A 71531-nucleotide genomic window follows, 5' to 3' on the forward strand; every position below is an offset into this window, starting at 1 on the left:
GTTATCATGGTGATTCTAGGTAACGTATCAAGCCTGCAGTGCTTAAAATAGCATGCTATTTACATAAAATTTATCAGGGATATGTTTCAGCAACAAATCCTCCCCCCCCCCCACGTGTCAAAAACTTATCATGGTGTTTAGTTATCTCAGTGCATATGTTTTCATGTTATTTGCACATAAAAATGCTAGGGGAGGGAGGTATACTACCGTGCTATTTACACAGAAGATATCGGAGTATCTTTTCAAAAAAATCCCTACGGTCAAAGTTACCATGGTGTTTCTACCTCAGTTATCAGATGTGCGCTGCGTATATTACCATCTATTTACACATAAATTATCGGGTATCTTTTCACATTTGTCTTCCCCAATGGTTAAAGTTACCACGATTTTTGTATCTAAATTATCAAGTCTATGGCGTGAATGTTATTGTGCTATTTACAGAAATTACCGGGGGCGGGTTCAACAAATTTATTCCCAATGATCAAAGTTACCACGATGCTTGAAACAAAAAGTTTTTCAATGCTAACATATTAAAGCCAAAAGCATGTCAAAAACAATATTTCCCTTAGCTTGTTCAACAATGAGTGTCATAGATGAGGTGGTTAGCTCCCTTTGTTGATTACCTGCAGACCAGAGATCAAATCCTAGTCCAAGCATTATTTTTGCCGAAAAATCGGGAAGGCGTGTGGGGCCATAATTGACGATTACGAGAATTAGAAAGACGCGCGCGGGTGTACCCGATAAAATCGGGGAGGGCGTGCGGGAAAGGAAAGAAATCAAGAGGTTGGTCGGGGAAAGGAAGGAGATCGGGAAGGAAGTGACGGCGCTGGATGCGTGTGGCAGTTTCGCAATCTGCCACACGGTTGCTGTCAGAGTAATGGGCCACGGGTAGGCTAACCCGAGGCCCATAACCTTTCAAGACATCGGGGCTGACTGCGCCCCTCAGGACATGGACGGAGAGCCGATTTCAGGAGGGCGGCCGGAGGAACAGCCGGCTGCTCATAAGCGTCCGAGTCCTACGGATGAGATCGAGACCGGCCGACTCCGACTGGCGGCTTCCGAAGTTGCCGACCACAGGAAGTCGGCCCCCGACACCAGCAAAGCCCATGCCCTCACCAGGGGGGATGGGACAGGGAATGGCGGCAGTAAAGCCCACTCCATCCCCTTTTCCGGGGCATGGCCAGGGCACAGTGTGCTGTACCAGCGGAGATCTCCGACTGGCACAGCACTGTTGCCATGCCATCCCTGACGCCAGCAACAGTGGGCGGAGTCCTGTACCCACGACGGTCTGACGGTACGATCCACGGAGGACCGGCCCTACCGGTCAGTGAGAGTCCAGAAGACAGCAAGGGCGCCACCAGTCGGACCCGTAGGGAGCCGGCCCGCGGAAGTCGGCCTGCCCCTCCCATGGGTCCTACGCACCATTAACCAGACGAGACGGGGAGAGGCTACAGTAATCGTCTACCAGGCGGCCAGACTATAGCCACGACCCCATAATCAAGCCTGCGTCATTAGAGGCACGGCTACAGTAATCAGCAGCCGGCAGGACCCGCCAGCGGCGGGTGCGCCCTGTCGGCTCCGTACCCGACCAGTCGGCTGGGCCCACCAATCGGCGGGCCCCAGCAGTCGGCAAGAGGGCCCGCAGGCGAAGAGACTAACGGCTGGGCCCTACGCCCCTACAGTTTACCATTGTACCCCTAGGGGGTAGGCTTATATAAACCCCCCAGGACACCCATGCAAAGGGCTCTGATTCATTAGAACCAGACCAGACCTTGGAGAAGGGAGAGAGCTAGCCTTGCCTTCTCCTATCCACAGATACAGCTCGAGGAGCACCATTGTACTCACTTTGCCTTAGCGATCATGCGGAGACCCTGCTGAGCAGGATTAGGGGTGTTATCTCCTAGGAGAGCCCCGGACCTGGGTAAAGTACGCCGGCGTTCATGTCTACGCCTCATCCCGTTTCTAGGCACCGGCGACGTTCTACTCGCCCCCACCATGATAAGCCATTCGTTGGCATATGTCGCTCCCAAGCCCCGACATTTGGCGCCCACCGTGGGGCCTGGTGCACCGTCGTGCGGAGACCTGTTCTGGACGGGAACCCTTTTTCTCCCTGGCGAGCGCAGCCAGCCCGGCACGCCAGACGGAGTTTGCGCCGACGCCCTACATGGCGCTGGGCTCGCTGTCGCAGCCAGTTGCCTTGCCGATCTTGTCGGCGAGGTCCGCCTCTCCGACGAGCCCGCATCCGACGCGGGCATGGGCCGCCCCGAGAGCCTCCTTGCGGGCCTTCTCGATCAACTCCACGTCGCCAGCGAGCCAGCTGGGGACTTGGAGTCCGTAGGCTCCACCGATCCGATGCTGGTCGACTCCGACACCGCGTCACTTGACACATTCCCCTCCAGCGTGGTGGTCTACGACGAAGTGCTTCCTCGCGCGGAGAGCGGCGGAAGCACCGTCACGGAAGTGCTCGTCATTGATCATGACGAGCACTCGGGCCGGGGTGATTATGACCCGCTCAACGCGGCGCTACAAGACCTGGCGGCGCCCATTCCCGAAGACGCCGACGTCGAGACGCTGGAGGCACGTCACCTTCAGCTAGTCAAAGGCGCCAAAAAGCTGGCCAGCATGAGACGCCTGTCAGAAGCCTACTAGCGCGAGATGGACCGCGCTGTGGGCGGCACGCCGGCTGCGGCTGGGCCTAGCCGCCTTGGCACGGTCCAGCAGCGTGGCGTGGCTATCGCCGACCTGTTCGGGGCGAATCGCCCCGTTTACGCCACGCCTGCGGAGAACATTCGAGCCGCCCAGGCGGCGGCGGACGAGCTGGACAAGTTCGAGGGCGAAGAGCGTCACTTGATGACGGAGCGCGTCCAGCGACTCCTTGACGCAGCTGCTGAGCAGAACGAGGTCGGCTGCCACACTGATGCGCCGCGCTGACGGAATGACAACCTGCTTCCGCGCCGAGACCAAGGCGTAGAGTCTCGGATGCCAACTGCCGGCGTCCGCGGAAGAAAAGACAAGGAGCCGGCTGCCAGCCGCAGTTGGACTCGCATCACCATAGAGCGCGACCGAGACGGTCGCCCAAGAACAGTGAAACGACGGGACGACTATCCGCCTCCTCCCCCTCGGAGGGAAAGATGAGTCTCCCCGCCGCCTGTTGATCACCCAACGCTCGGTGACCGCCTTGTCCGCCGAGAGGGAGTCGGAGAGAATGACGCCCGCCACCGGATCGACCGTCTCCATTGATCCCTGGCGCTTGAAGAAGAAGATGAGTTGGGTCCACCGTGCTTCGGCCCCCGCATCCAAGACAAGCCCTTCCCCAAAGGGTTCACGCTCCCCAGAGACACACCCAAATACACTGGCTCCGTGAAGCTGGAAGACTGGCTGGTCGAGTACTCCACGGCCGTCAGCATAGCAAACGGCAACAAGCGTGTTGCTGTGAAGTACGTTCCGCTCATGCTCCAAGGCACGGCCCGGACTTGGCTGAATAGCTTAAGGCCCCGCGGCATCAATAGTTGGGTCGACTTCACCGATGCCTTCATCCGCAACTTCACCAGCACGTACAAGCGGCCTCCCAAGCCTCGCCAGCTCTCCTTATGTGTGCAGGGCCCCAACGAGTCAACCCGCGACTACCTCACGCGCTGGGCCGAGCTTCGCAACTCCTGCGAAGGCGTGCATGAGGTGCAGGCCATCGAGTACTTCACCGCAGGATGCCGAGAGGGCACCCGCCTCAAGCACAAGCTTCTCTGTGACGAGCCGGAAACCCTCGACGAGCTGCTGATCATAGCGGACAAGTACGCCACGGCCGACTCCTCCATGAAGACGGAGATTCAAGTCAGCGCAACCGGCAAAGTGGCTCCTCAGGCTCCCCGAACCCCGGCCGGAGACACCAGTCAGTGTCAACCATAGAACGATCACAAGCGCAAAGCCCCACCGCCAACTTCCACCAGCAGGCAGGTGGCAACAGTCGAAAATCAGCAGCCAGAAGGGCAGCCACCGCCCAAGCGCCAGAAGGGTGGCAAGTCCAACTGGTAGCCGGCTTTCTCATATGAGCAGACTCTGGATGGACCCTGCAAGTTCCATAGTGGCGCGAAGCCGTCCAACCACACCACTCGGAAATGCCACTGGATCACTAGGATAGCCAAGGGAGACGGACTTTTGCCTCCCCCACTTGCGGGGCAGCCGCCTCCTCCGCCCCAGTAGCCGGCGGTCAGACCAGTCGGCGCAGTACAAGACGAGTACCCAGAAGAGCAGGGATCTTATGTCATGTTCACCAGTGTGGCCGATGATCGACGCAGCAGGCGACTGCAGCAGCAGGAGGTGAATGCAGTAGCAACTGACACCCCAGAGTTCATGCATTGGTCTGAGAAGCCCATCAGCTGGAGCCGAGCTGACCACCCAGAAGTAATGCCCAAACCCGACTCCTACGCTTTGGTTTTGGACACCACCTTTTCCACGGACAAGCAAGCTGCTCGCTTCTCCAGAGTCCTGATAGACGGCGGCAGCAGCATCAACATCTTGTACAAAGACACCATGGAGAAGTTAGGAATCAGGCAGAGGCGACTGCAGTCTAGCCAGACTGTGTTCCACGGCATAGTTCATGGCCTTTCCTGCTCGCCAATCGGCAAGATCTTGATCGACGTCCTCTTCCGAGACAAAGATCATTTCCGCCGAGAGTCAATATGGTTCGAGGTGGTGGACCTAGAGAGCCCATACCATGCACTGCTTGGCCGGCCAGCCCTGGCCAAGTTTATGGCCGTCCCCCATTATGCCTACCTCAAGATGAATATGCCGAGTTCCAAGGGGATCCTGACCATAAATGGCGACTACAAGAAGTCGTCCGCCTGCGCATCAGAGAGCAGTCGGCTGGCCGAGTCTCTCGTAATCGCAGCCGAGAAGCGACTGCTAGATCGAGTTGTGGCGATGGCAAGCAAACAGCCAGAAATGTTGCCTGATCCCAGAGAGTCGAAAGTTGAGGGCTCGTTCAAGCCGGCCAAGGAAACAAAGAAGATACCTTTGGACCCAGAGCATCCAGAGAGGTACGCTGTCGTAGGTGCCAACCTCGATAGCAAATAGGAAGGCGAGCTCGTCGATTTCCTCCGTGAGAATCGGGACATCTTCGCATGGTCCCCAAAAGACATGCCAGGTGCCCCGACGGAATTCGCTGAGCACAAATTACATGTCCAATCTGATGCCAAGCCAGTCAGACAACCTTTGCGCCGCTTGTCAGAAGAGAAGAGGAGAGTTGTTGGAGAAGAGATAGCCCGGCTGCTTGCAGCCGGCTTCATCATGGAGTTATTCTTTCCAGAATGGCTGGCCAACCCGGTCTTGGTGCTGAAGAAGAACAAGCAATGGCGAATGTGTATTGACTACACTAGCCTCAACAAAGCATGCCCCAAGGACCCGTTCGCTTTGCCAAGGATCGACCAAGTAATAGACTCCACAGCCGGATGCGAGCTGTTGTGTTTCTTGGACGCATATTCAGGGTATCACCAAATCAAGTTGAATCCGGCCGACAGGCTGAAGACTGCCTTCATCACACCATTTGGAGCTTTCTGCTACTTGACCATGACGTTCGGCTTGAGGAACGCCGGCGCCACCTTCCAACGATGCATGCAGAAGTGTCTCCTCAAGCAGCTCTGCAGAAATGCTCATGTCTACGTGGACGATGTGGTGGTAAAAATGGAGAAGCGTGGAACACTGCTGGAAGACCTCAAAGAGACCTTCGAGAACTTGCGCCGGTTTCAGATCAAGCTCAACCCGGAAAAATGCATCTTCGGAGTACCAGCCGGCCAGCTCCTTGGTTTCCTAGTCTTCGAACGCGGCATAGAATGCAACCTTGTGAAGATCAAGGCAATTGAAAGGATGGAGGTACCCAGCCGACTGCTGGACGTACAAAAGTTCACCGGCTGTTTGGCGTCCATCAGCCGATTCATCAGTCGGCTGGGCGAGAAGGCTCTTCCCCTGTACCAACTCATGAAGAAGACCACTTTTTTCGAGTGGAACCACAAGGCGGACGAAGCATTTTTCCAACTAAAGAAGATGCCAACTACTCCACCTGTCCTGGCGGCTCCAACTCCTAAGGAGCCCATGCTCCTCTACATCGCTGCCACCAGCCGAGTGGTCAGCACAGTCATTGTGGTAGAACGCAAGGAGGAAGGCAAAGCACTACAAGTCCAGAGACCAGTATATTATTTGAGTGAAGTACTGTCGACCTCCAAGCAAAACTACCCCCACTACCAGAAGATGTGCTATGGTGTGCACTTTGCCGCCAAGAAATTGAAGCCTTACTTCCAAGAACATCCAATCACTGTGGTCTGCACGGCTCCTCTAGCCGAGATCATCGGCAGCAGAGACGCTTCGGGTCGAGTGGCCAAGTGGGCCATAGATTTGGCCCCCTACACCATCTACTACCAACCTCGCACTGCCATCAAGTCACAAGCGCTGGCCGACTTCCTCGTCGACTGGGCCGAAACCCAGTATCTACCACCAGCGCCCGACTCCACCCATTGGCGAATGCATTTCGACGGTTCCAAGATGCGCACCGGCTTGGGAGCCGGCATCGTCCTCACCTCTCCCAAGGGCGACAAGCTCAAGTATGTGCTACAAATCCATTTTGCTGCCTCCAACAACGACGCTGAGTACGAGGCACTCATTCACGGGCTCCGCCTAGCCAAAGAGCTCGGCATTCGCCGGATACTGTGCTATGGTGACTCCAACTTGGTGGTCTAGCAGTCGTCAGGCGATTGGGACGCCAAGGATGCAAACATGGCGAGCTACCGCTTCCTCGTACAACAACTCAGCGGATATTTTGAGGGGTGCGAGTTTCTCCATATACCAAGAAACGACAACGACCAAGCAGACGCCCTGGCGCGAATCGGCTCCACCCGTCAGGCGATACCATCTGGCGTCACCCTCCAGCGCCTCCTCAAGCCATCCATCAAGCCATCATCAGAGTCAGACTCCATCTTCGTGCCAGCTCCTCCTAAAGTAGCGGGATCCGACTCAAGAGCCCCCGCAGATGGCACGAGTATTCCGGCAGACGGCACAGGAATCGTGGCAGTCACACCCGGCTCGGGGACTGCGGCGGTCGGCCCGGAGACTTCAGAGCTCGGCCCGGAGACTTCAGAGCTCGGCCCGGAGACTTCAGAGCCCGGCCCGGGGACTGCGCCAACCCGCCCGGGGACTTCATCGACACAACAAGCGGCTGCCGACTCCAACCCGCCACCTCCCGGCCCAGCCGCCCTCGTCCAAGTCACAGTATTGGCTGTTGCAGAAATCGCGGCACCTTCATGGGCCCAGCCCATCCTCAAATTCATGGTGAACAAAGAGCTGCCAGCCGATGAGATCTCGGCTCGGCAAGTACAACGCCGGGCGGCAGCATACGCCATCGTCAATAGAGATCTCGTAAGGTGCAGTGTCACTGGTGTTCACCAGCGATGTGTGGAGCCAGAGCAAGGCCAGGCAATCCTCAAAGACATCCATCAAGGCAAATGTGGCCACCATGCGGCTTTGAGAGCACTCGTCGCCAAAGCTTTCTGCCATGGCTTCTTCTGGCCAACTGCTCTTGAAGACGCCAAGTCTTTGGTCCAAAAATGCAAGGGGTGCCAGAAGTTCCGCCCTAAGCCTCATCAGCCGGCTTCGGCACTCAAAACTATTCCTATTGCTTGGCCCTTTGCTATTTGGGGCCTGGACATGGTCGGACCATTCAAGACGGCACGAGGCGGTTTGACTCATTTACTTGTCATAGTGGACAAGTTCACAAAGTGGATAGAAGCAAAACCAATCAAGGGTTTAAATGGCCCGACCGCTGTGACCTTCATCTCCGACATCACAACCCGGTACGGCATACCGCACAGCATCATCACCGACAATGGCACAAATTTTTCCTAAGGTGCCTTGGCCCGTTTCTGCGCGACGCAGGGCATCCGACTGGACTTAGCGTCCGTTGCCCATCCGCAGTCCAACGGCCAGGTAGAGCGAGAAAACGTCCTAATCCTGTCCGGCATCAAGCCTCTGGAGTGCTCGGCAGGCTGCTGGCTTGATGAGTTGCCAGCCGTCCTCTGGAGCCTGGGCACGACTCCAAACAAGTCAACCGGCTTCACGCCCTTCTTCCTCGTCTACGGTGCCGAAGCCATCATCCCAACGGACATAGAGTTCGACTCCCCTCGAGTCACCATGTACACCGAGGAGGAAGCAGAGGAAGCACGTCAAGACGGCGTCAATCTGCTGGAAGAGGGCCGGCTGTTGGCACTCAGCCGGTCCAGCATCTACCAGCAGAGCCTACGCCAATACTACAATCGGAAGGTCAAGTCGCGATCTTTCCAGGAAGGAGACCTTGTGCTCCGGCTGATTCAGCGAATAGCTGGCCAGCACAAGCTCTCAGCACCCTGGGAAGGCCCCTTCATCATCAGCAAGGTGTTGGGCAACGACTCCTACTACCTAATCGACGCTCAGAAGCCCCGAGCAAGCAAAAGGGACGACTCCGGCAAAGAGACGGAACGGCCATGGAATGAAAATCTTCTCCGAAGATTTTACAGTTAATGCAGTATGTATCACACTACCTTTTGTATTAAAGTACGAAGACTTCAGGCCCCTCGAGAAGATCTCGGGGACTGCCTTCTTTTTTCTATATGATAAAGAGTTATGCCTATGAATATGTTATTCTTCGTTATGCCACTTGGCACCGGGTTTGACCAGTCGGCCCGGGGACTTGCCGACTTGAGCTATGAAACGACTTCCTGCAGCCGGACAAGTAATGTGTGGCACTTAAGCCCTCTCCTGTTAGAAGTCGCAGATCGCAGAGCGACTGCCCGGTGAACAGGAGTAAGGTAGAATGGGTGTCCATATGAAAAATGGCTAAGGACTCAAAGCTCGCTCATAGTTCAAGGCCGGTTTTTCAACCTTTTACAACCAACTCTTTAGTAGCCGGCTTGCCGTTTCTTAAAAATAACTTGCTAAAAACTCTGAAAGGCTAAGTACTTGCCTTCCCAAAGAAGCCAAGTATTTGATCTAGCGGCAGTCCACAGAGCGGCTGTCCGACGGACAAAACGGCGACCAAGGGAAGGCGGCAAAGGAAAAAAGTCAAAGAGCAATAAGCAAGAAGAGATAGAATACGGATAAATATTTACATAGAAAGGCCCTTGGCCGAATCATCAAATAGAAGTTCAAGATACACCCAGTGGGTGGAATTGTGCAAAATAACAAGTTCATCAAGACTATTAAGCAGGTAAAACAAAGATAAAGTGGCAGCTTAGGAAGCCGCAGACGGATTCGGAGGAGAGGGGTCGGCGGTGCCAGTCGCCGGGGCGGCCGGCTGGTTGGTCTCCGCCAGATCACCTCTGGCGACAGCTGGTTTAGTTGGGCGCGGGTCGTTGCTAGAGGCGCGGTTGGGCTGGGGCTGGCCGTCTGCCTCGACAAATGGCGCCTCCTCCTTGTCTCCTTCCTCCTCCTCGCCTTCCTCCTCGCCACTGGAGTCGATCACCTCCGCCGAGTCCTTGTCGTCATTCGGGTTCAGCCCAAACCACTCCGGCAGCGCCTCCTCGCCGTTCTCAGCCCGCTCTAGGACGAAGACGCTGGTGTCGGTGTACTCAGCGATCGACGCGACGCGCTTGACAAGATCGTCCTCCACCATTGCCAGCTCCGCCTGAGCTTCCAGCCGGAACATGGCCAAGTGGGCTAAACTTAGCCCGGGATACCACGCCTTAGCGAATTCTAAAGCCCAGCGGGCTCCGGCCCGGGATGAAGAACCCTTCCAGGCCTCAAGACGGCCGGCTGCCACCTCCAGCCAGTCAGCAGTCTGACTGGGCGTGCGTGATGCCTGCATGTCCGGCCACGGGGCGGCAATCGCCTGGGTGCTGACACGTTGAAGCCGGCGCAGCATCCGGTGGGCTGGCCGAAGACGGGCCTCGATGCTAAGAATCTGCTCGCCAAGAGTTCGGGGGGGCATCGGCGGCGAACTGTGCGCCGTCCGCCCTCCGTGCTTCACGGTCAGCCTCGATGGCTTGATTGGCGGCATCAGAATGGTCGGGGAAGAAGTCTGCTAAGGAAGAAGAGCGAAGAAACAAGGTTAAAAATTTAAGGCCGACTCGACTAGCAGTCGGCAGCCTAGAAAAGGAAACAAGTGGAAGCTCACCATCGACAAGATCTTCGATTGCTTGGAAGCTAGAGACCAGCGTCACCTCCTTGTCGGTCCAAGAGGAGCGCTCGGACGCAAATTCGGTGAGAAGGGCAGTCTCCTTGTCCTCCACCTCCTTCTGGGCCCTCTGGAGCAACTGAAAGGATCGAGAAGAGGTGTCTAGAGGGGGGGTGATTAGACACTAAGTGCCAAAAGTTGCAGTTTTTAATATTCTCAAGTTTAAGTGGAGTTTAAGCACAAGTTTAACAAACACAATACATATCAAGCAAGCATGCAATGAGTATATGAGCAGTGGAAAGTAAAGCATGCAACTTGCAAGAATGTAAAGAGAAGGGTTTGGAGTATTCAAACGCAATTGGAGACACAGATGTTTTTGTCGTGGTTCCGATAGGTGGTGCTATCGTACATCCACGTTGATGGAGACTTTAACCCACGGAGGGTAACAGTTGCGCGAGTCCACGGAGGGCTCCACCCACGAAGGGTCCACGAAGAAGCAACCTTGTCTATTCCATCATGGCCGTCGCCCACGAAGGACTTGCCTCACTAGCGGTAGATCTTCACGAAGTAGGCGATCTCCTTGCCCTTACAAACTCCTTGGTTCAACTCCACAATCTTGTTGGAGGCTCCCAAGTGACACCTAGCCAATCTAGGAGACACCACTCTCCAAGAAGTAACAAATGGTGTGTTGATGATGAACTCCTTGCTCTTGTGCTTCAAATGATAGTCTCCCCAACACTCAACTCTCTCTCACAGGATTTGGATTTGGTGGAAAGAAGATTTGAGTGGAAACCAACTTGGGAAAGGCTAGAGATCAAGATTCATATGATTGGAATAGAATATCTTGACCTCAACACAAGTGTAGGTGGTTCTCTCTCAGAAAATGTGTATTGGAAGTGTAGGTATGTTCTGATGGCTCTCTCCCCGAATGAAGAGTGGGCGGAGGGGTATATATAACCTCCACACAAAATCTAACCGTTACACACAATTTGCCAAACTCGGTGGGACCGAATGGTTAAACTCAGTCGGACCGATTCAGCAAACCTAGTGACCGTTAGGATTTTCGGTGGGACTGAGATGCAACTCGGTAGGACCGATATGGTTAGGGTTAGGGCATAACGTAATCTCGGTGTGACCGATTACACAAACTCGGTGGGACCGATTTTGGTAATAAGCAAACCAGAGAGTTGGTCAGGCAAACTCGCTGAGACCGATTACACAAACTTGGTGGGACCGATTTTGGTAATAAGCTAACCAGAGGGTTTGCATTGTAATCTCGGTAGTACCGATTGCTCAAACTCGGTGAGACCGATTTTGGTAATGGACATACACAGAGAGATTATAATCCCATCTCGGTGAGACCGAGATCCCTATCGGTGAAACCGATTTGCTAGGGTTTGTGGCAGTGGCTATGACATCTGAAACTCGGTGGCGCCGGATAGATAGAATCGGTGGGGCCGAGTTTGACTTTTGGTTTAGGTCATGTGTGGATGTGGGAAGGTAGTTGAGGGTTTTGGAGCATATCACTAAGCACTTTGAGCAAGCAAGCCATTAAGCAACACCTCATCCCCTCTTGATAGTATTGGCTTTTCCTATAGACTCAATGTGATCTTGGATCACTAAAATAGAAAATGTAGAGTCTTGATCTTGAAGCTTGAGCCAATCCTTTGTCCTTAGCATCTTGAAGGGGTTCCACATCCTCTAGTCCATGCCACTCCATTGTTGAACTTATCTGAGACATACTAGGTAAAAGTGTTAGTCCAACAAGAGATATGTTGACATTAATTACCAAAACCACCCAGGGGGCACTTGTGCTTTCAATATCCCCCTTTTTGGTAATTGATGACAACATACATCAAAGCTTTAGATAAAGATATAGAGAATAGCAAGTAAAGCTTTGGAAAGACATGTAACATGCATAGGCTCCCCCTACATGTATGCAATCATGTGAATATTGAATATAGGAGCATGTGAATGCGTAAACATGACAAAGTAAGCAATGTGTTACATGTATCTTGGCTATATGCATCAGAGCAAATGATGTGAATGTGAGAAATGTACCTTCATGCTCATGAGTCCTTCTTGCAAACAGTATGTACATCAGCAAGAACTTCTCATTCACATGACTGTGATGCATATACTTACCTTGTGGTCTTGAGTTGGCTTAGGATGGGATGAACCTGCGCAAACAAGGTTAAATAACACAGATACACCTACTGACCAGAGCAAGCAAGAGAAACCACAAGAGAACCAAGACTGGGATGACATGTAGAGTGAGTACTAAGTACCACATTGGATATAGACATGTCCCCAAAGGTAATGATATGCAATAAAATCAGAGATTTCCTTCCCTTAGATGTCTTGCTCCCCCTAAATCTGCATGGGATATTGGGAGAAGATAGGGAACAGAAAATCAGAGCAACAAAAAAAAGGAAACAACAGAGCTTGAGCTAAAGCAAGCAACCAAACATGTCTTTCCCCTCTTAAAGACGTGTGACATCTCTTCTCTTGAACACCAAGCATCTGGGGTCTTTGATGATATTAGTTTCTCCTAGTTGAGAAACTCTCTCCCCCTGAGTATTATCTCTTTCTCCCCCTATAGGAAGGATTAAGCTTTGATGTGATCTCTCTCTCCCCCTTTGACATCAATTTCCAAGAAGGCCTCTTCTGGACATGTGATACAAATGGGTTGGTCCTTGAGTCACAGAGCAAAGCAGCATGTCTAATATGATGCTGGTAGAGGACAAGAATCATTGAATGGAGCTAGAGCAAACAGAAATCAGGAATAAGTGGCAAGTTGGTTTTCCTGTGGTTGAATCGGTGACTCCGAGTTGTGTGCTTCGGTTGGGCCGAAGAGAACAAACCGGTGTGACCGAGTTCATTAGAGTGAAACCACTTGTCACCTCAGCTCACTAGACAAGTAAGATCTCACAAGGATATGCAAGGAATTTACTGAAAGATTTGCAATGAATTGGATGCAAAAAATGCAGAACAAAAAGGAAAGAAAAGAAACTAAAAGTTCTAAATGAAGTTTTTTTGAAAGGGGAAGCAAATATGCAAATGCAAAAGTACGGAGAAACACTAGAGAACTTCATCTAGAAATGGTCGGTGACAAAGTCACCTATGTTAGAGTATATTGACTTAGGAGTCAAGTGAGAGCACTTGATCATAGGTCATACTCATCGTTTAAGCTCAAAATGGGGTTACCATTTTTCGTTTAAGCATCTTGATGTATTCACATCTTGTCGAGTTGCTTTGACTCATGACTTGGAGTAAAGCTTCTCTAAGATGGAATAGCATACCTTGGGTGGTGGTGTTGATCTTGCACATGTAGTTGAACTTATGTGGGTTGCTCAAGATTGATGTAGTTCATCAAGAGTTGGGAGCACCACTTGGAGTTTGAGTTCATCTACCTACATGGGTTAGCTTTGCAAGGAAGAGAACTTGTGTATCCAAAATGACAATCATGAGACTCAACATAGAATTTGCCAAAGGATATGTTTGAATGGTTTCGTGCTTCCTTGTCTTCAACCACCATTGTGTAGAGACTTGGTGATGTAGAGATTGCTCAAGATGTGAGTGAGTTGCAATCTCATAGATTTAGATTCAACCAAGTACCTACACGGGTTAGATAACATGCAAGGTACAAATATATCCAAGACATATGAATAGCATCATAAGAGAAATATCGAGGATTAGTCATAGGCTCATGCCCCGCATGTATCAAATGGAGTTCCTACTCCAAGTTTGAAGCATCAATGATGTTCAATTCACCTCTCAACCTACAAAACACTTTCTCATCAAGTGGTTTAGTGAATATATCCGCCAATTGCTTATCGGTGCGAACATGCTTAAGGTTAATGTCACCTTTTGCAACATGATCTCAAATGAAATGATGACGAACTTCAATATGCTTAGTTTGAGAATGTTGCACGGGATTGTGAGCAATCTTAATAGCACTTTCATTGTCACATAGCAATGGAACATGTTTCACATATATCCCATAATCTTTAAGAGTTTGGGTCATCCAAAGTAATTGAGCACAACATGAACCAGCGGCAATGTATTCCGCTTCGGCGGTGGATAAAGATACCGAGTTTTGTTTCTTGGAAGACCAAGACACAAGAGATCTGCCAAGGAATTGACAAGTACCCGAAGTGGATTTTCTATCAACCTTGTCTCCGGCATAGTCCGAATCGGAGTATCCAACAAGATCAAAAGAGGACCTCTTAGGATACCAAATGCCAAAATTTGGTGTATGGATTAGGTATCTCACTATCCTTTTCACAGCCTTAAGATGACACTCTTTAGGAGAAGCTTGATATCGCGCACACATGCACATACTTAGCATAATATTGAGACAAGAGGCACATAGATATAACAATGAACCAATCATAGAGCGATAAACCTTTTGATCAACCGGTTCACCATCTTTGGTCAAATCAAGATGTCCACTAGTAGGCATGGGTGTAGTCATACCTTTGCATTCTTGCATATTGAACTTCTTGAATAAGTCCTTGGTGTACTTTGTTTGAGAGACAAAGGTACCTTCCTTAGTTTGCTTGATTTGCAAACCGAGAAAGAATTTGAGTTCACTCATCATAGACATCTCAAACTTCTTCGACATTAGCTTTCCAAACTTCTCACTAAAATGAGGGTTAGTTGAACCAAATATGATATCATCAACATAAATTTGGCACACAAATAGTTCTCCATTAACCCTTTTAGTCAAAAGAGTAGAATCAATTTTACCAATTTCAAAGCCTTTTTCAATAAGGAACTTGGTCAAGCATTTATACCATGCTCTAGGAGCTTGTTTAAGACCATAAAGGGCTTTGTGAAGTTTGTAAACATGATTAGGTTTCTTAGGATTGACGAAGCCGGGAGGTTGCTTAACATAAACTTCCTCCTCAATTTTTCCATTTAGAAAAGCACTTTTAATGTCCATTTGGTACAAGGTGATACCATGGTGATTAGCATAAGCAAGTAAGATGCGAATGGACTCAAGTCTAGCAACGGGAGCATATGTCTCACCATAGTCCATACCTTCAACTTGTGTGTAGCCTTGGGCGACGAGACGTGCTTTGTTGCGAACCACTTGTCCATCTTCATCTTGCTTGTTGTGAAACACCCATTTGGTACCAATGATGTTGTGTTTGTTGTCGGGCTTCTCGACCAATGTCCACACTTGATTTCTCTCAAAGTTGTGTAGCTCTTCATGCATAGCGTTTATCCAGTCCGGATCCTCCAATGCTTCTTCAACCTTCATAGGTTCAATGCGAGAGATGAATGAGTAATGTTCACAAAAGTTAGCTAAATGAGTTTTTGAGAGAGTGATTCTCCCGGTTTGGATATCATTGTAGATTTTCTCGACGGGATGATCCTTAGCAATTCTTGCTCGAACTCGTGAAAGCTTTTGCTTGGGTCGGGGTGGAACATCCTCTTCATCTTGTGCTTCTTCTTGGCCTTCTTCATTGTTGACATTGTCGTTCTCTTGTCGTGGTGGAGAAGGAGGTTGTTGATGTTCATCTTGGTGCGCTTCCTAGTTTGCTTCATCTTGGCGTGTCCCACTTGTGGATGCTTCCGTATCAACTCTTGGTTCACCTTGTCGTGAGGTAGAAGCTTCCACTTGTACGGATGAGGTACTCTCCTTCACTTCCTTTGGACGAATCTTGCCAATGGACAAGTCTTGAATTGCTTCAAAAGGGTCTTTGTCTCCTACATCAATTGGCAATTTCTCTACTTGCGAGCCGTTAGATTCATCAAACTTCACATCTACCGTCTCTTCAACCTTTCGGGTGAAATTGTTGTAGACACGGTAAGTGTGAGATTTTGAGCCATAACCAAGTAGGAAACCTTCATGAGATTTAGGAGCAAATTTAGAACGACGATGCTTATCAAGAATGTAGCACTTTGAGCCGAATACTCAAAAGTATCCAACTTGGGGTTTGTTACCGGTGAGGAGCTCGTATGCCGTCTTGCCGAGTAGCTTGTGAAGATACAAGAGATTTGTTGCATGACAAGCTGTCTCAACCGCTTCCGCCCAAAAGTGCTTTGGCATTTTGTACTCATCAAGCATCGTTCTTGCCATCTTGATAAGAGTCCAGTTCTTCCTTTCAAAAACTCCATTTTGTTGAGGTGTGTACGTAGCCGAGAACTCGTGTGAAATCCCTTCTTCGTCAAGAAAGGTGTCCACATTTGCGTTCTTGAACTCTGTTCCATTGTCGCTCCGAACCTTCTTGATATTCACGTCAAACTGATTTTGGGCCTTCCTAGCGAAGTTTTTGTAGATCTTTTGGACCTGCGATTTGTCATCAAGAAAGAACACCCACGTAAATCTTGAAAAATCATCAACTATGACTAGACCAAATGAGTTACCACCGAGACTCTTGTAGGCATTTGGACCAAAGAGATCCATGTGAAGTAGCTCAAGTGGTCTTCTTGTGGTCATGATGTTCTTCGCGCGGTGACTTCCTCCAACTTGTTTCCCTGCTTGACAAGCACTACAAAGTTTATCCTTGTCAAATATGACATCTTTTATTCCAAGGATATGATCACCTTTAATAAGCTTATCAAGATTTCGCATACCAACATGACCTAGTCTTCTATGCCACAACCAGCCTTTAGAAGATTTGGTAATCAAGCAAGTTCTAGGTTGAGCCTTTTTAGTGAAATCAACAATGTAAAGATCTCCTCTACGTATACCGGTAAAGACCATTTTATGATTGTCTCTACGAAACACTTGGCAATCTACTTCAGTGAATAAGACATTGAAACCGAAATCCGCAAGTCTTGAAACTGAAAGTAAATTGTATCCAAGGGATTCAACGAGCATGACATTTTGTATGGAGCTATCATGTGAGATGGCCACCTTACCAAGGCCAACCACCTTACCCTTTGAATTATCACCAAAAGTGACATATTTTCGAGGGCCATCGTTTTCAGCAAGCTCACGGAACATATCTTTATCTCCGGTCATATGATTAGTACATCCACTATCAAGGACCCATTCCTTTCCTCCAGCCATGTAGCTGCGAAGATTTGCCATAAGACCAAAATGCCTCATTGCATCATCAAGATCATAGTCACTATCATCATCTTCATCATAGTATCCATGTTCAACATCATCTTGTGATTGATCAATTCCTAGAGAGGGTAATTCATTAGATAAATGATCATCACAATGGTTACCTTTATGAATTCTAATAGCTTCGGATATGATATCGCTAATGATTCCAACATTTCCTTTAGCACGCATGAGATTGGTAAGCTCAAATAGACAATCACCAAAGCTAGGATCACTAGAGTTCATCTTACTCAAGGCAATAGACTTATGGAGAATTTCGTCTAAATTTTTCAAGGAATAATCTGGAAATCGTTCTTCAAGAAATCTCCATATGGTGTAGGCACACTTGAGAGTAGGCAAACATCTAATCAAGTTTCTAGGCAAGCCTCTAATGATGAGCTCAACAGTTCTAAGATTGCGAATCATGTCAATATCTTCATCTAGGGTAGGGTGCAAAGGATCACCATGAGGTGCACAAGGGCTAGTAATGTACTTGTTCAAATGATATTCATTGAAAATCTCAAGCATTTCATTTTACCACTCATGAAAATACTCTCCATCAAAAATAGGCACTCTATGTCTAAGACTCCCCAAAGTAGACACATCCATCTTCCTCCAATGGTGTTTAAACCAAGGCAATGGAGACCAAAGCTCTGATACCAATTGAAAGGATCGAGAAGAGGTGTCTAGAGGGGGGGTGATTAGACACTAAGTGCCAAAAGTTGCAGTTTTTAATATTCTCAAGTTTAAGTGGAGTTTAAGCACAAGTTTAACAAACACAATACATATCAAGCAAGCATGCAATGAGTATATGAGCAGCGGAAAGTAAAGCATGCAACTTGCAAGAATGTAAAGAGAAGGGTTTGGAGTATTCAAACGCAATTGGAGACACTGATGTTTTTGTCGTGGTTCCGATAGGTGGTGCTATTGTACATCCATGTTGATGGAGACTTTAACCCACGGAGGGTAACCGTTGCACGAGTCCACGGAGGGCTCCACCCACGAAGGGTCCACGAAGAAGCAACCTTGTCTATTCCATCACGGCCGTCGCCCATGAAGGACTTGCCTCACTAGCGGTAGATCTTCACGAAGTAGGCGATCTCCTTGCCCTTACAAACTCCTTGGTTCAACTCCATAATCTTGTTGGAGGCTCCCAAGTGACACCTAGCCAATCTAGGAGACACCACTCTCCAAGAAGTAACAAATGGTGTGTTGATGATGAACTCCTTGCTCTTGTGCTTCAAATGATAGTCTCCCCAACACTCAACTCTCTCTCACAGGATTTGGATTTGTGGAAAGAAGATTTGAGTGGAAAGCAACTTGGGAAAGGCTAGAGATCAAGATTCATATGGTTGGAATGGAATATCTTGACCTCAACACAAGTGTAGGTGGTTCTCTCTCAGAAAATGTGTATTGGAAGTGTAGGTATGTTCTGATGGCTCTCTCCCCGAATGAAGAGTGGGTGGAGGGGTATATATAACCTCCACACAAAATCTAACCGTTACACACAATTTGCCAAACTCGGTGGGACCGAATGGTTAAACTCGGTCGGACCGATTCAGCAAACCTAGTGACCGTTAGGATTTTTGGTGGGACTAAGATGCAACTCGGTAGGACCGATATGGTTAGGGTTAGGGCATAACTTAATCTCGGTGTGACCGATTACACAAACTTGATGGGACCGATTTTGTTAATAAGCTAACCAGAGAGTTGGTCAGGCAAACTCGGTGAGACCGATTACACAAACTCGGAGGGACCAATTTTGGTAATAAGCTAACCAGAGGGTTTGCATTATAATCTCGGTAGTACCAATTGCTCAAACTCGGTGAGACCGATTTTGGTAATGGACATACACAGAGAGATTATAATCCCATCTCGGTGAGACCGAGATCCCTATCGGTGAAACCGATTTGCTAGGGTTTGTGGCAGTGGCTATGACATCTGAAACTCGGTGGCACCGGATAGATAGAATCGGTGGGGCCGAGTTTGACTTTTGGTTTAGGTCATGTGTGGATGTGGGAAGGTAGTTGAGGGTTTTGGAGCATATCACTAAGCACTTTGAGCAAGCAAGCCATTAAGCAACACCTCATCCCCTCTTGATAGTATTGGCTTTTCCTATAGACTCAATGTGATCTTGGATCACTAAAATAGAAAATGTAGAGTCTTGATCTTGAAGCTTGAGCCAATCCTTTGTCCTTAGCATCTTGAAGGGGTTCCACATCCTCTAGTCCATGCCACTCCATTGTTAAACTTATCTGAAACATACTAGGTAAAAGTGTTAGTCCAACAAGAGATATGTTGACATTAATTACCAAAACCACCCAGGGAGCACTTGTGCTTTCAGCAACTCCTTCTGCTCCGCCAGCTGCATAGCCAGCCAGTCGCGCTCCTCCGTCAGCCGGCCGCACTCCTCCTCCCTGACGCGCAGCACGGTGTTGACTTCGCCCGACTGCTGCTGAAGGGCGGCGTTGGCTTCTGAAGAAGGAGGGGGAGGGATGTCAGTCGTCAACAAAGAAGAAAGGTCGCCAGGGTGATCCGGCCCAACTGCTCAGTAGTCGGCCCGAATCTCGGGGACTACAACCCGCGGATGCGCCAGCGTGCCCCCGCAGAGAAAGAAGAAGACTCACCCCGGCTGTCCGACAAGTCGGCGGTCCGCTTGGCCAGCTCCTCAACATTGGCGTTGAAGGGGGTTACGCGAAGATTGTGGTAATCCTGCATTAAAATTTCAGAAAAAGTGTTGGTACTTGGAACTCACCGATTAGAGTTCCGAGCCGCCTGCTCAGCAACTGGCCCGAAACTCGGGGACTACACCCAGTGGGTGCGCTGGCGTGCCCCCACAAAGAAAAACAAGGAAGAATAGCAAAGGAAGGATGCGTACCCGGATGGCCGTTCGTGAGGCCAGGTATGCCTTGGTGCACTCCTTGATGGCGTCGCCCTCGGCCCGGAGCTTAGCTTGGACGTCCAGGAGCGCTCGGTTCAATGGGCCCGTCCCGCCTCCCCGGACCCACCCGGTGGGCGCGGCGCTCGACACCTCGGTGTCCGGGACCGAGGAGCTCGCAGCGCTGGTCTCCAGAGGACGCAGCGCTGAGGCCGCCTTCGCGAGACGGCGGCGCGTCGGCGTGCTGACCTCGAGGGCCAGGCCCATCGCCGCCGCGCCTCCGGTTGGTGGCGCTGGCGGGTCCGCCGGTTGTCCGCCTGGCGTGCCTCCGGAGGGTGGCGGTGCTAGCACAATGACTTCCGGCATGGCGGTGATGTCGGCGTCCCTCTCCATGACCGGGTTCTCGTCACCGGCTTCCCCAGTCTGCGCCGAGAACTCCGATGGCGGCGGCGCAGAGTTCAAGGGGACGACAAACACCGCCGACTGGCGGTGTGCGGCTTCCTCTGCGCGCTTCTTCTCCGCATCGGCGGCCTCGGCCTCCGCCAGCTTCTTCAGAGCGGCGGCCTTCGCCTTGTCAGCCTCCGCCTTCTTCAGGCGGGCGGCTTCCCTCTCCTCACGCGCGTTCCGCTCCGTCGCCTCCCGAAGGTCGGCGGCGGGATCAAACCGCCGGGTGGAGGAGGAGGTCTCCGCCGACTTTGCGACGGAGCCGGCGGCCGACTTCTCAAGAGAGAGAGGGGCCCTAAAGCTGGGAAAATAAAGTAAAGAAATTTCAGACAGACTCGATAAAGAAATATGAAGGTATGAAGGGAGGTGGTACTTACGCTGAAATAAGCTGCGGCGTCTTCATCACCTTGCGGAAGCGGTTGGCCTTTGCGGCCGCTTCGTCCCGCTTGGTCACCGCGGCTGAGCCCTTGGGCTTCTTCGGGCGACTGCCAAACAGGCTCGTCCCGGCCCTGCGCTTCTTGCCGCCGCCTTGAGCGTCCGGCGGGGCTGACGAGCCCGCGCCCGGCTGGCCGGCTCCTGGCTGGTGGCGTGGGACAACCTCCTCGTCATCATCAGGCCAGTCCTCAAGACTGGCCCCAAGTCTCGGGCCGCCTGACGCGCCACCTCCCCCCTTGGTGTCGTCCTCCAGGGCCGCCGCCCCCAAGTCGGGGTCATCCACATCGCTCTCCGCTCGGTCGGGGAGGAACTCGCGGTCCAGCCCCATGGTGCCAGCTGCTGGCTGGAGGAGGGGATTCTGACCAAAGCCGACTGGTCAGAACGAGCAAGACGGACTCGGCAGTAAAGATGTCAGGAGAATCGAAGAAAAAGAGAGAAGGAAAATGACTCACCAGAGGCGGAGGGGCAGCATGCAAATACGGCTCCTTGCCGAACTGCCACTCTTCGTTGAGGTCGCAGCTCGCAAGATAGTTCACCATGTAGGCTACCTCCTCGTGAGGCATCTCCTTGGTGCACATTCGGCTCGGGTCTCGATGCCCGCTCATCTGGCAGATCATGTGGGGGCGACTTTGGAGTGGCAGCACTCGGCGCGCCATGAAGGCGGCCAGCAAGTCCGGCCCGGTCAGGCCCTCCGACTGCGCCAGTACTCGAAGCCGTGCAACGGCGCCGGCTCCCACAAGCGTCAACGTCCGGGCCCGGTGCGACTAGTTGGGCTGCCTCCCAGCCAGCGGGCTGGCTACGTAGGCCGGCAGGTTGATCCAATCGCCCTCCGTGGAGACGTTCTTCATGTAGAAGTACGACCGCTGCCACATCTTCACCGACTTGATCAGCCTGATGGAGGGAAACGGGTTGTCGGCCCCCGACCTCCGCACGGCGATGAACGCGCCGCACTGAGCCGGCACGCCCGCGGCTTGGGTGCCGAGCTTAGAGAAGAAGAACTCCCCCCAGAGCTCCATGGTGGGGAGAACGTCGATGAAGCCCTCGCACAGGGTGACGAAGGCAGACAGCAGCACCACCGTGTTGGGGGTGAGGTGGTGCGGCTAGCGTCCGTAGAACTCGAGGAAAGAGAGGAAGAAGTTGCTCGCTGGCAGGCCCAGGCCGCGCAGGCAGTGCGAGCGGAAGACGACCCGCTCGCCCTCCTGCGACGCTGGCGAAATTTCTCCCCTCCGCGCGAGGCGAACCCTCACGAGGTCCTCGCCGGGCAATCGACGCGTCTTGCGGAGGAAGTCGATGTGATCCTCGTGGACCTCCGAACCATCCCAGGTGCCGGAGTGCGCTGTCGGGGGCCTGACGGTGGAGGAAGATCTCATCGTGAGCGAACCGCCGCAACGTTCGACGAAGCTCGAGGTGTAGAGAGAGAGAAAAGGGAGAGGAAGTAGTGGGGAGGCAGGACGCGCGTGCTCCGCTGTTTCCCCTCCTCCCCCTACTTATAGCCCAGTGGGCTGCGAAGCCGAGGGGGTGGTTGTGGGATTTACTGCGCCCACTACCCCACACCCCCCACGTTTATCGTGCAAAGTTACTGCGCGCGGTAACTCCGTGGGAACCTCAACCGTCCCCCACGGCCGCAGTGGATCCGCTCACGCGCTGAGGCATGGTAGTGGTGGGCCCTGCCTGCGGGCATGTCCCATCTCGCGGATGGGTAAGCAGGCTGGCCCGGCCACTGTTTGCCACGTGTTGGGCACGAAGTGGGTGGCGGCCAGGAAGCTTAGCTCATACGCCACTGAGTTCCCGCCAGGGGGTTCGAAAGTATTTTCTGGACGAGTCAAAGTCAGGCGACTCCGACTCCTACCAGTCGGCCCAGCAGAGTCAAGCAGAGTCTCCACCTAAAATTTTCAGAGAATGAAGCTACTGAGGCTCCTCGGCTGATTGTCCGCGGCGCCTCATCAGCTTCGGAGACTACTATCGGAGTAATGGGCCATGGGTAGGCTAACCCGAGGCCCGTAACCTCTCAAGACATCGGGGCTGACTGCGCCCCTCAGGACACAGACGGAGAGCCGATTTCAGGAGGGCGGCCGGAGGAACAGCCGACTGCTCATAAGCTTCCGAGTCCTATGGGTGAGATCGAGACCGGCCGACTCCGACTGGCGGCTTCCAAAGTCGCCGACCATAGGAAGTCGGCCCCCGACACCAGCAAAGCCCATGCCCTCATCAGGGGGGTGGGACAGGGAATGGCGGCAGTAAAGCCCACTTCCTCCCCTTTTCCGGGGGATGGCCAGGGCACAGTGCGTTGTACCAGCGGAGATCTCCGACTGGCACATCACTGTTGCCATGCCATCCCTGACACTAGCAATAGTGGGCGGAGTCCTGTACCCACGACGGTCTGACAGTATGATCCATGGAGGACCGGCCCTACCGGTCAGTGAGAGTCCAGAAGACGGCAAGGGCACCACCAGTCGGACCCGTAGGGAGCCGGTCCGCGGAAGTCGACCTGCCCCTCCCATGGGTCCCACACGCCATTAACCAGACGAGACGGGGAGAGGCTACATTAATCGTCTGCCAGGCGGCCGGACTGTAGCCACGACCTCATAACCAAGCCTGCGTCATTAGAGGCACGGCTACAGTAATCAGCAGCCGGCAGGACCCGCCAGTGGCGGGTGCGGCCTGTCGGCTCCATACCCGACCAGTCAGCTGGGCCCACCAATCGGCGGGCCCCAGCAGTCGGCAAGAGGGCCCGCAGGCGAAGAGACTGGCGGCTGGGCCCTACGCCCCTACAATTTACCATTGTACCCCTGGGGGTAGGCTTATATAAAACCCCCAGGACACCCATGCAAAGGGCTCCGATTCATTAGAACTAGACCAGACCTTGGAGAAGGGAGAGAGCTAGGCTTGCCTTCTCCTATCCACAGATACAGCTCAAGGAGCACCATTGTACTCACTTTGCCTTAGTGATCATGCGGAGACCCCGCAGAGCAGGATTAGGGGTGTTATCTCCTAGGAGAGCCCCGAACCTGGGTAAAGTATGCCGGCGTTCGTGTCTATGCCTCATCCCGTTTCCAGGCACCGGCGACGTTCTACTCGCCCCCACCATGATAAGCCATCCGTTGGCATATGTCGCTCCCAACCCCCGACAGTTGCCATATACATATTTTGTTTGATAAAATAAGAATCATTGATTTAGTATAAATTTGACTGAAGTAGGGGGGCCTTTTGGCCTCCTTTGAGAGATTATTAGTTATAGAAGAACGTAAAAGACAATGTGGGAGACTATGATTGGACGTAGGGTGAGAGAGGGCCCATCCCCTTTAAATTAGGGGGGAGATCCGCCGCCTTGGGAGTCGTCAGATTTGACACAAGTCTAGCACCTAGTGTCCGAGTCGTTCTTCACTTTTGCAACATATCTTGTGTTGCAAAAAAAATTGCAACAGAGATGATGTTGCAGAAATTTTTTGTAACAAAGGTTGTGTTATAGATTTTTTTTTGCAACAGAGGTTATGTTGCAAATTTTTTTTGCAATAGAGATTATGTTGCAGAATTTTTTATAACAAAAGGTTATGCCGCAAAAGAATTATCTGCACTATCAAATTGTCACTGCAACATTCTCCATGTTTCCAAAACATGGACGGTGTTGTAAAATTTTGAGTTGCAGTGCGTGGGACTAGACTAATATGTGATTGGCTCTCGACGCGATGGACGCGAAAGAATCGGCTGGATGCTTTTAATCATTTCTCGATTATTAGTTGGAAGATTACATAGCTTATGTAAAAACCTTAATGTAAGTCTAGCCTTTTTTTTAAGAAAGAGAGGATATCTAAACCCTAAACCCTAAGAGAGATTATTAGTTACGTAGTTTATGTAAAAACCTTTTGTAAGTCTAGCATTTTCGTTAAGAAAGAGATGATTTCTAATAAATCAACGCGCTTCTGAATCCTCCTCCCGCTTATTCGAACAGGCCTACCAACATGCAACAGTATTGCACCTTCTTATGTTCAAAAATAAAATACGTAAAATAATAAGTACTGCGCCTTCTCCTCTCCAAAATTTGCCCCTCCTCCCCCCACCCCCCATCGGGGTCGTCGCCGCCGTCTCAATATCAACGTCGACGCAGCCCACCGGAACTCACCACCGCCATCAGCACTATCGCTCACACTACCCCCCTGCGCCGTCAACTCCGCCCGGTACTAGAACCACCTCCCCCTTTTTGCTTCAGCGCACCATTTTGTACTGTTCGACGGGTTCGGGTACAACCTCGAATTGTTGGCCCGTAATCCAGTCTCAGTGATGAGATAAAAACACAAATTTGAGCAAATAGATGGTACACTAGTACAAGAGATTAACCAAAGCACATATCCTCGGTTTATAGTCTTGGCATCAGTTGCGCTGCAACCGTGCTGTAGAACACCAGCTTACTGATGGCCGGAAGTGCATCACGCCCAATCTTGACATAACTTACTACATAGAACAGTACTAAAATGCTAGGCATTTTAGAAGATATCCTTGTACACTGCTACAGATAGGCATTTTAGAAGATACCTAACTTTATTTACTACATAGAACAGTACGACACTGCTACAGATAGGCATTTCAGAAGATCTCCTTGTACACTATGTTCTTCACCATCCCTTTGCTTGCGTGTTCTTCGTCGTCGTCGGCGATCAGGATCTTCAGGCCATCCCTGTTTGTTACTCTGGAGACCGCCACATAGAGTTGCCCATGAGTGAAAACTTGCCTGGGCAAGTAGATGCCGACCTTGTTCAAAGATTGCCCCTGGCTCTTGTTGATTGTCATTGTGAAGCACACGGATAGAGGATATTGCTTTCTTTCTAGTACAAATGGCCATTTAGGCTTGAATGTCAGTGTGATGATCCGAGGGATGCATACCTTAGTACCGACGTGTGCTCCAGTTATGATCTGTGCTTCGACGACTCTTTTTCCATGTTTTGTGATTGTCATTCTTGTACCGTTGCATAGCCCTGCACTTTGATTGATGTTGCGAAGAAGCATCACTAGCAGACCGACTTTGAGCTCAAGTAGGTGATCTGGACATCCTGGGTGCTTTAACTTGTTTAGAAACTCTGTAGTATACAACAATTCCATTTCATGGCTGTAAGACATTGATCTGCTCATCCTGTCATAGCTCAGGTATGTCATCCTGTCGCCTTGGATTTGACCCATAATATGCTCATTGATCTCATTGACGCTCTCGTTCAAAGGACACAATATCGCCCTTTCTTCCAGGAACTTCTGTGTGCAGATATTGTCCTGGAGGTCAGGATAGGTACTTTGGATGATTTTTGTTTTCGGATTATCTCCTTTTTCTAGCAGCAGATCACTGGGGATACTTACATACTCCTTTTCATCTAATAAACATGTGTCTCCATTACCGATCTGTAGTATCCATTCCGCAAATTCCGCAGTCTTATGCTGCTCTGCTTGATCATTGGACAGAGAATTGAGACGCATATTTTTGGTAAGGTTGAATACCTTGAAATGTTGCCAGAGGTATGAGCATTTGATTGATGCACTTATAGTGTGCTCCCTTCTTCCCCTTGGCACAACAGGGAGGATTTGTCGAGAGTCCCCTCCTAGAACAACTGTCATGCCGCCAAAGGGCTTGTTGCAACTATTCTCATTGGTGAACCTGAGCACATCTCTTAGGCTCTTGTCAAGTGCCTCTAAGCATTTTTTTTGTTCGCCATTGGAGCTTCATCCCATAGTATCAGTGATGTCTTCACTAATAGATCAGCCACCTAGGAACCTTGTTTGATGTAGCATGTAGATTGACCTGTCAGGTTGATTGGAATATTGAATGTTGAGTGTGCTGTTCTACCTCCTTGAAGCAGAAGCGCTGCGATGCCACAAGATGCAACTGCAAGTACGATTTTTCCCTCCGATCTTAGTCTTGTAGTGATTGCTTTTGAAAGGTAAGTCTTACCTGTCCCGCCATAGCCATCCACAAATATCATTTTCCCCAATGATTGATCTGCTGATTCTATTATGGCATCGAAGGCCTTCTTCTGATCCAAATTTAATTTTTTAACTAGTTGCACATGTTCAGCCTTCAACTTGTCTTTGTTGTAGTTCATTTGTTCATTTATAAGTCTGTTCTCAATTACATTTAACTCGGGCATGTTTGGTAGCTCTATTCCAGGGTAATCCTCTACTTATCTTCTGGCTTGTCCCATTTGCTTCTCAATTTCTATTAAAGTGCATTTTCTATTGTGTGAAGGAGTGCAGGGGGGCGGAAAGTTTGTGACCCAGCTTGGTGTGTGCTGTATGTCTTTAGAGAGTGCCTCCCAGTTGGATTTCCAGAACATCCTTGGGTCTGTAACCTCACAATAGCACAAAATAGTTGCAAACAATTGGCGTAGTTGCACCCCAGATGCCCATTCGTTTGCTTCCTTGATGCACTCAGTCCACTCCTTGTCATCCTCAAGAAATCCTAGCGCATGACATGCTGATTTGTGTTAGAGTTGTGTCGAATATAGTGTACAAGGTAGGTTACAGTTGGACTTGTAATTCTATTGTGTTTACATAGGATATGTAGTCGTGTCCAAGTAGGACATTTGTATCCTAGGCCTCTCATATATAGTGGGGCTAGACACATGATGTAACCTATTCCAACATAATAGCACCGGAACGCAGGGGAAGCCGGCGGCATGTGCCGGTGTCCAGGGTGACCGGGTGCGGTATTGTAGCGGTGTCATGGGGAGGAGCGCCCATAGTCAGGCCCCGGGGATGTAGCCATATCGGTGAACCTCGTTAACAAATCTCGGTGTCGTGCTCGTGTGGTTGCTTGATCCTCGGATGATCGACGGTATACCTCGGATTTATTCTAACAAGTGGTATCAGAGCAAGGTTTGAAAAGGTCGCGGAAGTTGATTTAGAGGAAAGCGATGAAGACCGGCGGCTGTGGAGACACGGCGTACGTGCGGCAGCAATCAGAGATCGTCGCATCTAAAGCAATTGGAAGCAGCTGGCTAGTTGATCGGAAGCATTGTCTGGTGGCCAGAGTCAAGATTTAAAAAGAGCAATCGGAAGCGGACTCGGCGAGATTGGATCAGCAGAAGGCTTGCATGTGTGCATTGCGGCAGCAGGGACGTGCGGCGATCGGTCAGCGCATCGGCGCATCGATCGGGCGAGCGTACGCGTGCAACATGGCAGCGGCGGCTGCAGCCCATGCGGCCCAAGGCCCAGTCGGATGCGGCTGGGTGGATGGCTGCTCGCTGGCCCATGGCTGGGCTGGCAGCGCTGAACAAGGCCGGATGGTGCTACACGTGCAAAGGCCAAGACGTGAGAGATTTGTTTTGGAAAAAAGGGCACGAGTGTTCATACTTCACATGAGACGAGCGTGTGTGTGTGTCCTTTGGGCAGGAAGATGTTTCTCTTTGCTGCTATAAGGGTACATGGAGATGCACTAGCAAATAGTGGCCAGAAAAATAATTGTGTAAAGAATTCTTCGGGTCAGGTTTGCATGGAAGTTTTTCTGTCAAGATTGCTTGGAGGGCTTGGAGATTATGTGAAGTGGAGGACAGTGTGTCATACAGTCGAACGAGATTGGCTGGGTCGGACTAGGCAGTCTGACGGATCGACGCGAGTCGATTAGTACAGAAGACGGTGGTGAGATCGGCGATGACGACATAGGTGCGTGATGTTGATGGTGACCGACTTCTGGGGCGTGGAAACACGTGGCGCAGGCCCGATGGCTTGTGCGGCTTCGACAAGACTATGGCGCGGGGTTGATTCAAGACAGTGCACATGAGATCTTGAAGTCGACGGGGCACAAGGGGTGGACTGATCATCTACCATGGAGTCATGTTGAAGGTGGAGCTGGATTGAGGGGGCTGCAATGTAATGATCCAGGGAATCAAAGCCTATTCAGCAAAGGGGAAAAGCGAGTGGCACGCAGTTCGGACTGGAGCCCAGTGGTCTGATGGAAGCGTGAAACTCGTCATCGGTCGGTGATGATCGATGGTACTCTGTAGTGAGGTTGAGTGGTGTGGTTTCGCGACCCTTGAGACTCGACCGAGACAGTGGAGGTTCGACGCAGTAATAGCGGCGAGGCGTGCGGTACGCACGGGGCATCGAGACGGGCCAGGGCTCTGGTGGTCATACATGTGGTGAGAAAACTGCGAATTTGACTCGGGATGATTACAAGCAATGCTGAAATTCCTTCAAGTTTCAGACAGACTGTCAAGAAAGGAGCGGTGATGTTGAGTTCAGGTAACTCTTATGTGTGACATCCAATATGTGAGTTGTTCATTTTCATGCAGGTCAGTGATCAGTGTGTGATGGCATTGGACTGATACTCTGAAAGTTGGGATCACAAACTAGAGTGACAAGGAACTTTATTTTGCTCGAGTGTTGACTGTGGTTAAGAAAAGAAGGGACTACAAGTTGCAGGTGGAGTCATATGGAGTCTTTGGAGTAGCAGCAGTGCTCATGGGATAAACTCAAGTTCAATGTACATGGAAGTTTGAGCATTGACAGATCCAGGGTGGTGGAGTATATTCGCCAAGGTGGAGTTTGTTAGAGTTGTGTCGAATATAATGTACAAGGTAGGTTACAGTTGGACTTGTAATTCTATTGTGTTTACATAGGATATGTAGTCGTGTCCAAGTAGGACATTTGTATCCTAGGCCTCTCATATATAGCGGGGCTAGACACATGATGTAACCTATGCCAACATAATAGCACCGGAACGCAGGGGAAGCCGGCGGCATGTGCCGGTGTCCAGGGTGACCGGGTGCGGTATTGTAGCAGTGTCATGGGGATGAGCGCCCATAGTCAGGCCCCGGGGATGTAGCCATATCGGTGAACCTCGTTAACAAATCTCGGTGTCGTGCTCGTATGGTTTCTTGATCCTCGGATGATCGACAGTATACCTCGGATTTATTCTAACAATTTGTATGATGAGTGCACGATTCCGTTGACAGTCCTGATGTCTTCAAATGTCATGCAACCCTTCGCAATGTTGAGAAGAACTCTAAGATAGTACCTTTCTCCGCTTGCAGGATGAGCATTGTATATCCTGCCAATGTTCCTTCCTCCTCTCCGCCTTGTCCACTTCTATTTTTTCCATGTCCATCTTGTAGGAAACTCCAAATATGTTAATTCTCTCGCATCTTTGTGTTTTTTATTTGTCTCCATCCACTCAGTAAACATAGTGGTACTTGATCTTGGGCGCTGTATTATTTTTTCTAGGTTTGTTGAGTTAGGAAAAATGACTTGTTGCTTGTTCTCCTCGTGGAACAATAGCCTCTGAACAGATGGTTGCTGGTACTGTAGAGGAAACTTGAATATTCGCCAGCATGCTTCAGTTGCTGTTATGTATCTGCATCTAAGGTACATTTTAATCTCATCATAGTTTTTTGATTGGTCTGTTTCTTCGACCAGTGCTGTTGCTTGGTTATCTCCTTCACAGATATCCTTAAAGAGATATTTGATTGACATATATCGATGACACAACTCCACATTTATGTGTGCTTGGAATTTTACCAGGAGATCTTTGTTGTATGGTACAACAAATCCATTGTTCAACTTGACTCCTCCCTTGTCTATTTGGCGGCCATTATCTCGTCTCCTTACCTTGGGTAGTTGTCTTCATCAATGACCGTCTCATCACAGAATTCTTTTGGAAAGTAGTTACTGCACATATGTTTTTCCATGCAGGGTGACTTTGGATTTGCCTCTCCACATGGTCCGTGCATCATAAAATTCTTGACAGCTTCAAATGTTACTGGATCCCTATCCTTGTCCGGGATTTCAGCGCATATAATTTCATCTGTTTGTGAGGGCTTGAGATGCTTCCCTTTCTCTTTTCCGTCAAGGAATATTAGTATATGGGCATGTGGGAGTCCTCTCTTCTGGAATTCTATTGTGAAGATGACTGCATTTAAAAAAAATTATATTAGTAAATTACCGGTCATAAAAAAAGTGCAAGCATGTATTACTGATAAGTGATGATTTACTAATACTTACTTGCTTTAGTCTTTCCAAAATGTTGTTTTCTTTTAATATCAAACATGAGCTCTTTTAGCTTTATCATGAACACTCGAACTGCAATATCAGGTCGTTGTGCTGGTTTCTGGTTCCCGGCTTCATCTAGCATTAATTGAATCTCAGGCCAATTAGGGTTGCATGTGAATGTTACGAACAAGTCAGGATTTCCAGCATATTGCCATCGCATCTTGGTAGTTCTGCTCTATGTTTCGAGGACTTCTTGTGAAACTTGCTGGGAGTACTATTCTCCTCCCTACTTGCTCTGTCAGTGTGTCTCCTTTTCTGAATGCGTCGTGTAGTCCATCATAAAGTTCTGTTCTTAATTTTCCTTGATTTTTTCTGAACCAATTGAGTCTACACTGTCCGATGCATGTATAGACATCTACTATGAACGGCATTGATAGATTTCCACATGTTAGCAGCAACATTGACTGACCTGGGCGCTGTTGGAGATGATATGCATAGTATTCCAGCATGGTGATATATTTCTTGTTACTTGCACCTTTCTTTTTGTTGTATTTGATTCCAAGTCTATAACCATCTTCTCCATATGGGAAGAGCAATGGGTATTGCATGGCCATGAATTTGGATGGATTTCTGAAATTCTTTTAGGTTTCATATCTTTGTACTCGAGAACAATGTCACGCACATAATGTTTTTGGGTTGGATCTTTGACTATAAGTGCAGCAACTTCCGATGTTGATGGCATGTTATCTTGCCTCCCATCTTGATCCCTGTTGCCAAGTAAACATAGAGTGAAGTTGTCGTAGTCGTCTTCTTTAAATCTATCTCTTGCCATTCGGAATGATTGTGCTGGTGTGTTATTCTCGTCGAGCATGCTTAGTAGGCCACTGACAATTGTTTCATCTAGTGAGCCATCACGTCCACCAGATCTTGATGCTTCTACCCTGTTATGGATCTCATTATTCGTGTCATAGATATACAACTGCTGGAAACGAGGCTTATTTCCTTCTTGAGGTAGCAGGGTACCTATCTGGTGGCGGTTCTGGCCATTCAGTCGGAAAACATAAGGTCCATGCTCTTTATTTATTTTCTTATCTAAAGTAGCCCCCATTGATGTGAATGCAAACATGGAGTTGTAAGACCTAATGTTTTTCCGGTAGTTTGCTGATCTTTTTCCTCCATCTATTCTCAACAAACTCGTAAGGTATGGTGGCGGTTCTTTCAATGGTGGCAAGATAACCTGTCCTCGTTTGCAGCATATCCCAGAGATTGGCTCTCTACATCCATAAGATTGTATTTCTTCATGCCACATAAGTGCATCACTACAGGAATCAGCTACTTTGCCGTCCGCCACGGCGGACGGCAAAAGGCTCCGGCAAAGTAGGCTTCGGTAAATAGCTACTTTGCCGTCTGCTACTGATGGCAAAGTCTTTGCCGTCCGCCACAGACGGCAAAGAGAGCGCAGCAGACGGCAAAGTAGGCGGACGGCAATAATTGCGCTGTCAGTCCGTTAAGTGGCTAACGGCAGGCCTTTGCCGTCCGCCGCTGACGGCAAACTTTCTAGTGTCTTTGCCGTCCGCCGTATGATGTCATCTACACGTCACTACATGGCAGGTTCTTTGCCGTCTGCCACTGATGGCAAAGTCTTTGCCGTCTGCCACTGTAGGCAAACTGACCAAACGGGTCAGCTCCCAGGAAGCACAGCTGGATGCCACGTGCCTTCTTTGCCGTCCGCGGCAGACGGCAAAGAGGCCGTTGCCGTCGGTGGCAGACGGCAAAGAGCCTGCATATTGGCTCTTTTATCTGTTTTTTATTAAATCCAACAATTTTCATCACAAATATAGATGACATATATAGATATATTTCAAAAGGCCATTACAGAGCAAACATATAAGATATCCAACACATAACTTCATCATCCAACCATATATATTACATGCATAGTTCCATCATACATAACAAGTTCAACATAGAGGCATCCAACCATATATATTACAATAGTTTCATCCAACGATACATGCATAGTTCAACGATACAAAAGAAACAGAGAAAGGGATAAGGAGCACTCCATCTATGCAAGCTTTCGTCAAGTGAATGAACTCTGCAAAATGAAAAATAAGAAAGTTAAAACAAGAAGAGTAGAACAAGAAGAAGACTAGAACAAGAAGAGTAGAACAAGAAGAAGACTAGAACAAGAAGAGTATGTCATTTATGAGCTAACTTACGTGAAATGGATCATATATGAGCTAACTAAGTTGAAATGGGTCGTTTATGAGCTAGCTAAGGTGAAATGGATCATTTATGAGCTAACTTAGTTGAAATGGGTCGTTTATGAGCTAACTAAGGTCAAATGGATCGTTTTTCAGGTAACTAAGGTGAAATGGATCTTTTTTAGCTAACTTAGATGAAATGGATCATTTATGAGCTAACTTAGTTGAAATGGCTCGTTTTTTAGCTAACTTAGGTGAAATGGATCATTTATGAGCTAATCTAGTTGAAATGGATCTTTTTGAGCTAACTTAGGTAAAATGGATCATTTATAAGCTAATTTAGGTGAAATGGATCGTTTTTTAGGTAACCTAGGTGAAATGGATCGTTTATGAGATAAATTAGTTGAAATGGATCGTTTATGAGATAACCTAGGTAAGATTGGTCATTTTGGAGTTAACCTAGGTGAAATGGGTCATTTTAAAGCTAACGTAGGTAAAATGGATCATTTAGGAGCTAATCTAGGTAAAATGGGTCATTTTTGAGCTAACTTGGATGAACTGGATCATTTATAAGCTAACCTAGGTAAAATGGGTCATTTTAGAGCTAACTTAGGTAAAATGGATCGTCTATAAGCTAACTAAGCTAATTATGCAATTTTTGACATAAGTAAGCTAAGTACAGATCGTTTTAGAGCTAACTTAGGTAAAATGGATGGTTTTGGAGGTCAGTAAGCTTATTAAGTCATTTTGGAGGTGAAGAAGCTAAGTCTAGGTCATTATGGTAAGCATTGGAGGAAATAAAGCTAAGTCTAGGTCTTTATGCATGTGTTAAGCAAAACACTAGATAAACTTACCAAGATGTAGGAGGTGTAGGAGCGGGGTGGCTCGTGTTGGTAGCTGGAGAAGGATCGTGCGATGCTTGTCTGGAGTTACGCTGCACCAAAGATCATTTCCAATGTCTTGTTAGCATGATGACACTCAAATGTTAAGACTAGCAAGTAATGTCCATTCAATAAAACTCACCGTGGTCCCAGGAGCAATCACTGGCATCGGCGGAGCGGTCTGACCTGTCTTCTCGCACACAGACTGCACATTTGGTTTTGACGACTTAGTCATACTAGTTAGTAATGAGACAAACACTACATGAATGTTTTGGCTAATCTGCAGAAGAAACTTACCACAAGGAGCTCGTACATGGCCCTTGCCTGCATGTCATTCCGTGCCCTCTCCTCCTCCATCATCTTTGTCGTCCTCTCCTCCAACTCCCGCTGCCTCTCTGCCGCCTCCGCCAGAAGTTTCTCCGTTCTATCTCTCTCACTCTGTATAGCAGCCTGCAACACCACTCACATGACCATTTGTAATCATTGATGGAAGCGCACACAATGTAATGGAGAAAGATAACTGAGTACGTATCACTAACCTTGATGGCGAGTTGCACTGGCCGTTCACGAGGCCTTATCTCAGGAGCGGAGCTCGACTGGCGCGCCTTGATCTCCGGGAGAGTGCTAGGACAACGGATAAGTCCATCTCCAATGGCTATGGAGCCATGGGACCTCCCGCCACCAGATATCATCAACAGCTCTGGATCAATGGGACCCTGGCTCGGGTTAAAGTCCTCCCCTTTCCTCGCCTTCCCCTCATCTCTATATCTCACGAGCTTGTTGTGGGAGGAGATGTTGGTGAAGTTGTTTGCATCATCGAGGTCAGACTGAGAGAAAGCCTTGACTTTCTTGAAAGAGGCAGTGTGGGCCATGGCATACAGGTCGTACACCTCTGGCACCTTATCCGCCTTATTGTAGCGTGCCTGAAAGAGAGAAACAATGAAAATTAGTAATTAAAGGGCTCAAGCTAGCATGATGAATGAATTGCATGAATCATGAAGCAAACCACATACCCAGTTGCGCCCGAACTGATATAAGTTGGAGCTGCCTTGATGGTGTGGCACACCTTCCATTTGGGCACGTTTGTCCTTGGCCTCGTTGTGGAGGGCTAGCCATCGTTGTGAGCACCACTCATCGACCAACACCTCCCAACAATCCATCCGATCCACACACCATCTCGGAGGCGCCTAAGTTAGCAAATAGAAACTTGAGCGCTACGGCTAAGAATTAGTAAATGAAGGAACTTAAGTAGAGAAGGCCTTAAGAATTACCTTCATGTACTGCTCCTTACTCAGGAACTTATCGCGGCACGCCGGCTTGGTCTTCTTGATACCACGCAAGGCGTAGTAGTCTCGAACAGCCTGCACCCGAGCCTCGTGCCGTAAGTTCTGGAGTAGGCGCTTGCAGACGTTCTCAATAACATGTGCCGCGTCCTCCTCGTATCCCTCCTCACACCTGTAGAATGTCTGCAATCAAATGAGACAATATTGATTAGTACAATTAATAACTAGCTAGTTGAAGATTTTTAAATGTGTAAAGGAGAAATTACCCAGAACTTTCTGATCACCATGTCTGCCCTCGTGTTGCACACGACACCGTCGATAATCTCATCCAGCGGGGCCGGGGCAGCCACGTAGTGCTCCCAGCTCAATCCAAGCTCTGGAAGCCGACCCTCACCAGGCAACGTGACAAACCCCGGGAAGTTTTGCCGGCAAAGAACTCCAAGGACAGAGTTGGGCCGGCGGACACTATGATGGTGGTCCCAACCCCTGCAGCATGACAAGGCCAACGCATTAGTTATTTGAAAAAACGTGAATGCACAAGGTACAAAAATATTAAATGCACTTACGTACCTCTCCCCATCAGGGAAAATCAACCACCTCTGCTCGCAGGTCACCGGCACGGACGGGAGCCATGTAGCACCACGCTGGTAGACGGTGCCCCCCTCCTCCTCAAGATCAGTCGGCTCCCCGCCATCATCAGCATGGCCACTCGGCTTCTCGGGCTGATCCGGCCAGGTACCCCATCCGGACGTGTGCTCCTCCAGGGTCACGTGGGCCGAACTCTCGTGGGCCGAAGGCCAGTCGACCCGAGGCTCGTGGGCCCAAGACCCGTGGACCGGAGGCTCGTGGACCGGAGTCCGTGTAGCCTCCTCCTCGGACGAGTCCACCCTAGCAGTCACGTGCTCGGGTGAAACGGCTGGGGGTGGCGGCGAGGAAGGTGCCGTAGCAGTCACCCTACCTCCTCTCCCACGACCACGTGCCCCACCTCCTCCCTTCCTACCTCGTCCCCTGCTGGGCACCGCGGTCGACGAAGAAGGGCCCAGCAGTGTGGCCATACTGTCCAGCAACGCTCGGCGGAGAGGTGCGTCTGGAATGGAAGACCTCAGACCACGCTCCCGACCAGCGCCCACCATCTTTCAACACCTGCTATGACAAACAGTAAACGAAATTAGTACAACATAAAAAAAGACCGACATGAATAATAATATGTGTATCACTTAAGTGTATCATCATCAAGTACAACATAAAAAAATGTAATACCTGACACTACTAATAATCTCGATCAGTATCATCAATAAATGCATAACCATCATCATCACTATAATCAATGACGGGCTCATAGGGTTCATTGGCATCAACATGTGCAAGGCCACCTTGACGTAATCGGTCAAGCATTGACAGGTCATCCGCAGCAGTAACCTCTTCTTGTTCCGGCTCTTCTTGTTCCTCCTCTGGGGTGATGTCGGATTCATTGTCGCTGTCTACTTCAATGTTTTGGGGTGAAGTATAGCGGTTCTTGAAACGCTTTTTGGAAAGACGTGTCTCTTGGAAGAATTCTCCTTCATATGTGTCTGGGTTAATGTGAGGTTCATAATCCTCTTACTTTGGGGGAGAAAGTCTAGCACGTGGCGGCACTTCATAAACGACATCCCAACCTTTCAGATTTGGATTAGTTTGGCAGGCCCACGGTAGATAGAATACTTGGGTCGCCTGTTGAGCCATAATATAGACATCAGGAACATCTAAATGAGTGCTTTGGTTGATTTCAACTAGCCCTACATGTTCATGAGTCCTTCTAGTCTCCTTCGGCTGAAACCAATAACATTTGAAGACTACGACATTCGGTGGATTTTCACCATAGAACAGAAGTTCATAAATTGCTTCAACTCTCCCATAATACTCGGTACCTCCTTCGCCGATAGCAGATACACAACAATTTGTTGACTTTCGGTCGGCCATAGATAGCTCTTTGCCATAGGTACGAAAGTGATACCCGTTGATGTCGTACTTGTCAAATGAACGGACCTTATAGTCAAAACCATTAGCGACTTGTCTCAATTCGGCGTCCATAGACTCTGAATTAGCCTACAAGTTTAATATGAAAGGATTGTTGCATTATGCACAAATTAGCGAATGATATGAAATTGTCTAATAGAAATTACCGTTTGTTTGAACCAAGAGATGAAACCGGGATAGCCACCTCCTTGCTTTGCGAGAAGCTCATACTCTTCGACGGAATCCTTTTGGATCTCCGCTCCATACGAGAATATGGTGACGTATCGACTGTATGACATATCCAGGAATAAGAGTAGTTCAAAGGAAATATAAGTTGCGAAACAATGTACCGAGAACTTACTCGATGTACGGCCGCACTTCTATCAGGTTGTTGAAGATATACAACGAAATGGTCCGCCATTCTTCGTTATCCAAAGATACTGGATGTGAAACACTAGCTGGTGCGAGATTCCCTTTGAATAGGATGAGGTTGGATCCACCCTTTGTAGGCTCGTCAGCATTGTACCGAGGCTTCGGATTATGCAAATGACGATTTTTGGCTTCGTAGTGCGCTGTTACGAAGTTTGCCGCCTCCTCTGTGATGAATGCCTCAGCCATCGATGCTTCAATTCTACGTTTATTTTTACATTTTTCTCAAAGCGTCTTCTGCATCCTCTCAGTTGGGTAGCACCAACGATTTTGCACGGGCCCCCCCAATCTTGCCTCGGTCGGGAGATGCAAAATCAAATGCTGCATTGGATTAAAGAAGCCCGGTGGAAAGATCTTCTCTAACTTGCAGATCAACTCCGGCGCCAACTCTTCCATTTCTTCTAGCACGCCAGGCGATAGTTCTTTCGCACAAAGAACACGGAAAAAATAGCTGAGTTCTGCCAGTACTAGCCATTCATCCTCAGGGATGAAGCCACGCAACATCACCGGCATTACCCGCTCAATCCATATGTGCCAATCATGACTCTTGAGACCAAATATCTTCAGTTTATCAAGATTCGCTCCCCTCTTTAGATTCGCTGCATACCCATCGGGGAACATCAACTGCTGTTGCACCCACAAGAGAATTTCCCTCATAGCAGGCCTTCCAAGATTGAACCATGCCTTTGGCTTCGTCCAGTTCTGCTTTCCTTTCGGTTCTTTCATGTTTTGTAACGGCCTATCACATAGCGCCTCCAGATCGACTCTAGCCTTAGTATTATCCTTTGACTTCCCATTTATGCCGAACAATGTACCAAAAAGTGCCTCGGTGATATTCTTCTCAGTGTGCATCACGTCGATGTTGTGTGGGCAAAGGAGGTCTTTGAAGTAAGGCAGATCCCATAAGCATGTTTTGTGAGTCCACGCATGCTTAGTATTATACCCCTTGAAGTACCCTGGACGTTGTGGATCTGGCTCGAGAGCGTTTAACTGATCCAGGGTCTGTTGGCCTGTCAATGCAGGTGGTGCAGAGTTTTTGACAACTCTACCCCTGATGAGGTTCTTCTTGTCTTTCCTGAACTTATGGCGAGGATCCAGGAACTGTCTATGCATGTCAAAGCAAGAAAACTTGCGACCGGCCTGAAGCCAACGAAACTCAAGAGCTCCCTTGCATGTGGGGCACGGGAACCTTCCATGCACACACCAGCCAACGAATAGCGCATACGCCGGCAAGTCATGCGTCGAGTACATGTACCAGACACGCATTATGAAGTTCCGTTTGCTAAAGGCGTCGTATGTCTTGAACCCATTATCCCAGGCTTCTTGCAATTCGTCCTTAAGCGGCTGCATGTACACATTCATATTTTTGCCCGGATAGTTGGGTCCTGGAATTATCAACGTCAGGAAAATGTTCTTTCTTTGCATAATCTGTCCGGGGGGGAGATTGAGTGGAAAGACAAATACGGGCCAACAACTGTATTGGGCTGCCGTCATACCAAACACACTGAACCCATCCGTGCTGATGCCAACTCGAGGATGCCTCGGATCTGCCGCTTTGTCAGCATGTAATTCATCAAACCTTTTCCACGCAACACCATCCGATGTGTGTACCATCATCAGATTCCCATCTGCATCTAGTTCGGTTCTTTTGCCTGTTTTGTGCCATGTCATCTGTCTGGCCGTCTCTTCGACCATGAAAAGACGCTGAAGTCTTGGTACGATTGGCATATACCGAAGAACACTAACGGGGATTTTGGTCTGTGTCTTCTCACCCATACCGTTGTCTACCACAATATACCTGGAAGACTTGCAAATGGGACAATAGTTCAAGTCCACATAGTCAAGCCTAAATAAGGCACATCCTTTCTCACAGGCATGTATCTTCTCATAGGGCATCTTCAGTGCACGGAGGATTTTGTCCGACTGGTACAGGTTTGCAGGCATTACATGGCCTTTGGGTAGAAAGCGTCCAAATACTGTCATAATTGCGTCATAGCATTCTCTGCCCAAGTTGAACTGAGCCTTCAGAGCCATTACTTGTGAGATGGCATCCAACTGACAAAGCTCAGTCTGCTCGTGGAGCGGACGTTTCGAAGACTCCAACATTTCATTGAAGGCCTTTGCAGATTCCTCCATCTCCTCGTCCGAATCCCGAGCATCATCATAGCCTTGCACCATGTTTTCCATCCCGGTACCATGCTCGTCGGTGCGACGACGATCCACCTCAGCTCGGTCACGTTGGGCAGACTCACCATGAAATGTCCACACCGTATAATCGGGCGTAAAACCACTCTTCTGCAGGTGTTTGCCCATTTCAGCCTCTGTCTTCTTTTCCCAATTGCCGCACCGGAAACAGGGGCACCAGGTTTTCTTTTGGCCATTTGCAAATGCGGCTTGCACAAACCCCTTAGTTTTTGTGAACCATTCAGCGCTCCATTTGTTCTGACCAGTGTGACCGGTATACATCCAAGCACGGTCACTCATCTTGACTTTCAGAGCTACTGGACACACAACAATTATATATGTAATTCACCATGTATATATTCATCAGTTGATCTACTTTGTCAATTTTATTACGTCCATGCAACCTACACTCTAATAGGTAATGATAGGTCCTAATCCCACCCGTGTATGTGTAGATTGGGTTTATTTTCCCATGCTATGCTCCGGATCCGACGCAAAATTTCGGCAGCACCTCCCTGCTGTTCTCCTGATACACGTCTCTGCAATAAACAGAGAGGATGTGTACCCGGAGAACAACAGGGGAGGCACTGACGAAATATATGCGTCGGATCCGGAGCAAAGCATATGGAAAAACGAACCCAATCTACACATACTCGGGCTGTCCATGGATAGCGTTGGACAATTCGAAAGAATCAAGGTTATAAATATGCAAATGCATGCATATTTATAACTATGACGCTTTTGAACGGGAGACACATATTGGTTACGCATACTGATGATTCAAGACACATATATAGCTAGCTATCAAGTTTCATCGGAATAGATCAAATAATTAATGGGGGAGGAGGACTTGTCATTTGTGCTCACCCACGAACGAAGGGGCAGAGCTCGTCAAACGCACGGCGAGGTCGTCGAACACCAAACCTCGTAGCGATGAAACAACTGCACATTTAAAACTACACGATCAACACAATTATATATGATGTTTTTCATAACAAAATCGAAAAATATATGACCTAACTAATAATTCACAAATATATGACCCCGTCAGCCTCTGGAAGGCCAAAGAACACCTTTTCGGGAGGTGTGGGTGGTCGGGGTGTCCTGTCGGTGTCGGGGTGCCGTGTCGGGGTCTCGGGGTCGGGGTGTCGGGTCGGGGTGCCGGGTCGGGGTCGGGGTGCCGTGTCGGTGTCGGGGTCGGGGTGTCGGGTCCGGCTCGGGGTGCCGTGTCGGGGTCTCGGGGTCGGGGTGCCGGGTCGGGGTGCCGGGTCGAGGTCGGGGTGCCGTGTCGGTGTCGGGGTCGGGGTGTCGGGTCCGGCTCAGGGTCGGGGTGTCGGGGTCGGGGTCGGGGTCTCGGGGTCGGGGTGCCGTGTCAGTGTCGGGGTCGGGGTGTCGGGTCAGGCCCGGGGTCGGGGTCTCGGGGTCGGGGTGTCGGGTTGGGTGCCGGGTCGGGGTCGGGGTCTCGGGGTCGGGTGTCGGGTCAGGCTCGGGGTCGGGGTCTCAGGGTCGGGGTGTCTGGTCGGGATGCCGAGTCGGGGTCGGGGTGCCGTGTCGGTGTCGGGGTAAGGGTGGGTGTGGTGTCAGGGTGTCGGTGTCGGGGTGTCGTGTCGGTGTCGGGGTGTCGTGTCAGTGTCGGGGTCGGGGTCTCGGGGTCGGGGTGTCAGGTCGGGGTGCCGGGTCGGGGTCGGGGTGCCGTGTCGGTGTCGGGGTCGGGGTGTCGGGTCAGGCTCGGGGTCGGGGTGTCGGGGTCGGGGTCGGGGTGTCGTGTCGGGGTGCCGGGTCGGGGTCGGGGTGCCGTGTCGGGTCGGGGTCTAGGGGTCGGGGTGTCGTGTCGGGGTGCCGGGTCGGGGTCGGGGTGCCGTGTCGGGTCGGGGTTTTTTTCCTCTTTTTTCCTTTTCTTCTTCTTCATATTCTTCCTTTTCTTCCTTTTCTTCTTCCTTCTTCTTCTTCTTCTTCTTCTTCTTCTTCTTTCCTTTTTCCTTTTCTTCTTCTCCTCCTCTCCTCTTTTTTCTCTTCTTCTTCCTCTTCTTCTTTTTTCTTCTCCTCCTCCTCTTCTTCTTCTTCCTTTCCTTTTTCCTCTTCTTCTTCTCCTCCTCTCCTCTTTTTCTCTTCTTCTTCTTCTTTCCTCAAACTAAACTAAACCTAAAACTAAAACTAAAACTAAATCTAAACTAAACATAAACCTAAAACTAATAAAACAGAAAAAAAGGAAAAAACTAAGTCTAAACCTAAAACTAAACTAAAACTAAACCTAAAACTAAATCTAAACTAAAACTAAAAAAGAAAAAAACAGAAAAAAGGAGGGGGGCTCACCTGGGGCAGGGCCGGTGGAGGAGGGGGGCGGGGCGGTGGAGGAGCTGGCTGGGGCGACGGGGCGGCGACGGCGGGGGCGAGAGGCGGCGGCGGTGGGGTGGGAAGTGGGGCGAGGAGAGAACAGAGAGGGGCGGGGGGTATACGGGCCGTTAGATACTGCCTCTTTGCCGTCCGCCCCTCTTTGCCGTCCGCCTTTTGCCTCTTTGTCGTCTGCTGGCAGACGGCAAAGAGGTGGGCCGTTAAGTTTTTCCCAAACGGGCGGGGGGTGGGGGCCACCTCTCTCTTTGCCGTCTGCCAGCTGACGGCAAAGATTCTTTGCCGTCCGCTGGCTGACGGCAAAGACCTGGCGGACGGCAAAGAGCTTCTTTGCCGTCCGCCAGGTCTTTGTCGTCTGCTTTTTGGTAGCTCATGGCAAAGAGCTTCTTTGCCGTCAGCTAGCAGACGGCAAAGATCTGGCGGACGGCAAATTAGCTGATTCCAGTAGTGCATGGCAGTGTTGGCAGATGCATGTTGGCCCCCCAAAGTTCCATATCTTACTGGCATTGGAGTTATCATCCTTGCCTATTTCACCGTTATTGGTTCTAGCACGTTTTCTGCTCTTCTTGAGCTGAATTTGTGCTTTCCTCTTCATTCGTGTTGTTCTCGTTAATTCATCCCGTCGTCTCCGTTTCATCATCTGGTCAGCCATTATTGCACTGTCTACAGCTGATGATTCTGTCACTTGTGCTGGTTGATAGTTTGAATTTGCCCTTATCACTTGGCAATATCAGCGGGTACATGATTTTTGCAATATCGAGTCCAGAATTTGTTGATTCTGTATAGCTGAGGGCACTGCCTGGTAGAGCATCCTTTCCTTCTTTTTCATTTCCACTAGTTCTAGTACGCTTTGTCCCCGTCTTGAGTTCCCCTCTTGAGTTGAATGTATCATTTCCTCTTCACCCATGATGTTTTCTCCCATTCTTATAACACATAGCTTCCAATTTATTTTTGCTTGTACTTTTGCAGCCCGTGAGTATATTGTTCATCCGGTAGATTATGTAGTGATTGTAAATTATACTGGCATTCTTACTCTTTCTGCTCTTCCTGAGTTCTGGTCATACTTTTCTTCCACACAAACTTTCTAATAATTCTTTTGACTGGCTCTAATTGTCTTGGTCCCTGTTGGCCATTGTTCGCCTGGACACAAATGAGAATTCATTAGATTAACCGGAGCTGAATAATGTGCTAGATAAGCAAAAGTATGTAGGGTGCATGAATGGTCTTCTTGGCTTGATATAATAACTCACAGTTTTTTTATAAATATATGAAACCAAACAGCAAAATGAGTTAGTTAACGCAACACCTTCAAAATTATAATAAATATCCAGCAGCTGACTTGATATATATTTTTATACAACTGTTATGGTGATTGGCGATTTTATGAGCCGTCCATCCACCCTGATCTGACGGTGGGGAAATAGGAGTTACACGGAGTTACAAAACTAAAATTACAAGAAATTACCCACCGTTACAAAATTTTAGTGGGACCAGTTGATTTTTTCAAGGGTAAATCCGTCACACGATAGCCTGCGGTGCCCACATTGAACCCACGTATCTACCTAGCCGGCCACGCCGCCGCGGGGATTAGGGATCGCCACCGCATGGCTCCGCCATGGCCACGTTGCCGCCATCCACCTCTGCCATGGCTGGCCTAGCGCCGCCGTCCACGTGCGCCATGACCGACCTAGCGCCTCTGTCCACCTCCTCCGTGGCTGCCATGGCGCCGCTGTCCACCTCCCCCATGTCCGCCCCGCCTACCTCCACCGTGCTCAGCCCAGTGCCGTTGTTTACCTCGACCATGGCCCCCAGCAGTTCTTCCCATCACCAATCCATCCCCCTATCCGACCATTCCCATCGCCGGCAAGGTCCGCTGGAAGAGGCTGACATGAATCCCCAAGATCAAGATCCAAGAGGACTAGATGATTGCAGCGTTAGAGAAGAATTTGTAACAATCTACAATAAGGTAAACCCCCTCTTCCAATTAGCATAAAAGCTCCAAGTTCTCCCCTTTGTTCTCCAATTAGCATATTCTCTGGATGGTCTGCAGGTTCGAGTAGGAACACGAACACATCAATGAGGTCTTGTTTCATTAGGATAATAGAACACATAATCTGTACAAATAGGATGTAGTATTTTCATTTGCTGAGTTGATGAATAAGGTTTAGTTCATCTTATACCAGAATGGCATGAATCATGATACCGATGTGCTTCCGTGGTAAACATAATTCTAGAACACTAGAAACTCCACATATGTGTACTAGATAGCAGGAGATACAAGAGGAATATTACAAGTGTTGAAAATTAATAGTAACTAGTAGGCTACAGAGTTTATGTCACTAAATTCATACTTGCAGATCTAGCATAAAAATGGTTAGTATAAGAAGTAATATTTTCTTCTGTTCATGTACTCAAAATGTAAAATAAATTATCACTAGAACTATCCGAAGAGAAAATATTCTAAATCAAAAGGAAATGGTTGAGTCTCCAAGGAAATAAGTGGTTAAAAGACAAGGAAATCATGTAGGTCATAATTTACATTTCAAGTCATACATAGAAATTAAGCGGTAGAACTGACTGATTGGAATCCTCTGAAACTAAATATGCCCAGTTTGCTAGACACATTTAACTTGCTCACTTCATTCTGCTTACATTACTTCATGTCCTCTTATGACGCCCCCGATTCAATCGTACACTAATCATACACGCAAACGTGTACGATCAAGATCAGGGACTCACGGGAAGATACCACAACACAACTCTACAAATAAAATAAGTCATACAAGCATCATATTACAAGCTAGGGGCGTCGAGGGCTCGAATACAAGAGCTCGATCATAGACGAGTCAGCGGAAGCAACAATATCTGAGTACAGACATGAGTTAAACAAGTTTGCCTTAAGAAGGCTAGCACAAACTGGGATACAAATCGAAAGAGGCGCAGGCCTCCTGCCTGGGATCCTCCTAAACTACTCCTGGTCGTCGTCAGCGGGCAGCACGTAGTAGTAGGCACCTCCGGTGTAGTAGGAGTCGTTGTCGACGGTGGCGTCTGGATCCTGGGCTCCAACATCTGGTTGCGACAACCAGGTAGAAGGGATAGAGGGAAAAGAAGGAGAAGCAACCATGAGTACTCATCCAAAGTACTCGCAAGCAAGGAGCTACACTACATATGCATGGGTATATGTGCAAAGGCCATATCGGTGGACTGAACTGCAGAATGCCAGAATAAGAGGGAGATAGCTAATCCTGTCAAAGACTACGCTTCTGGCAGCCTCCGTCTTGCAGCATGTAGAAGAGAGTAGACTGAAGTCCTCCAAGTAGCATCGCATAGCATAACCCTAACCGATGATCCTCACCTCGTCGCCCTGTGAGAGAGCGACCATCGGTTGTATCTGGCACTTGGAAGGGTGTGTTTTATTAAGTATCCGGTTCTAGTTGTCATAAGGTCAATGTACAACTCCAAGTCGTCCTGTTACCGAAGATCACGGCTATTCGAATAGATTAACTTCCCTGCAGGGGTGCACCACATAACCCAACACGCTCGATCCCATTTGGCCGGACACACTTTCCTGGGTCATGCCCGGCCTCGGAAGATCAACACGTCGCAGCCCTACCTAGGCACAACAGAGAGGTCAGCACGCCAGTCTAAATCCTATGGCGCAGGGGTCTGGGCCCATCGCCCTTTGCACACCTGCACGTTGCGAACGCGGCCGGAAGCAGAACTAGCCCCCTTAATACAAGAGCAGGCTTACGGTCCAATCCGACGCGCGTCACTCAGTCGCTGACGTCACGAAGGCTTCGGCTAATACCATGACGTCGAGTGCCCATAACTGTCCCCGCGTAGATGGTTAGTGTGTATAGGCCAGTAGCCAGACTCAGATCAAATACCAAGATCTCGTTAAATGTGTTATTTTAAAATAACCGCGAACGCCGACCAGGGCCAGGCCCACTTCTCTCCTAGGTGGTCTCAACCTGCCCTGTCGCTCCGCCACAAAGATCCACCCAGAGGGCCGTCGGGACAAAGGTCCTTTCAGCCCCCAATCCGTGAATCACTCGCGGGTACTCCACGAGCCAACCCGACTTTAGTCATCACATGTATCATGTATAAAGTATAGGTATATACCCGTGATCAACTTCCGAGTGATCACGGCCCGATAGTATAGCATGGCAGACGGACAAGAATGTATGGCCACTGATGATAAACTAGCATCCTATACTAAGCATTTAGGATTGCAGGTAAGGAATCAACAGTTGTAGCAACAATGACAGGCTATGCATCAGGATAGGATTAACGGAAAGCAGTAACATGCTACACTACTCTAATGCAAGCAGTAGAGAGAAGAATAGGCGATATCTGGTGATCAAGGGGGGGGGCTTGCCTGGTTGCTCTGGCAAGAGAGAGGGGTCGTCATCGATGTAGTCAATCACAGGGGTATCATCGTCGGTCTCGGGGTCTATCGGAAAGAAGCAACGGAGGGGAACACAATAAATAATAGAGCAATCAAAGCATCTCAAAGCATAACATGGCAATACGCGGCGCTAGAGGTGACCTAACGTAGTACTAGGTGACACCGACAAAGGCGGCAAACATCCGGAAAAGTATTCCCGGTGTTTCTCATTCTCGGACAAACGGACCGGAGGTGGATTATTGCATGTTCGCTATGCTAGAGACGTGTGGTGAACGAATGGACTGCGTATTCGGATTCGTCTCGTCGTTCTGAGCAACTTTCATATATAAATTATTTTCATCTGAGTTACAAATTATTTTATATAATTTTTCAAAGTTGTAAAGATTTCCTAGATTTTCTTGAATTAATATTATTTCGAATTAAAATGGGAAAAGCTAGGTGTACACAGCAAGTGTACACAGGAGTAGGCGCAAGAGGCTGACAATGGGGGCCAGTGGACTAGGTAACTGCCCAGTCAGCAGTCAACATTGACTATTGACCGGTCATCTAACAAGTGGGGCCTACATGTCATATGCACAATCTGTAACTGAATTTATCTATTATTTTAATTTACTAATTAGCTAGCCGGTCCCACATGTCATTGGTTGGAGTTAATTAAAAGGTTTATTTAACAAAGTGTGGCCCCACACGTCATGAGGCTATACCAAAACATTAATTAGTCTACTAAGCTAGACTAACACTGCCGGCCTCATCCAGAGAGCCGGCCATCCATCACACGGTCATGCACAAAGGCACAGGCCATGGCCATGGTCAGCAACAACGTATAATAGCAGCAGCTAAGCACGAGGAGCAGTAGCGCAACGCAGCAGCTAGCGAGCAGCATCAGTAGGCGAGCAGCAGTGATTAGCAGCAACACCTAGCAAGCAGCGTAGGAGAGCAAGCATCGCAGGAGAGCAGCAGCTCATCAACAAGAGCAGCGGCGGTAGGAGAGCAGTACACGGCAAGAGCAGCAGCAGCACACACGCGAGGAGGCGGTAGGCGACGGGGCAGCGGGGACGGGCGGTGCGGCAGCTCGTAGAGGCGGGCGCCGACGTGGCACGAGGCCAAGGCGCGCGGGATGCAGGCGTGGTCGCGATGATGAGCAGCGACGGGGGCACGGGTCACGCGCCGGCAAACGGGCTCGGGGGCGGCCATGGGCGCGCACTGTAGGCGCCAGGGGCGCGGTCTAGGGGCCTCAGGCGCGGGCGCAGGCAACAGGAGCGGCTAGTGGGTGCCGGACCGAAGCTCCAGCCGAGCGCTGTCCAAGGGAAGCTACGGCGAAAACGACACGGATCAGAACCGAGGGCGAGGGGATGGAACGAGGAGCTCACCACCGAGCTCGTGGAGGTAGTCAGGGAAGCCGGGGCTGGCCGGACGCGTCGCAATCGTCGTCAAGAGGCGGCGGCCGTGGCGGGGAAGACGACCCGGTTGCGGCGATTCGGCACGGTTCTGCTTGATCCAGTGGGCGTGGTGGATGAAGACGAGCGCGGGGAAGTTGATGGATATCCCTGCGTGGCTCCGGACGACTCTGGCCACGACGACGATGATGGCACGGTGATGGCCGAGCTCGGGCGGCGGCTCGTGCGAGAGGGAGAGGGGCGAATGGGTATTAGGGTTCCAGGCGCCGTGGGAAGGGGGCGCCGGTCTTATAGGCGAGGTGGTCACCGGGGAGCGCCGCCGGATGGCCGCCACGCACGGCCATCGCCGGTGGATGGCCGCCACGGCACCCCTGCCTCCTGTAGCGAGAGGTGGGAGGCAAGTGGGGATTGGCCTGGGACGTTTTGCTAGATGGGCCAAGGGGCCCAATAGATTAGGTTTCTTTTCTTTTTACTAGTATTTTTCCATTTACTTTCCTGTTTATTTGTTAAGCTACTATTTTATACTATATTTTAGCATAAAAATACTTTTGAAAGATGTAAAACCTTCCATATGATTACTATGCATTATTTTGCACTGTCACAAAAAGTTTGGGTTCAAAATAATTTATTTAGTTCGAGTTTATATTTAAATGGGATAAAAAGGTGTTGTTGGTCCACTGTTTTAATATCCAGGGGAAATTTTATATAAAAACAAAATGTTAATTATTTCATGAAAAATTGTTAGTGAATATTTGCAACCTAACCCACATTTTTACTTTGCCATTTGAAAACTTTATGTATTTGACTTTAAATTAGATTTGAATTCGAATGGGATTCAAATTATCGCGAGATTGACAACAGTAATCATGGTGACATGGCATCATTAGTAGAGGGTCACTATAGCTTAATTATCTGGGCGTTACACCTCTAGTCTCTGCATACTTTCTGATGAATTTCTAAAGCTCTGTTTGCCTATCTTGGATTGCAACTAACCTGAACTCTTTGCATTGCGGTGTCATGCCCAACTAAATTCCACAACAAGCTAGCTTGAACTATCTGAATAGCTTGAATTGCAGAAGCAGTAGCAGTAGCAGTCAGTACTGAAGTTGATCTACTAGGATGATTTTATATTTATGTCTCAAAATTTCTGGTGCCTCTCGCTTCATAAGAAAATATTAAATCTCTCATATATCACGTGTTTATCTGGAAGCCGCTCCATTCTTTGTTATATACTTCTGTTTAACCCAGTATCACATTATATATGTACCGCTACTACTGTTTTCTAAATGCATTTACTTCGGTGTTCACAGAGTCTTTTGAGTATGCTTTTATTTCCGGAGGACGCATCCTGAGTGACTACACATGAGCAGTTTTTCTTGCTCCAGGGTCGAGCCTCAGAACAACTAGTTAGTAAGTTTTTTTTTTGTTCTTCACGTAATTGATTACCACAATTAATCTCATAATTTCTGTGTTTTTTATTTTGTAGACCTGGACATATACGAAAGCACATCATTAGAGCCAGAGGGAGAAGATCAAGGTATATGTGATAATTTATATTCCCTAGGAAAATATACGATGAGGCTCCAGTCAACATATCCTTACCTGGGAAGATATTTGGCGGAAGTGCTCTCTCCTAGCTGTGAGATATAGTATCTTCTCGTGGAGGTGTGGATCAAGGACCCCTCCAACGTGCAAAAAATTGGCACATGGAGCTGCCGGAGCCAGACGGCCCAGCCTCACCGCTGGTAGAAAAGCGCGGGATGGTGCATGGCGTCCTCATCTATGTTGGATCAGTGGAGGATCACAGCACCACGTTGATATGGAAAGAGATGATTTGGCAAAGAAAAGACATATCTACTTTGCAATTACTATACTTTGTCTATAAGAAGTTACTGCACATATGCATTTCCCTATCAGTATTCTGCAGCTAAACGAGGAAACTTAGTATGTATGATTTGTCATAAGTTGGAACCAGCAACTGCTTCTTCCATCTGTTCTTCAATCTGTAGTCCATATATTTTGCTTATAACTATACATCAGTTCCTACCTTAGACAGAGGCTGAGCTTCTTGTTTCAAAAACTTGGAAAACACTTGTGATGCAGTGGCAACCCGCGGGGCATAAATAATCTACATTATAATGTCACTAAAGGAAATCACCTAAAATAGATACTACAACTCAAAGTTGTATTATCGACACTTATAGGCATGAACGACTGATACTTGTAAGCCTATGAGCTCGAACGAGTGAGATCCATACTTCTGAGCCTGAACGCCTCAGAGCTATACTTGCCAGTCCGGACGACTAAGAGCAGTACTTTTAACCTTGAACAGCTACAATCGGTACTTGTGAGCTCGGACGACTCAGAGAGTGGTACTTTTGACCTAGGACGACTCATGGTTATTCGTAGTGGTGCATGTGGGGCCTGACGACCCAGAGTGATTTCTAGTGGTATTTGTTGGTAAGAGTTATTGAGAGTGACTACTAGTAGTGCTATTGGTGGCCTGGATAGCGTAGAGAGGTATTGGTGGCCCGGACGAGCCATAGTGGTACTTATGGGTACACAACTAGCACTATGGGTCGTTCGATCTACTAGGACTCTGGATCCCACAAGTATCGCTCTTAGTCATCCGGAACCACAACTACCTTAACAGGTAGTCTCAACACACTAGCACAACTGTACTTGTGGGCCCAGACAAGTAAGATCGTTACTTGTGAGACCGAACAAGTAAGATCAGTACTTGTGGGCCCGAACAACTAAGATCGATACTTGTGAGCTTGAACGAGTAAGTTCGGTGCTTGTGGCCCTGAATGACTGAGAGTGGTACTTGTGGGCCCAAACGACTAAGAGCGGTATTTTTGGGCATGTATGCGTAAGACCAGTACTTGTGGACTTGAAAGAGTAAGAGTGATGCTTGTGCACCTGAACAACTAAGACGGGTACTTGTGGGTCCAAACGACTAAGATCGGTAGTTGTAGGCCCGGACGATTAAGATCGATGCTTATGGGTCCAAACGACTAAGAGCAATACTTGTGGGCCCGAACCACTAAAATCGGTACTTGTGGACCTTGGTGAAGATGATCGATACTAATGAGCCCGAACGAGTAAGATCGTTACTAGTGAGCCCGAACAAGTAACATCGGTACTTGTAGGCTCGGACTGCTAAGATGGATACTTGTGGGCCCGAACCATTAAGAGAGATACTTTGGATCCGAAGGACTAAGATCTGTTCTTGTGGATCCAGACGACTAAGATCGGTACTTGTGGACCCTGGTGAGTAAGATCGATATTAGTGAGCCCGAACGAGAAAGATCGATACTAGTGACCCTGAACGAGTAAGATCAGTGCTTGTAGGCTCGGACTAATAAGATCAATACTTGTGGGCCTGAACCACTAAGAGCGATACTTATGGGTCCTTCTAAGTTTGGTACTAGTGAGCCCAAACGAGTATGATCATTCTGCACGCAGAGAGAACTTAAGAACGAGGATGATGTTGAATGGTTCATTAGTAGGCTTTAAGTTTTTGTTAGTAGGCTTTGAATTTTTGTCTTCCATATTCGCACGGGTCAGGATGAAAGGTATCCTTAGTGACATTCACTTCAAGTTTTGTTCTCCAAAGGATGAAATGATGTGAGAATCTTTTTTATCTATGTTTCAAATCGTCATATTATAATTTCCAATATATCTCGAGTTCCAACCTTCTCTCGAACTGAACCACTTTGTGAATACTGGTTTTCCCTTCAAATTTCCACTTAAAAGAGTGTTGCCTGCACAAACATATCATTTACACTAAACTGGAACATGCGTGTCTCCAACAGTGCTTTTACATTAAACTGTATTTTTTTCTTCTGATATGACAGTGTTAGCTTTAGTAAACTATAGGTTGTAAGTGTGACAATATTTTAGTAAAACTTCTACTGATGATCGTCACCCATTAACTCCACACCTGATTCCTTTGTGCAGCTAGCCGTTCTCAGTCTCGGGACATGACCGAATCACAAACCACAGTAACCTGAACCTTGAACATCCTGCGGATCATCTGTCCACTCAATCTTCTCATCACGAAGCAGCAAATCATTTCCTGCTCATCATGAAGTAGCAAATCAGTTCCGTGCTAGACCACCCATCGCCTACGTCCACTCATGGCTCACAAAAACATAAACAAAAGTTGGTAATATATATAAGCATCCTATTCTAGACCTCCAGATCCCATGCCAAGAAAACTGCACAGAGGTGAAGGCTGGTGAAAAACTAGACATGAAGCCTTTTTGTCAGCTAAGTTTAAGTTGATTCAGACAACGCTCGCAACAAAGGGAGAGGATGAACAATGATGGCACTATGTACCCTTTTTCATTCATGGACATGATATGAGAGCAATGCGGGTATTCATGGCCCCCATTTTTTTCCCAAGCTTTTAGACTGCAAACAGAGAAGTAAAATTGTGCCAAGGACTACTGATCATTGTTGTCTGAAAACACGGGAGAGAGATCAGAGTTCAGAGAACATCGTCAACACCTGCAAAGGACAGAGGACAACGAATCACATTTTTGTTCAACCCACTACCCATTTTTGTTCTAACAAGGAAAATTATGTCACTAAGAAAATCAATAACAATCTAGCTATTGCAGTGTCCTGCTATGTAGCATGCAATCAACCATTGAAGTTTTCATCGAAACAGGTCACATTCTTATGCTGACTGGAAGTAATGATCCTGACAGGTCGAAAATAATGATCACTCATCCTACAGGTCGGAAATAATGATCAATGAGGTGCTACATGTCGGAAATACAGTACACTTCTTGCTTTTCACTCATCCTACAGACCGGAAATAATGGTCAATGAGATGCAGCTGCAGGTAAGTTTGTCACAACATGATATTTAATATCGTAATAAACTATAATTGGCATGAACTCTGGGTGATCCACACAGCTATAGTAAGTTAGGTAGTAACCAATTTATTCTAGTTGCAGCGAGCATAAAGAGAAAAACAACTAGTTATTAATAACAGTGGCGAATCTTACAGAATCTATGCTTAGAAGCCAACTCTTGCATGCTCTAACAGATAAATAGCAAAATAAGGAATTTCAGCAGCAACAAAAAGCATTAGAGACCGCTCGATTAAACATACAAAAGTCAATGGTTAATTAATATGTCAGGAAATTTGGATGACCGGACATATCTTGCAGAATATACTTGCTAAATTAGGCAATGCCTGTATGGTAAAAAAGGTGGTTAGGACTATGAGGGAAACAATTTAGTGCACTTGTCTTTTTTGTCTAACAATGTTCTTATTTGTGCAATAGCCCTATCCAGAAACAATGAGATCCTTTTCTAGTTTTATGGTATTAATAGTTGCTAGATCAAATATAGTAGTTAAATATTCTTGAAAATTCCTTATGTTAGAGTGGAAGCTTTGGAAAGTTAGTACTAAGGAGCTAGATGAAGGGGAAGAAACTAAAGGATTAACTAGGCAGATAAAGATAAATTGTGCATACTTTTCTAGTCAGTTGCGGGGAGGTCTAGATCCAGTTGCTCCCAACCTCATGAAGCTAACAATATGTTGCAGTCTCTGACCAATCTCCAGTTGCATCCCTGCTCGCCCGCCGTAGCACTTACAACTGCGGCTCCTTCATCCTCCCTGTCCTCATATCTCTTGATTAGTTGGGATCTGCAGATAGTACTGATATGATATAGAGACAGCAGATGCAAACAATATAATTTCTTTACTACAAATAGAAGCGTAATACCTAAACGGATCAATGTAGAAGAGAAGACCAAACTGGCAATAGCAGCTGGAGTTATGTTGGAGATGGAGTAGTAAGGTCATTCCATGCTCACGGCGTCCAAAAAAATGCCCAGGGCGTCTCCTTCCACCCCAGCCTTGCCGTTGTACTCCACCATGCTCCTCCACGTCCCCGAGGATCCTGCACCGGGCGGCATGCACGGCAGTGGATGCAGCCTCGGTGCCTTCACCGCGGACCCGCTCACGCCGTTTCACGATTCATGAGGGACCCGGCGGGAGTGGGAGCGGGAGATTAATCCGAGGGCCAAGGAGGAGACCTTCTGGGGAAGGGGCGCTGATGGCGGGAGAAGCTGGAAGTCATGGTCGGAGCCACTGGCAGGCGAAGTGGCGGCGGCCGCCGGCGGCTCTAGGGTTAGCATCGCCCGCAAGGAGGGTGAGAGGATTCGGAATGAGGGATGGACTGTCTTGGGCCTTGCTTGGCGTGGGCACGCTTGATGCTTCAACGCGGGACAGATAGGACTATTATACCCTTATTATAAAAAATAATACTTTTAAGTGAGTTTTTCAGATCTAACGGACAGAAAAATCTTGAGGTGGAGTTACGTGAAATTACGAGGCGTAACTCGCCAACCACCCTAAAAGAGCTCATATTTTTAAGTCAGTGCACCAAGTTAAATCCTGCTGAAGTTGGCGACAATTTAAATTAGTGTTGAAGATGGCCATAAAAATTCAAATTAAATCCATGTTGTTGCCTACTTGTCTGCTTCAGGGACTCTTTGATTCATAGGAAAAGGAGAGGAAAATCATAGGAATAGGAAATTTTCCTATGGTGGCAATATTCATCCGTTTGATTCAAAAGAATTGACCATAGGAAAAATGGAGGTATTTTTCCTTTGGATTGAGTTTCATAAGGAAAAACGAAGAAATTTTACAATCCGCTCCAACCTCTTTTTTACATTCCTGTGCACAAAGAACGAGACAAAAAGCCATAAGTAGCATAATATCAACTCCATTTTATTTTTGCATATGGCTTAACCTTAATTTGACCATGTATTTCAGGATTCCTGTGTTTTTCCAATTCCTGTGAATCAAACATCCAATTCTGTAGATTCCTGTGTTTGCCTATTCCTATGTTTTTGAAATCCTGTGAATCAAAGAGGGTTAGGCCTCTTTTGGTTCATAGGATAGGATTATCGTAGGAATAGGAATCTTGTAGGAAATGAGATGACATGTATCTCAAATTCTATGAGTAGGAATAGGAAACAAGATGTCATTTGGTTAACACCAAAGGAATTTTTCCATTGAGTCTAGGCTCATTTTTATTTTCCTATGAAATGTGGAGGATAGGAACCAATCCTATATAGGAATAGGAATCCATTCCTATGAACCAAAGGGCTCTAAAGAAAAAAATTCTATAAGAATCCTATCCTCTAGAATTCCTATGAAATTCCTCCAAACCAAAGGAGGCCTTAAGAGGCCCATCATTTATTCTTCAATTGTTGCTTACTTGTCTGCTTTTTAGTGTTGAAGATGCCCATAAAAATTCAAATTAAACCCATGTTTTTGCTTACTTGTCTGCTTCAGTCATTTGTTCTTCAATTGTTGCACGAGGGCAGCTGTTTTTACATTGTTAATACAAACAGGCTCAAGGCTTGTGAAAGAAACTAGTACTAGAGCTACGTGAACTTTGATTCCCAATTCAAAAATAGCTGCATCATCCTGATGGGTACGTGGCGCCCAGGTGTGGAGCTCTTCTGCAATCAAATCTTTTTCTTCACAAATACGAAAAGTGCATATCTTTCATTGATATAGAAGGTAGAGAATTACAGGGTGCCCAAGCGAGGATCCAAGAAGGAATCATGCGCGGGGAAGGGAATGGAGAAACAGGGGGTTGCAACAAAAAAGGGAGACTACCACGTGTACTACTCAGGAATGATGTTGGCCAAGCCAGTAGCGCCAGCCCCAGACCATAGGTGAGCCTCTTACCGGATGAGGTTGAGCAGTCGATGCATGGATGGCACTATGCCACCAAAGACGCAGTTGTTGCGTTGTTTCCAGAGAAGCCAAGCGGCCAGAAGTAGCAGCGACGAGAGCCCTTTACAAGAGGCTGGGGACGCGGCAGAACAGGTGCTGAGCCACCATGTCTGGAACCGGGTATCTGGGAGTGGCGACACGGAGGTGGACCGGCACTTGGAGAGCACCTTGTGCCACATCTGATGGGAGAAGGAGCAGCCAGCGAGGAGGTGCTGCATGCTCCCAGGCTCCTGGTCGCTGAGGAGAAAGAGGGACGCGTGAGGAAGGCCACGTCTGGCGATACGGCCGGTAGTTCAGCAGGATCGCCTGCAGGGCGAGCCACATGAAGACATTAATGCGGATGTGGGCCTAGGTCTTCTAGGTGAGGCGCCAATTGGGATCTTCAATGGAGCCTTGGAACAAGGCAGGGTAGCAGGAGGCAGCCGAGGAGTTGCCGGAGTCCGTCCAGCGCCAAACCAGCCGGTCCGGAGTTAGGGAGAGGGGTGTCTGCCCTAGAAGACGCGAGAGGTTAACATACTGTACCAAGGCCCCAGGGCCGAGAGCGCCCTGAATGTCGCAGACCCAGGTGTGCAGGTGCAGCCCCTCGCAAACAGTCCGCTACTTGCGGCGTCGCCAATGCGTAGACGAGCGGCGCAATCTCAGCGATGCAGCGACCATCCATCCAATGGTCGGTCCAGAATCGGCAGGACATGCCATTGCCAAGCTTCCAAGTAGAAGTGCGCACAACCGCTAGCATCTTGGGATCATGCGGCAGGGGAAGATGGCTCGAGGGGCGAGAGCTGTCGGTGCGCTGCAGCCAGATCCATCTGGCGTGTAGGGCAAGGCCGGAGCGGTGGAGGTCCCAGACACCGAGCACACCAAGCAGGAGAGGGCGGCAACCGCGCGGTTTGCTCACCTTACATTGTCCTCCACGAGCATCCATACGCCCAGCCCAAAGGAAGCCTCGGATCACCCGATTAACTCGCGCCAAAATCGACTTATTGAAGTCAATGGCGATGAGAAAGTGAGTGGGCATGGCGCAGAGCACATGGCGGATGAGAGAAAGCTGGTCTTCAAGGTAGAGCATCAAGGCACGCCACGTGGAAAGCTTATTCTCCAGCTTCACCACTAGGGGGAGCAGCGCCGAGAGGAAGGGAGCTTGCAGACTGTGAGGGGGAGGCCGAGGTATTGCACTGGGAAGGCTGAGATGGGGCAGGCGAGGTCGTTGCGGATGACGTCGACGTGCTCCTCTATCAGCGGGTCGAGATAGCCGAGCACTTGGCGATGTTAGTGCGCATCCCAGGGATGATATCGAAGACATGGAGAAGCTCCTACCGGCAAGGCGCCGAGGCCTGATGGCTTCACCTCCAAGTTCCTCCGGAGCTACTGGGACATTGTCAAGGACGACATTTGTGACATGTTTGGCAAATTCTACTCCCTCAATTTGCGAGGCTTGCAAAAACTCAGAGGCCTCCTTTGGTTTAGAGGAATCTTGTAGGAATTTCATAGGATAGGATTTCTATAGGAAAAATTTCTTTAGAGCCCTTTGGTTTGTAGGAATGGAATCCTATTCCTATGGAGGAATTCTTCCTATCCTCCACATTTCATAGGAAAATAAATATTAGCCTAGACTCAATGAAAAAAATCCTATGATGTGAATCAAAGGGCATCTTCTTTCCTATTCCTACTCATAGGATTTGAGATACATGTCATCTCATTTCCTATGACTTTCCTATTCCTACGATTTTCCTACCCAATGAACCAAAGGAAGCCTCAACGAGGCGTACATCACCCTCCTCCCCAAGCGTGCCGATGCCGAGTCCCTCTTCGACTTCTGGCCCATTAGCCTCATCCACTTGCTCGCGAAGCTTTTTTTCAAAGCCCTCTTCCTCCGGCTTGCCCCGCACCTTGGTCTCATTGTTTCGGTAAACCAAGGTGCTTTTATCCTCAGCATTCATGACAACTTGTTGGTGCAGCAAACTGCGGGGCTACTTCGCAACCTCAAGGTCCCTTGTATGGTCAAGCTTGCCATTGCCAGGGCCTTCGACTCGGTCTCTTAGCCGTTCCTTCTTGAGACACTTCATCACCTGGATTTTGGGCCAAGCCGGCGCGAGTGGATCACTATTCTATTTGCTGTGGCCTCCACCCATGTGCTCGTCAATGGCGTCCCAGGCTACCCTGTCTCGCATGCTTGTGGACTCCGCCAGGGTGACCTCCTATTGCTGATGCTCTTCGCACTTGTCATCGATGTCCTGAATACTCCGATTCGGCGTGCGGCAGAGCTAGGGCTGCTCCATCGCCTCACCTCCCGGCACGCCGCGTCCAGCGTCTCCTTCTGCGGTCGTTGTCTTCTACCACCATGACAAGTGCAATCGTATGTAGCAGGTTGCGGTGCAGAGTTGCTCTGTCGTTGAAGACCCTGTTGTTGTGAGCTTGCCAGGGGCGCATGCAGCAAAACATACTGGCGAGGCTTTGGAAGAGTTTTATTTCCTTCACCTGTTCAACCAAGTAGATAATAATTCTTGCAAATGAAGAGCAATGTGATGTATCGATTCTAGCGCCGGGCACTTGTCACAGCCAGCTGTCATTTGTTCAGGATTTTGCTCTCATATTGGCTTTTGTGTTGAGTCTTCCTCGATAGGCAAGCGAAAGGAAGATCCTGTGATGATGCGGTATTGGTTGCAGCTAAGTCCAGGCTGTGGTTTGCCATCATTTTGCCATGATCAGCGAATAAGGCATAGAAGGATGTGTTCGGTCCTTGGTTACCACATATCATACTTCGTTCGTCTGGATCACTGTCATCGAGTACGGTGTGGTGTAGGGAGTTGAGCAATTAAGCGATCTGCTGTTGTGTCGTATGGGACAGCGGCAGTAGCAGTTCAATATTCCAGGTTCCTTGAACTGGTATGATCGGCTGCAAATGAATATACGTACAAGAGGGTAGCAAACGAACTAGGATGCCTATTCGCCACTTTAGCACAAAGCTTTGGCGCAGAATAGGCAGCCAGTCTGTAATTGGTGTTGCATGTGGACGGATAGCATAGTGCAGGCGCACCAAGCTATTTGTAAAATATAGTTTGAAATCAGTCCTTTTCTATGATCCTGGATTCAAACTCCTTTCTTTCTTTCTTTCTTTCTTGAACACACATAAAAATGCGTGTCATTTCTGGTTACTAGTAAGCGTGCACGTGCAACGCACGTTTTAACCTGAGGCACATATTGAGCAAAAGAAACAAAACCCCTCTTAAATCTGACCACAACTCAAGTCTTGATCAATTGGCATTTTTCAAAAATTCAGTACAAGACACGAGCTTACACAGAAAGTCTAGTCACATATATCTAGCATTGCTACATTTTTAATCTTCTATAAAAAAAACTACCATATGCCATGGGATAACCACCATCTGGACATCCATGCGATGAAAGCTTCGCACCTTTCACCTGGGATGATTCTTAGTTGGTTGTGCCTCTGCCTCCTCTTATTCGCTGTAAGATACAAACAAGACAGTGTCATGTATAATGCTCTTGTATCTACAATGATCAACCAATGAGGTTGTGCAAGCTAACAGCTTTCCAACTTGATTACAACTCAAATCTAAAAATCTGCAGGTTACGAATGATTCTGATGACCTGTGATGGCGGCACATTGAAACTAATTATTTGAATAAAACCGTGCATTTGGAATACAAAGAAATACTATACTGGAACATGCATTTGAAGAAAAATACAATAATTCACCCGGAGAAAGGAATAGTACTAACAAACTGCTGCATGCAATCAGTGGTATTACAAACAAACAAAAAAGGGTGAAAAAACATGCACATTGTTTAGAAGAAGCAGACTGTTGACTGCCTTTCCCATAAAATAAATGTTTTTCTTTCACATAGCTATAAAAATAGGAACTTGCTTCAAGTTCACAAATATATAGCTTGTCCTTTCCTTTGTCCAGAAAAAATTCCCTGAAATATAAATAGTAGAACATCATGCACCATTTGTGAAGAGCACTTACTTGAACATATGTTGATTTCTGAAAATGCTAATGTGCAACCTATATGGGACGTGGGCATTTTGGAGCCAAGGGAAGCAATAACATCACCCAGTGCAGACAGTGACTTTTTGATGAACTTTGCCTCCTTTGATCTCTCTCCATCTACTTCAGTTTTAGCCAAGCGCTCACTTCCAACCACATGTGGGTAATCCTTTGCCTAGTTACCAAATGCTCACTGGTGACAGTGACCCTAACCAAGATGCAAGTAAAACAAAAGTTCAGATAACGTTATCCCATTGCTAAAATATTCTCATTACTATGTCAAGTGTGCTACTCCCTCCGATCCAAATTAATTGACAAAGACTTAGTAGCACTTTAGTCCAAAATTGTACTAAGTCAGCATCAATTAATTTGGATCGGAGGGAGTAAATTAAATCTAGATCACTGACCACACGACTGACAACTTCTCAGCACATACAACCTCTGAATAAAATAATTAGAATACAACACATGATAAAATTATTTAAAACAATTGGATTGTACAGAGAATGGCGGTTCCAACTTTTCTGAAATGTTACACTTAGCAATTAGGATGATGCAGATGGTGAAGTAATAGAACCAACACATGATATCATTGTGTGTAAATTTCATCAAGTCAGGTAAAATAAACTTGTAGTGCCGACCATTCCACAAGCACATAGATACGACACATCAATACACCCACTTCTGTTGGTGCTTTACTTAAGTAGTAGTATTTTCACAAACCCCATGCCAGGTGTATGCCAAGTGCACTTCACCGAGTTTTACACTCGCCGAACCCTACCCCGAGTACATATCAGCATAAATGTTTTTTCTGTAGTGCATTTGCACGTGCAACGCACGTATAAAACACTTGATAATTCCTCATTCATCATAGTTAAGAGACAATTATTTGAATAAAAAATGTATTGGCATGAATCGATAAATGTTCCTGTCATACAGGAAAACACTTGCTTGCACCTATTGCTGCATATAGGATCTTTTTTACATGAAGCGACGAATGTTCCTGTCAGTTACACACACAAACAGACACCACTGGAATCATCTCGCATGCCAAGTTCAAAGTTTGGCGAGTTTTCTTTCGTCGGGAGCTCAGCAATCACAGTAGTCTACCGAGTATCAACGTATATGAACTCAGGAAACCAAAAGAATCTTGTAAACACACCTACCTATTTGCCCAGTTTCGAGGGAAGGGGACTCCGTGAGACAATATAAACCCATAAAACTCAAGTCATTGATGCGCCACTCATTCTTTATATGCATCAAGATGCTCTTTGACATGTAGATGTTAGTTTATTTTGCACTGAAATATGTCAAAACACTGAAATGCTGAAAGAAAAATACATGATCTGCAATGAAACTTTTCATCCATATTTCATAGAATTCACAACTGCCTAAATAATATGGAATTGCCATTGGCCACAAATTACAAAGTCTGCGCTAAATAAGCAAACCTTATACAATTTTAGTGGGCTACCATAATTTTTTGACTGCGGAATTCTACAAAATAAATGAATTTGGAACAACCTAGTGGTCTACAATCCCAGTAATCAAGCAATCCATGCACACTTTGTATAATAAATGGATTTTGCTTGAATAACAAACTAACTTGTTGTACAGTTCTACAAGCAGACAAGATAACAAACCTATAAGAGAAGATATGGAACCATGGAAGTACAGGGAGATTGAAAACAAAAGCCTAACGTGTTCTTCACAGCAGATAATTTTGATCATTTCTTATAAATCATACTTACTATGTTCAACTGAACTGCAGTATACTATTTAAATTTGGACTAACCATGCTTTCCTAATACATCAACCAGGAAACAATTTCAAAATATACAAATAAGATCATGATGAGTAGTTTATTTGTTAATCACAATGGACATAAATTTCAAATTGACTTCAAGAAATAACATCATTTGTACATCTATGGCTTACGAACACCAGAGCAAATATTTGATACCAGCTTGAACTTCAAACAAAATTGTCCTGACGAACAACTATCCAATGGTACCACCCTGCACATCAAGAAAAAAAACATCACATACTCACTGCATTCCTAGATTTAGAGTGTTTTTGTGGCTCTACTATCTGAAACACCTTCACCGACAGAAAGTAGTTGTGCCAGTTGTTTAAGGAGAATAATAATCCACATACCATAGCCAGGATATATTTTTTCTTTCACATTTGCATACAAAGGAAAAAGCTCTGTAGAAAGATATTACCAGCGCTTGGAAAGGAATCGATTGCAGTAGCAGTTGCATAAGAAATGATGCACTGAGTTCTCTCGAAGCTTTCCTGCTTATTCACTTACAAAATTCAAATAAAGACCATCAAAAACAATTCGAACAGTCTGGTCAGTTGTAGAAGATTTTCCATATGTGATACTCTCCTGAATGTTGAATCTCAGCAATGTTGTAGAGGAGTAGGCCAGTCTAATTAATTGCATTTACACGTTTGTAAGTCTCGATCCTAGAAACTTGCAAACCTACAGTTCAACAAAGGCTGCAATTTACTTTTTACTGAAAGATATGTTATCTATTGATCTCTCTCTATCTTATGGCTGAGATGAACATAATTGTGGAAAGAAGCCTCCACTGAATTTTTAGTCTCCACTGTACACCACCAACCAATTTCCGAACTAAGGAGGCGGAGGGGGTGTTGCATTACCAGATTTTGAAGCCTAGGGCGGTGTGGTAGTGTGAAGCTGCTGCCCCGGCAGCCACTGCAAAATAAGGTACAGTTATACACACAAAGCACGTAACTTGGGATCAAAATTGTGAGAGTAGCGTAGGATATAACAGCTGTATACACACAAATAGTCATGGAGTAGCAACTTAGGACATGCAGAGATAAGATGTTCAACTGAACATGGAGAAAGAAGGTTCCAGGAGTGGTGGAACTCACCTGCGACGCCGTTCTTGCCGCCTTCGCCATCACGTCGCCTCCTGGTTGTCCACTCGTGGGCTTCCTGGGCGACCCTCGGTCGTGGCACCGGGCCTCGATGGAGTGCGGCAGGCTACTGGCAGCGGAGCGGGTGACGCAGGGCATGATGGCGCTGCGCGGGGACCCGACGACGCCCGACTTCGCTGCTCCCGCCGATCTTCTGGTTCCCGGCGCTCGAGCGACTCAACCTCTCGCTGGCCTCGCTGTGGGGCCAACCGCTGCTCTCCTCGGCCTCGCGAATTGCAGGGGCGCCCGCCTCCTCCTCCTCCTCCAACCACCTCCCGCTCCATCGGAAGAGATCGCCGAGCGGAACACCTTCATTGCCGCGCGCCTGGCCGCCTACTCCCCGCCTTGTCCGACCTCCCCCTCTACTGCTGCGACCCCTCGACGCTCACCAGCCCCGCGCCAGGCCAACCTCCGCAGCGTCTATCTCGGGGTGGATTAGGAAGTGCATCGAAGAGAAAGGGAAGGGAGGGCCGGCGGCGCAACGTTGCTGCGGATCCGTATTTCTCGATCTAGGGAGAGATAAAAGGGGAATCGTGCCCAAAAATCACGGGGCTGTGGGCGGGGCCGCCGGGATCGGGAACGCGGAGCGTAGAAGAATCGCAGACCACGCGTCTGCTCGGCAGAATATTTCATCTCAGACCTTCATCTAGGTGACAGACCGTTCGTGTAATATAAGCAGTAGGATATGTTTAGGTTGATCTGATCTAACGGTACAGGTTATTCTGTGTACAGTTTGTTGTGTGGTTTTGAAAGAAGTCATGTTTGCTCTTTTAATAGTAGTATAGAAGACAACCTGAGCTGGACAGGAACACTCCAATCATTTGGAGGGCACAGGTGCCCAGAAAACTTAAAGTCTCTGCCTGGCTACTTTTCAGAAACAGGCTCAACACCCACGCCAACCTCGCGCACAAGCACATCATCACCAACAATGTGTGCCCTCGGTGCCATGAGCAATGTGAAGACACATCGCATCTCTTTCATTTCATGCCCTCTAGCTGATAGAGTTTGGCAACGCTTGGGTATTTCACCTATATCCGAAGACGTCGATGAGCTATGGGGCACAACACTGCCACACGACATGCTGGCCAATATGTGGCCTTTGGTTCTACTAACCTCTTTGTGAAAGATCTGGGCCGCATGGAATCACATGCTATTCAGGTCCATCGACCAAAGATCTGTAATAACCCTTAGGCTTATTATCTACAAGAGCGCAAAGAAGAGACAAGACTGTACGGACGAAATAGCAAAGTAGAGAAGGGCCACACATCTAAACTCTCTAACCCAAGGGGGAAAAGGAAACTAAGAAGAAGAAGCAACCCAAAGCTCTGATCAAGTGAAATATTTGGCTAGCAGGATACAAGGAAATGATTCAGTTCTAGAGCCAAAGATCGTAGTTCTTGAACGAGCACTCGAAAAGGTTCTGGAGGATCCTCATGATTAGGTATTCTTTTTCCTCAGATCGTAGCATTAAGTATTTCTTGGCGAGCTATAAGATGGTCAGATTTATAAGTAAGTATCTCTTGTAAAATATGAGCAACACCAAATCCTTCTAAAGCCCAAACTTCCATTTCTCCTACTCGTTGTCCCCCGTATGCCAGTTGCATCAACCATCTAGTCTAGAGAATTTGAGTTATGTGTTCTTCAGGCACTACCTTCAACTGTTCCTAATGTTCTCCTGTTCGTGAAGATGCATGCCCTGGAAATGAGAGATTGTCCGGCTGAAAAAGATAAGAGCAAGATATGAGTCCATGAAAGAGACACGGCTGTGGATCATAGAAGAAGATAGGAAAGGAAGCACAACATCATGTCACCTGCCCTACCTGGTCTTCTTCTCTGCAGCACAGCCGTTGAACTGCTTGAACACCAGCGTTCTTGGCTATCAGCTAAACTCTGAAGTGATTTCTTGCTGCAGCTGATGCATCCATCCTTCCCAGATCCCACTAAAGGCAGTCACCACAAGTAAATGCTGGAATGTGGCAGTCTAGCAGCGCAAGCCAGAGAGTGGTTTGTGTCTAGTGGAGCAGCAGCACCTGACGCTGTGAGTGCAACCACCCACCCCCATTGTCTTGTATGCTACAAGTAACTGATGTATTCTTCTGCAGTCTGATCTCGTCACCACATGTCGCAGAAAATAGAAGCCTGATCTAATGCTGTGAGCAGCAGCAGCATTTTAGAAGAAGGAAAAAACCTGATGTATTCTTCTACTACGGTGTCTTGTTCAGTCTGATCTCGTAGCCACGTGTGAAGAGAATGACACGTAAAACTACAGAATCTGCTTTAATATGATGGGCATGCTTGTGCCTGAACCCCTTTGGATTCCTTCGCTGCCGCGTGCGTGAGTGAATAGTGTGAGATTCCCACTGCAGCAGTAGCACGCCAGGTCAAGTCATGCTCATGCCCTACGGCATAGGTCTCTCTTTTTAAGCAATTTACGTTTTCTTCACGTTTCCATTTTCTTTTTAAAATTGGTACGCACTTATCGAAAAAGGCTTTCGCCCCGCTTTATAGATAAAGCAAACCACCAGAGCCACAAAGTACAACAAGGTACACACATAGAGTACCACAACACAAAGTACAAACGGTTCTGCTGAGAGGACAACTCAACAAGCCCTGAAAATAAACAAAGGAGGCGGGTCAACCGCAGCATCCGAAGCAGCAACAAAGGATCTAATCCGGCTCTGGAGGTGGCGGAGGGAGCGGCGGCGCCAAGCGGAGAGCCATCGAGCGAAGGTCGGCAATGATGGAGGTGATGGCGTCGCGATCCTGGTACACACTTACTCTCTATCGAAACAGGCTTTCGTCTTTTTTATAAAAAAGTAAAACAACCATACAACAAATTCATGTGCAGCAACACAAACACATCAACAACAAAGTCTAGTCCCAAACTAGCAATATGTCCGTGCGTTGCAACGGATCTGAAGTAGTACTACATATTCATAAATTTCAAAGAAAAAAGTCTAGTTTTGATATACATATATGACTAATAATATCTTATGTTTCACTCAAATTATATTCCTTGGACTGTTTTGATGAAGCAAAGGAGGAATGTGGTTTGGTTTCAAGATACTAAGGGATTTTTTGTAAATTGAAGCAGATAAGTGGAATATTGTTGCAAAAAGGCCATAACTTACATCACAATCGTTAGATGCAGATCTAATGGTCAAAAATGACGGATGACAGACACACCATCATCACCAACCGAGTCTTTTATAGGAGTATATATTGTGCTACCTTGAGTGCGGCTGTGTGTGCGCGTCAGTGTGAACTCTTGTTAGACCTTGTGGCTTGGTGGTTTGCTTTATATACTAGATCATTGTTGGCGCGCGTTGCTGCACTCATCTATTTTGAAGTTTTTTTTGACAGAGAGATATATTTTTTTGTAAATGAGAGAAAGAGAAAAATAATTAAAAAATACACCTGAAAAACACTGGTGGTAGTAAAGATCAAATACCATAGTTGACGGAAATGCTGGCCATTTCAGTAAATATTCCTTTTACTCGATTGTTGCAAGCATATTCCAGAGTGCAGACCACAAATAGATGTTATGGAACCAGAAATAAATCACATTGTTGTAATGTATGAAGTTTTTTTTAATAATATTCATCGATATAACCTAACCTGCAAGGTTATATAGGGCTGGAGCAATGGATAATAATAAGTAAGCGAATCCTTGCTGCTGTGTTAGCCGATGTAGCAAAGGTCCTTACCACATTCAAGTCCTCTCAATTCTGCACAAGACAGAGAAAGCATGCTTAGTCATCTCCATTTTGAAAATTTAGCCTACTGATCTATCTAAAATGTAGAAACAGAAGTCAATACCTGCACGTCGACCGTCACAAGATCATGTGAGAGGAGATCCGTTGGGGACAAAGAAGATCAGGCAGCGTAGCAGTAGCTCAGTTTCCTGTATTTCTCTCCAGGAACATAATTTAAGACCGGAATGATATTCAAATATCCGAGGGGATCCAGTGCGGGAGGGAGACAACATGCTCGAGGAGATTCAGCTGCGGCAAGGCACCCGAAGGAATCCAGCGCTTTATGGTATCCAGTCGATCAAGCCGAGATGCGTGATGCAGGTGAATCGGGGGGAGGTCAATCCAGCCGACCATGGTAATCCGCCTGCAGAGGTAGAGGGTCACCTTGAGCATCGGACAATTGCCGGAAATCAAGGACGTATATAACCATCACAAAAGGACCTTAATGGCGACTGGTGTGCGCCACTCGCCAGCGACGGATAATTGCAGGATAATTGTACACCAGGTATCTTGGATAGGATATAACTCATCCACTCAAACTTCCTTCATATCTCCTAATAATCTACATAATTGAGAAAGTTACCAGCTCTTTTGGAACATTTATCCTCTTTCTTAAACTACACTAGGACACAGTAAATGGATATTTATATTGGAATCTCACACTACATTTGCAAGACACAAAGAATTGTTTGTACGGCCAACTACATATACATAGTAAAAAAAAGGAGCCACTGAAATGTTCTTGGAATCTAATGGAATCATCAATTCGTACATCTCTATCACTAATTTGTATTCTTGAAATCATTGAGTTTAGATGTATTCTTCAGCTTCTAACTGATAGAAACAAACATTGTTCTTTCACATCGTACAACTCCACCAAATGTACTAATCTAATTATTTGCCTCAAGCAACTGGGAGCAATGAATACCAGAATTGTCATATTATATAGAACTGCAAGTGATATCCGACAATCATTTTTGATGAACAAAATGATAGGAGAGCGGCTGAATCTATGCGAATAACCTGCAGTGGCGGAGTGGCATCAAGCTGACGCAAGCACATGTCTTCGGTGTTCCAAGCCTCGGCCTCCTCCAAATCTCCCTTGAGGCTAGTGGCGCATTGAATCTAAGCATCAGACAGTGTCTCATATACAGAAGCGATTGAACTAAACCTGGCGGTGACGTGCACGAGTGGCTGCAGCTAGGAGCAACGGTGACGGGGAAGATGAGACGTCGCACATCTGCTACCGGCGGGATCCTGTTGAACATCGCATCCTCGCACGCGTCGCCTCGGGTTGATCCCCTCCCGCGCCGGATCACTGGCAAGCATCGCCTCGGATTGATCCCCACCCGCGTCGGAATCCCTCGCGAGGCTCGACTTAGGCCGGATGGAAGAAGAACGCCCGAAGTTGAGGGAGGCGAGGAGATGCCGTCGTGGGCGGCGGCGGGGAGAGGAGGGGGCGTCGTGAGGAGCGAAGGGACGTGCTGGTTCGCTATTTTATTGTCTTCGCTGAAGCGGGCTTCGCTGCCTTGGGCCGAGTAGAAAACTGGCCCGATTAACCCCTGGGCTCCAAAATAGCTACGAGAGTAGCTTCCCTTGCGACATTAGGCCCAGTTCGCGGCTAACATAGCGCTAATCCAACGGCTGACCTTGCTAATGCCCTAAGATGGCAGGAAAACTGCTCAGTTATAATGTCTTTAAATAAAGCGGTGCAAAAGCCTTTTCCGGTAAGTGGGATATTGTTGCAAAAAGGTCACAACTTACATCATAGTCGTTAGACGCAGATCCAATGGTCAGAAATGACGGACGACAGACACACTATCATCACCGACTGAGTCTTTTATAGGAGTAGCGACAAGTTGGGGTAGACTAGAGGTGAAACTCATAAGATCTCGCAACCAACTCATGATTCTGGCACATGTATAGCAAGTTTTCATACACCCCTGCCCATGACTAGTTCTCTGGTGATACTTCAGTCCTTCAGATCCTTCTTTACGGACTCCTCTCATGTCAAGTTCGATCTACCCTGATCTCTCCTGACATTATCAGCACGCTTTAGCCGTTTCGCTATGCACCGACGCTTCTGGAGGCCTACATTGAATATGCCCAAATCATCTCAGACGATGTTGGACAAGCTTCTCTTTAATTGGTGCTACCCAACTCTATTTCTTATACCATCATTCCGGACTTGGTCCTTCCTTGTGTGACTAGACATTCATCTCAACATGCGCATCTCCGTCACACCTAACTGTTGAACATGTCTCCTTTTAGTCAGCTAACACTCAGCGCCATACAACATTGTGGGTCGAACCGCCGTCCTATAGAACTTGCCTTCTAGCTTTTGTTGCACTCTCTTGTCACATAGAATGCCAGAAGCTTGGTCCACTTCATCCATCCGGCTTCGATTCAATGGTTCACATCTTCATCGATATCCCCATCCTTCTACAACATTGACCCCAAATATCGAAATGTGTCCTTGTGAGGCACCATTTGCCCATCAAGGCTAACCTCCTCCTCCTCGTGCCTAGTAGTACTAAAACCGCACCTCATGTACTCGGTTTTAGTTCTACTAAGTCTAGAACCTTTCGATTTCAAGGTTTGTCTCCATAGCTCTAACTTCCTATTGACCCCTGTCCGACTATCATCGACTAGCACCACATCATCGTAAAGAGCATACACCATGGGATATCTCCTTGTATATCCTTTGTGAGATCATTCATCACCAAAGTAAAAAAGCTAAGGGCTCAAAGCTCACCCCTGATGCAGTCCTATTTTAATTGGGAAGTCATTAATGTCATCATCACTTGTTCGAACACTTGTCACAATATTATCGTACAGGCCTGTCGATGGGGCAGGCCAAATTGGCCGACCGCCCAGGGCCCCCAATATTTTGGGGTCTCCAAATCAGTAGGTGATGGGTAGGCTGCTTTATAATCTGAAAAAGGCCCGGTAGCCCAACCAGGAGCCCAACGAAACAAGCAGGTTGCCCGATCGCCTAAATCGTCGTCTCCTAGTATCCCACTCGTAGCCGCCTCTCCCCATCGCCCAGACCTGATTCCATCCGCTGATCTGACTGCTTGCCCTCCCGTCGTCGCTCTCGTCTAGTGCTCCTGTGATCTACGGATGAATGGTGCATGGTAATTGGCTAGTTCCCCAACCTAAACTAACCCCACGTGAGTGCTCGAGGCCTATTTGCTGCAGGTTGGATTCGATTTGCTTCAGATAATAAACTTTTGAATTTTGAATTTTGGTATAGAAAACGGAAACGTATCTGCTTCTACGGATCCTGAAAATAAAGGTCCACCTCCTTCAGTCCTGCAAACAATATCATACATATGCAGATATGCTCTCTGTTTCAATCATTCCTTTTGTTTTGCTTTTTGGTAGAAAATGTGTTTAGTTACTTGTATCACCTTTACTCTTTTAGCATTAGTTTTTGAAATATTTATAAATATCATACCAAATTACATACATTTGAAGTAATATAATTAACAAAATGAACATATATCTTAGTTATATGAAAATTTCCAAATTTAGGGCCACATTTTGCAGTTCGCCCCGGGCCCCCAAATTTCTGGAGACGGCCCTGTTATCATATATGACATTCCACGGTATCTTATCGTAGACCTTCTCCAAGTCAATGAACACCACATGCAGGTCATTCTTTTGCTCCCTGTATCTCTTCATGAATTGTACCAAGAAAATGGATTCCTTGGTCGACTTCCCAAGCATGAGACCAAAATGAAACCAAACTGATTTTTGATCACGGAAGAAACCAACATGAAACCAAACTGATTTTTGGTCACGGGAGAGGGAGGAAGAGAGAGGACGCTAGGAGGGAGGAGAGCCTAGGGTTTGGGCCCTTGAGCGTGCGGCGAATGCCCTCGACCATCGAGGCCCTCGCCTGACGTCGCACCCATGGGCGTCTTCGTGCTTCTGCTCGCACGGCGGGCTCGGGCTATAGCTCAATGAACCGGCTCGACAATTTCCGGCACTTTGATGAGTGCTGATGCTGCCACTTGTCTCCCCTCCGTGAACGCCGGACTTAGCCCGGCCATATGCTGGAGCGGCTCACGACGACGGACATGCACGGGGTGCGCATGAGACGAAACTGGACGCGCCATGGAAAACAGGGTAAAACCACATACGAGCCACCAACTCGTCCATGAACGAGTACACAGGCCAAAAACGTGTAGGATGGAGATGTTGTTGCTGTCTAGCCCTAGCTCTCGCCTACCTCTCGCTCTCTCTCGCTCTATGATGCGAAAGGAGGTAGAAGAAGAAGATGGACACAAGACACAAGAAATTTTCCCGCCCAACGCACAAACGTCCCAATCTTTTCTTTGTATTCATAGGCTACATGCTCGGCAACTCCCATATACAAACACACTCGTGGCCGGGCCTTTTGTAGTCCCACGGCAGCGCAGCTCCCATGTTACCTGTGTGCACGTACGCACGAACGCCTGTAGACTTCGCTGCTCGCGAGCGATCCGCTCGGCCATGCGCACGATGCGCTCACCATGGCCGCTCGCAACAGACCTGCTAAGAGCATCTCCAGCCGCGCCCCCCCAAAAAGGCCTTCCCAGGCAATTTTTTCACGCTGGCACTGAAAAATCGGCCCAGTCGCGCCCCCAGGAGCCCGATTTTCGCCGGCCTGGGCCGAAATTAGCGCCGGCGGACCCAGGCCGAACCCGGCGCGCTGGGGGGCGCTCGGGGACGCCGGGGCGAGTGGTTTTGGCGTGAAAGAGCCGCGGGCCCGCCGCGTCAGTGACACCGTACGTCGTCTTCCCCCAACGCCTCGGTTTCCTGCGGGGAATCAATGGCAAGGCTGCCGCCGGTCAGCCTTACCATTGATTCCTCACGGGCGACGCGTCACGGGACGGCGCACCGACGCCTCCCCTCCCTCGCACGCGTACACACGGGCGCGGCGCGGCTATAAAGCCGGCGGCCTCCCTCGCCTCTGGCCACACCAGCCCTAGCCCTAGCC

The 71531-nt window shown here is 48.1% G+C and overlaps 2 protein-coding genes, 2 long non-coding RNA genes and 1 pseudogene across 8 annotated transcripts; all 5 read right to left on the reverse strand.

Annotated features, from left to right (window-relative positions):
* Window positions 1-25533: 25533 nt before the first annotated feature.
* Window positions 25534-27080, reverse strand: LOC147990768 (uncharacterized). Its single transcript, XM_087538383.1, has 2 exons — window positions 26885-27080; window positions 25534-26378 (listed from the first exon to the last, which is right to left on the reverse strand). The coding sequence occupies exons 1-2, from the start codon at window positions 27078-27080 to the stop codon at window positions 25534-25536; spliced, it is 1041 nt and encodes a 346-aa protein (XP_087394509.1).
* Window positions 27081-30919: 3839 nt separating this feature from the next.
* Window positions 30920-32227, reverse strand: LOC147990769 (uncharacterized; annotated as a pseudogene).
* Window positions 32228-45014: 12787 nt separating this feature from the next.
* LOC147990770 (uncharacterized) lies at window positions 45015-49059 on the reverse strand. The gene is made up of 4 exons (XM_087538384.1): window positions 49045-49059; window positions 48025-48511; window positions 46625-46699; window positions 45015-45315 (listed from the first exon to the last, which is right to left on the reverse strand). Exons 1-4 carry the CDS (start codon window positions 49057-49059, stop codon window positions 45215-45217), a joined length of 678 nt encoding a protein of 225 aa, XP_087394510.1. The 3' UTR covers window positions 45015-45214.
* Window positions 49060-51792: 2733 nt separating this feature from the next.
* Window positions 51793-54273, reverse strand: LOC147990771 (uncharacterized). Of its 2 annotated transcripts, XR_015609668.1 has the most exons (4): window positions 53799-54273; window positions 53547-53719; window positions 52396-52566; window positions 51793-52132 (listed from the first exon to the last, which is right to left on the reverse strand). It is a non-coding gene; the product is annotated as an uncharacterized LOC147990771 (long non-coding RNA). The 2 variants fall into 2 exon arrangements; XR_015609667.1 differs by having other exon boundaries at window positions 51793-52566.
* A 4753-nt stretch (window positions 54274-59026) lies between these two features.
* On the reverse strand, window positions 59027-63640 carry LOC125508333 (uncharacterized). Of its 4 annotated transcripts, none has more exons than XR_015600833.1 (3): window positions 62745-63440; window positions 62508-62562; window positions 59027-62325 (listed from the first exon to the last, which is right to left on the reverse strand). It is a non-coding gene; the product is annotated as an uncharacterized LOC125508333 (long non-coding RNA). The 4 variants fall into 4 exon arrangements; XR_007283367.2 differs by having other exon boundaries at window positions 59059-59766; window positions 59856-62562; XR_007283366.2 differs by having other exon boundaries at window positions 59059-59293; window positions 59817-62562; window positions 62745-63439.
* Window positions 63641-71531: the final 7891 nt, after the last annotated feature.

Source organism: Triticum urartu, chromosome 1A, assembly GCF_056163025.1.
Source record: "Triticum urartu cultivar PI428250 chromosome 1A, HENAU_Tu73, whole genome shotgun sequence".
Lineage (NCBI taxonomy): Eukaryota > Viridiplantae > Streptophyta > Magnoliopsida > Poales > Poaceae > Triticum > Triticum urartu.

Bases quoted from the DNA above. Each gene is read 5' to 3' on its own strand.
- LOC147990768 (XM_087538383.1), bottom strand. From the start codon at position 27,080: ATGCCCGAGTTAAATGTAATTGAGAACAGACTTATAAATGAACAAATG. The intron at 26,379-26,884 runs GTAAGACTTACC...ATGATCAAGCAG, and splicing joins GGATGGCTATGGCGGGACAG to AGCAGCATAAGACTGCGGAA.
- LOC147990770 (XM_087538384.1), bottom strand. The intron at 46,700-48,024 runs GTGAGCTCCTCG...TCTTTCCGATAG, and splicing joins CTACCTCCACGAGCTCGGTG to ACCCCGAGACCGACGATGAT. The intron at 45,316-46,624 runs GCAAGCCCCCCC...TGTCGCAACCAG, and splicing joins TCTCTTGCCAGAGCAACCAG to ATGTTGGAGCCCAGGATCCA.